This window comes from Schistocerca cancellata, chromosome 9 (genome assembly GCF_023864275.1).
Source record: "Schistocerca cancellata isolate TAMUIC-IGC-003103 chromosome 9, iqSchCanc2.1, whole genome shotgun sequence".
Lineage (NCBI taxonomy): Eukaryota > Metazoa > Arthropoda > Insecta > Orthoptera > Acrididae > Schistocerca > Schistocerca cancellata.
This window is the reverse complement of record NC_064634.1, coordinates 216832487-216904575: the sequence shown is the minus strand read 5'-3', so window position 1 is coordinate 216904575 and position 72089 is coordinate 216832487. Positions and strand designations below refer to the sequence as shown.

Sequence of the window (72089 nt, the reverse complement as noted above, 5' to 3'; positions counted from 1 at the left end):
TTGTCTACACCTGCAGTCACTTTCAGAACTCAAATTAACAATCAAATTAATTAATTTAATAAGAATGAAACTTAAATTGCTGGTGTGCCCACGTACCACCACCAGAAAATAAAAACAGTGAATAGTTGAGAGAGTATAAATGAGAAGAGTGGCGTATTTAATTTTTCAAAATAATGACAAGTTTTATTAATCCTTTTGTGACTACAAGCAGCTGATAAATCTTACATAAAAATGATAAACACAAATCGGGAAAGGAATGGTGTTTGATTGGCAAAGCATTCCTTGAGGTGGAAGCTAAACAAATTCTCCCCTGAAGTAATCCCTTTTACAACACAATCTGACTTTGTTTACATGAATCCATTGTGAAGACCAACTCTGTTAAATGGAATCATTTACACTGATGTAAAGAAGAACACTGCTCACAGCTGGTAGAATTGTTGTTTAGTAAAACACGACCGGTTTCGCGGCTCTAAGCTGGTTCAAATGGTTCAAATGGCTCTGAGCACTATGGGACTTAACTTCTGAGGTCATCAGTCCCCTATAAATTAGAACTACTTAAATGTAACCAACCTAAGGACATCACACGGATCCATGCCCGAGGCAGGATTCTAATCTGCGAACGTAGCGGTCGCGCGGTTCCAGACTGTAGCGCCTAGAACCGCTCGACCACCCCAGCCGGCTCATCAGGTGAACTACGTCAAAAGGTCATAGGCATACCCAACGGTCCTAGTCAAAAGTTATTATTTAGAGACATTGTTCACCTGATGATGTGGACCAAAGCCGCGAAATCAGTCTGGTTTAAAAAAAAAACTGTTATGGCTACGAAGTCTTTCGTGACGTATTTCTTGAATAAAAATCTCTCGGTGTACATACCGCATCAATTCAGGATAAAATTCCAAGCTTTCGACCACTACCTCCATGGTCGTCGTCAGGGCTAAAATTGACTGTCAGTTTTAGCCCTGACGACGACCATGGAGGTAGTGGTCGAAAGCTTGGAATTTTATCCTGAATTGACGCGGCATGTACACCAAGAGATTTTTATTCAACAATTTTACCGGTTGTGAACGAAATTCTTCCTTACATCGTACCCTTCTACAGGTGCGGTTGTCCGGAATATCATTCAACAATTCTGCGTCGGTGCAGCAGCATTTTACCCTTTCACCTTGATTCAACCGGCGGCAGAAAACGGGACGCTGTGAGCGAGAAGCGTCGTGCTGCGGCAGCTGTCCAAGAAAATTTGCAAACTATGCGGTCTGGCGTTCTGGTTATCAGAACGCGGGGAACTTTCCTATCAGAGCCCTAAAATACCTGCAGATTTCAGTGTGAGGTCCATCTGTTCGCTGGTCTGGTCAAACCAATTTGACTTACAGGCACAAAGGTGCACGCTGAAATTGTCAAACGTCAGATGGCCGACTCAGGGCGAATAAGTTCACCCTCATGACACACGATATGTCCGAAATGATACGCAGTTCCACTGTCGGCACAGTTGGAAACTTGCCACTGGCTTTAGTCCACCACAAGATACAGGCCACAAGTCTCCATCAGGGGAAGACCAGAATACAAAGAAAGCGAAGAATCACCACCACGTTCCAGCATGTCTCGTTATGGCAGCCGAATTGGCGAAAACGAAAGCGCCCCCACATTGTACAAATTAATCGAATCCCCCCACGACTGTTCTGTTGGCCTACTAACCAATTCAGACACTGCACCAAGGGCCCACACTAGGGGAGCAAATTTCTACTTCGCATATCCTGAGAAGAGCCAATCAGCAACTCAAAGTATTTCTGGTCTGAAAAAATGAGGTTTTCGACTAGGGATGCATCGTTTTCACGTTAAGCATGGCCATTTTTGGGCAAAAAAAGAAAAAAATCCACCTAGATGGGACCACAGTCTCTCATTCACAGAGAGATCTAATCTTTCCAGGCCAACCATCTCCAATTTTTGAAAGACTGTTAAGCTTCCCAGGCAGTTTTGCCCGTGAAATATATGTTTCTTGCCGCTCACTAAAAGAACCTGGCGACTACCTCGCATCAGAATGGACTACAGTGTTGTCTCCACTAAACAGGGGCGCCTGCTGCTCTGCCGTTATCGCCCCAGATTCTAACGTGAGAATGTTATGGTTTTATGATCTTCCCATCACTTGCACAAAGCAGTCTCTCTTAAATTCCTTCATCTACCCATTTTCCGCCAACTGACCGCCTTCGCGATGGACTGCTGCCTGGTAGAGAAAAAAATGTTTTGTAAATCGGGGCCCTCCTGCGCAACTCTAAGTGGAAGAAGGAGAGTGCTTCGCCAGAAGTCCCCCTGCAGGTACAATCCACTGAGTCTTCCTTAAGAGAATCACTCACAAAACCTGGTCGCTAAACTGGGGAGCACCGAGATCATAACCTAAAATACGAATAGTAATCTGACTGACAATGTTGTCAAAGTAAGAGGCGTGCCACCTCTCAAGCTCTCTACCCATGACATTCTGTCCCTTAAAAAATGCCTTGAAGGTTGGGCGATTCCTTTAGGACAAGATGTGTTGTGGGCAATTATGTACTTCCTCATGCAGCAAGACATGGTGTTTTACCAGACGGGCATCTTCAACCTGGCGTGTCGGAGTGATGACTGCCTCAACGCTCAAGGTGATTTTGCCTTATGACCATTCTGTTTCTGGACTGTACAGCCTTTCGAACGTGAAGTTTTTGTCCATGCACGAGACTGTTCAACCTTTTGTTCGGGTTAGATCCTTGCTACAGTCCCAGCCCAATTTTTATACAGCTCTCTTGTTTCGCTTTAGGAAATCAAACGAAGTACAAATTTGGCGACAGAGTCCCTTGAGGGCCCCTTCAATTTGCTTGTGCAATGGCCTGATTGGCTAACTTCAAAGCTAATTAACTTGGAGATGGTCTATGACCACCCTCTACTGTGAGCTGGTCCCTATCAGACGCCTGGCGTTCATAGCTTACTTAGATATCCGTTTCCCATCTTCTAGATGGTCAACTTCCTTCTGTAATTCATCTCCATACCTCCTTTGGCTACATTTTACCATAAATTCGTTCTAACGTACCTACTGCTGAAACATTTACGAAACGTCGCGGTCATGTTCTGCACTTGCAATGAAACTCTCGTCTTATTAACAAAATATTTGTTTCATTTGTTCCTTGCTGTGCCGCACATGGCCAATGTTCCTGCTATCATGTATTTTACACCCTGTTTGTATCGTACTTCCACCTCACTAAGTTAATTTAAACTACTACTGTCACTGAGTTGCTGCTTTGCCTGACCGTGAGTGGGTATCATTCAGGTCTTCATGCAAGTGTTTGTCAGGTTCTGTGTGTAGTAGGCGCTATGTCCACTCACGAATATTTTGGATGTTGTCTGCATTCTGAGAGGAGTCGGTCGGTCGGTGCCGATCAGGAAGGATATCTGCGCGCGGTGCAGTCGGATGTGTCCGCTTGCGGTCCCTGCACAGTGTCGGAGTGTGTGTGGAGCTGTCCGATCGCTACGAGCTTCGTGGTTCACCGACCCAGGACGTCAAAGTCGAGTGGTGTTTTAAGTACCCAAGCCACATCGATTCATGTTGTGTGGTTCGTTTCGGTGGTTCGCCGTTGGGGAGGTTTTCGTGTCAGCAACACCGAGTGTTTGTATTGCTGAAATTTAGCCGCCATGCGGTGGACTTAATTATATAGGTTGACTAAAATTCAAGTGCACCAGAGGAATTTTCTGCCTTGTGGCCGTTAGTGTTCCGGTTACCTGCCCTGGCCACTAACGTAACTTCAGGCAGTGTCCTTTCCTCATCTGTTGTCCCTGTCCAACACGGTGTGTAGTTTTGACAGCTTAATACGTATACATATTTGATTGTGAATAATTTCGCTCGTAACATTTTGTGCTTGAGTTCTCATGTACCGATTGGCGGCAATCAAGTCGTTTGTCGGTCGGTCCGTGGCTGTCCCTTGGTTAGGTTCCGACGGATCAAGTGTAGTTGGACTCACCTACAGGGCAGACCGACCACCTGGAGGCTTCTGAGTGCCGCTTGTCGTTACCGTCTTTCTCGCGGGTGTTTAACTGTCTGTATAATCTATTATAGCCAATGATTTGAAGACAATTCTTACCAAAAAATCGATTTGGCACCACGGTACCCACCGCCACACTTTCACCTGCCCATGTTAGGCAATAAATTCTGCCTGACTCATGTAGTACTATCACCGTCAGAGGGTGGTACGGGACTACAAGTCCCACCGCCACACCTCCAAAGTGAATTGCAGTGACGCAGTCACTGCACAGTGGAAATTACTGGCTCACCAACACAGTTAGACCGCAATAGACTGGTGATGCTGTATTGTAACATATCACCCCGGACTACAAGTCCATTTAAAAAAAAAAAAAAAAAAAAAAAGACAATTCTTACATGCGTTATCTTTGGAACTGATGAGCGAAAACCTAAAAGAAAGAGCTAAATTGAAGCATTTACCAAAAGATTTGCAGTTTTTGTGGAAAAGTACTGAGAGAGTGGCGTAGTTTATCCAGCTGTATCAACCTCTGCAAGGAGAGGAATATGTTATTTGTGTGGCTCAAAAAAGAATATAAAAACAAAGCGAGAATGCGGTGAATGAGGAAGAAACGTCTGTCAACGACATTCAACCACGACAGTTACGCGCAATAATTGTTGTCAGTCTCATAACGGAAATGAAATGCATACAGACTGATCAGCATTTTTCATCTGACAGAAATGTTTGTGACGTTTCCAATCAAAAATTCTTTTTTCAAAGCAAAATTAGCTTTTCTTGTGACGAGTTAAGACAGTGAATAATTCTAGTCTTAAGATTACATTATATACTCCCAAAACATTACAATTAAAAAAAAATGTTCTTATATTTCATTTGGGTATTTGGTTTCCTTTTTGTATTCCATTGTATATTTGATTGTTAAATAATAATTTTTTTGGTTACAAATGTGTTTGCAATATTGTGTGAGATATCCTATGTCGATATGTTATGGAAATATGACCTTTAAAAACGGAAAATCTCAAGAGACTGATGAAAACTCTCGGGCGGTCGGCCGACCGCCCGCGCGAGCGCATTAAGATTAAGAAATTTTTGGTTTTACTGTGTTTTACGTAAATCAAAATTAATTGTGGGCCTTCAGCCTCTTGGAAACTTATTCTTGAAATTAGCCTTTAAGCAAAAACATTGCGGCCTTCTGCCTTTGAAAGGTTATCGCAATTAGTTTTAAAATCTTGAAAATTTTATTGTGCTCCTTCAGCCGTTTGTATTGCATCTTGTTTTTATGTTTGTGTATCCACTTTTCCCTTGAGGATTTCACCCTAGCTGTGATATATATAAATTATTTTATTTGTAATTTTAACTGCGTGTCTTCAGCCATTTGAAAATTACCTTGTCGATTTTTAAGATTTCTTGTACTAAGGCCTTCAGCCGTGAAAGAATTGGAGTTAGAAAGTGGTAGTTGTAAAAGTTCGGCTATGTGCCCGTTTTGGTTTAAAGGTGCTATTAAATTACACTAAATTACAATTTTCAAGTAAACTGACCGACATCTGATATGGCCCTTTCCACAATCCTAATCACCAGTATTGCCCAGCGGCTTTAGCGGGCGCCTCACTTGCGCTTTTTGGCATTATGCAACTGCCAGAGGAAATGAGCATAAAACGAGAAGCACACAGTGAGAAAGGTATCTACATCATAAACACATCTACAGACAGCAGAATTTGATCCTACCAGAACACTGTTCATAGGGAGTAAGAGTTGGATTGATACTCTTTAGCAAAAGTTTTCTGGTGGTGCAGCGTCTGTTGTCTGTACTATCGTATTCCGTTCCCTGTGTGGATGCGTTTCTTATTGTGTGCTTCTCCTTTTACATTCACTTCCTTTGACAATGGCTTACCGCCTATACGCTCAAGAAAGAAATACTATAAACATTGTGTGTGTGGATGGATATCGCCGGCCGCTGTGGCCGAGCTGTTCTAGGTGCTTCAGTCCGGAACCGCGCTGCCGCCACGGTCGCAGGTTCGAATCCTGCCACGGGCATGGATGTGTGTGATGTCCTTATGTTACTTAGGTTTAAGTAGTTCTAAGTCTAGGGGACTGATGACCACAGATGTTAAGTCCCATAGTGCTCAGAGCCATCTGAACCATTTGTATGTCCATGTTTTCAGACGGTTGCAGGACTTCAGCTGTTCAGTAAAAAATGTGAAATCAAACACCTTTCAGCCTACTAAATTTCCAGATTGTTATTTAATTGGGCTACCAGTTTCGGCGATACATTACTCCGACTTCAGGCCCCCTGAGCGACGTGTAGGAAAATTCCAACCTCGGTTCTGGTCAAAATAGGGGCCAGGATTTAAAGACTGGTACCTGTAGATTTATGAGACAGCGATCACTTGAGACGTAACAGTGGTCCACACGAGAGTTTTATTATACGCAAAGGCTGATTAAAAAAACATTTACATACAAAAAAAAATGAAATGATCGTATGGCGTTGTTGGCCGGGAGGCCCCATGAGGGAAGTTCGGCCGCCGTATCGCAAGTCCTTTTTAGTTGACGCCACTTCGGCGACTTGCGAGTCAATGATGATTTTGAACACACGACACCCAGTCATCACGAGGCAGAGAAAATCCCTGACACCGCCGGGAATCGAGCCCGGAACCCCGTGCGCGGGAAGCTAGAACGCTACCGCAAGACCACGAGCTGCGGACGTTTACATACAGACATAGCTAGTCGGTCATACAACACGGATCAGTAATTACATAGGAACCGGGGGTCGCAAACTCCAGGAGAGGACGCTAAGGTTAGGAAAGGGGCGGTGCCCGACTAACATCGGTGAGTCACACGGAAAAACCGTCGCCATTCACGCCCTGGAAGCGTTGGGACCAACATGGCTAACTACATGCACCACGAAATGGCTGCGATGAATTTGATTTATGGTGCGGCCAACAGCAATGGACGAGTAGCTGTGCGAGTTGGTTGGTTGTTTCGGGGAAGGAGACCAGACAGCGAGGTCATCGGTCTCATCGGATTAGGGAATGACGGGGAAGGAAGTCGGCCGTGCTCTTTGAAAGGAACTATCCTGGCATTTGCCTGGAGCGATTTAGGGAAACCACGGAAAACCTAAATCAGGATGGCCGGACGCGGGATTGAACCGTCGTCCTCCCGAATGCGAGTCCAGTGCCTAACCACTGCGCCACCTCGCTCGGTGGCTGTGCGAGTGTATAGTGCGAAATATCCCGATAAAAGATGGCGTACCATACAATATTCATGGATCGCCGATTGTGCCAAGTCGTCTCGTTCCATGCGCACAAGCCAGTTCTGGTCGCCAGCGAACAACACGAGCAGTTCAGAAGGAAGGATGTTTTCTCGAAAGGACACAGCGTGCGCCATCAACTAATTCACGAGATGTATCCCGCGCCATTGATATCTCCCAACCCTGCATCTGGCGCATTCTGCTCTACGATGGACGGCATTCGTTTTCTTTCCAACACGTCCAGGCATTACAACCGGGGAACTACAACGAGCCCTTGCGATTCGGGCGGTGGTTTCTGCAGGAATCCACTGCAGACAGAAGCTTCAGAGCGAGTGTCCCCTCCACTGTTGAGGCTATTGCTATACGTACACATGCCTCGGAATGCAAATTTATCCATAACGTGTGGGATGGCATCGTTCGAGACTGTTTAATTGGGTTGCACATTCTCGCGGACCGACTTGGCGGTCGCACATGTCGTATTCCTACGAGACGTGAGGCAAGACGTTATGAATGATGTTCAGTGCCCATTCGTTGCCGCATTCGGTTTCAGTACGACGGTGCCCCTCGCATTTCAGCAGACATCTACAGGCAACCTTCCCTGACTGCTGGAATGGTTGCGGTGGGCCAGTCACATGGTCACCACGATCACGCGACCTGCCCCAGTGGATTTTTTCCTGTGGGTGTACTGAAGAGCTTTGTGTATGAAACACCTGGTACATCGCTGAAGTACGCAGTGGGCGGGATTGTTGCAGCAGGTATCTTTGAGAGGGTGCGCTGTTAAATGCAGTGTCGATGACAGCCGTGTATCGATGCATGTGGAGAAATCTTTGAGCATTTCCTCTAGTGGGCGCCCATTTGTAGCATGTTACTTAACAACGGCAACGCCATTTAGTATCACTGTATGGGCTTTGCGACCACGGTTCCTACTCAATAACTGATCCTTGTTCTATGCCCAATGTGCCATGTCAGTGTGTAAATTTGTTTCTTTTTAATCACCTTGTCTGTTCCTTCTAAACCGACCTATTCTTCTACTTTCATAATTTTTCTGATTTCTTCATTTCTGATGATGTCTAGTCTCGAGACTCTATCACATCGCTACCAGTAATCAGTTCCATGACAAATAGTTTATCTTTTTCTCTACACTTATTTCCCAATCAATGCATATGCTTACTGATACCGTTTTGTATATTATGCATTGTTCGTGATCTTATTACACTAAGTGATTGAGTTCAGTTGTCGAATAACACATTCCTGTCGTACAGTCTCACTTTCAACATTACAGAAGATCAACGTTTAATAAAGGGTTCCCACAACCTAATTTCTGTTGTTAATCACTAACTATTGTTCTAGACAGAGTATTCTTAATGTTTGTTTTTAAACTCCACACTTATCACAATCTTAAAACAGGTTCGTTAGCCTAGAGCGAAAGTCGTAACTGTATTCAGTCGTCTGTGAACAGGAGAACGTATGGTTTATCACATTACGCCGACGTTCTCATTGGTATAACCGTAATTTGTTCGGTGGCTAGGCCCAATGGACGAGAGTTAGAAGCCGGCCGTTGTGGCCGAGCGGTTCTGGGCGCTTCAGTCTGGAACCGTGGTGCTGCTACGGTCGCAGGTTCGAGTCCTGCCTTGGGCATGGATATGTGTGATGTCCTTAGGTTAGCTGGGTTTACGTAGTTCTAAGTTTAGGGGACTGATGACCTCAGATGTTTAAGTCCCATAAGTGCTTAGAGCCATTTTTTAGACGTAGAAAACAAAACTGAGAAACTTTTAAAGCATCGAAAATCCAAACTGGATTCAAGGCCGGTAGGTCATACGAAGATGATATTGCCATTACTAAAGAAATAACAGAAAACAGTATTTGAAAGCGGAGGAACAATTTAATATTTTTGGATCCAGAGAGGGCGTCTTACACAGAACCGTTAAACACATTTTGACTGAGTACGAGAACTAACAGCGTTTTAATAATCTACGTTACTCTGCCAGAGCCTTATATTGTAGACGTACCAGATTATTGAAAGTGGGTCATGAATTTTCAGACGAATTTCAGATTACCTAAGAGCTTCGACAGTGCTGTTCACTGGTTTTATTCGTAGTTTTGTAGCTAAAATTGAGTCAAAAGTTCTTAAAATCTACGCATCCGAGAGAATGTCCTAATCAATTTTCTTTTCTCCTCTCACTATATTACTTGATTTCAAAATAGTGCACTTTTAAAGCGTGGTTGTCATACTGCGCGACAAATTCCTATGTGTTTTTAGAATTAGTTGATAATATTTCCGGTTTAGTGACAGGGTACTTGGTTTATAGTTATTATTGTGTTTTGTATCTCTCCTTTATTAAGACCAATTACAGCAAGTTGCCAGTCTGGCGGCGCAGTCATCTTACAAATAGATTCTGTAAACAATTTACCAAGTAACTATTTTATTACTTTTATTCCATCTTTTAACAAAACTATTGGAAAACCAAGGACTTCAGGTGCCTTTGCTAGAACCTCGTACTCACCTCATTAAAGATTACTTTCTTTTAGCAGCTGTTGTGGTTCATCTCTCGATTTACGCAAAAATTTATAGAAATATACTGTTTCTTGCAGTTTTTCTCATTGTTAATTAGTGAGCCATCATCATTTTTGACATCTTGGGTTGTCGGGTGTTCTCCGGATATCAGCGTCGTACTTGCACGATATTTCAGTCACGTACCTCGTGACCTTCATCAGGTGCGACCTGAGACTGCTTCTCGAGTGGACCTGGTCCAGTAATTATTGCTATGGCCTTCCCCCTCCACCAAAGGCTGCAGGCGCTTCCTCTGTGGTCCGCGCCCATTCCCTGCGACCTGCTGGAGCGTTGCTGCTCCGTTTTCCGTCCGCTGCGGTTCTAGGTGTTCCCTCTGCGGTCCACGCCCACCAAACCCGCTCCTGCAAGTGCAAGTACGACGCTGATATCCGGCAGAACACCCGACAACCCAAGATGTCATTAGATCGCCGGGAAAGCCTGAAGAGTACCATCATTTTTAACTGATCACTGTCCAATTTCTATCAAATACCGCACTGTTTTGTTTCATTCTTTTTCTTGAAGTTTCCAGCTAATTGTATTATCAGATTTTTCATAGCTCATCATGTTCTGTCACATTTGTGTCATCGTTTGAAATTAACTCTTACCTTCTCTGTAGTAGAAGCTTGTTAGCGTTTCTTTTCTTTTACATTTTTCATACCCACAACACAGTTTGCTTTCTGGTTTAGTGAAGGTAAATCAGTGTTGAAAACTGAAAGATTCTACTACGTGTGTAATGGTTCGATTCCGGGGCCAAAGGCTGCCACTTTGAATTCCCGCCGAGTGGCGCACCTGGCGCGAGCAGAACCGTCCGGAAGTGGACGACGTAAACTCTCTGCGACAGAGACAGCTGGTGAAGAGTTGTTGCAAACTTCGCCCTGGTGATCCGTTGGACTGGTTGGGATACATGGTCAGTCAACCGGATGTTGCAAGCCGTTGTTGGATCCAGTGGGTATGAAGAGTTTTACGAAGGGTCCCGCAGGCAAACTGCTGCATATCGCCGTTTGCCGAATTGTGGACTCTGGGAGACGTTAAGCAGCCACATAAAAGTTGATGTTCGTCGATACGGCCGTTTGCAATTGATTAGACTATGTGGATTTGAGTGGCCGTTACAGCTTGTAAATGCGTATTCAGTGACGAGACGCTAGAGTATCTTAGTTGGCTGCAGCGAAGTACGTTAATGGTGCGCAGGGTGGTTGTTGTACTGATTCCACGTGGTTTTGGGTGGGCGTGCTTCTCTTCACAAGAGTCACGTTTATTACATTATGTGCTAGTCATTTGAGTACTGTGTGTCCTGTTATTCATTTGATCTTTTTGAAAAAGGTTTTCGGGAGGAGGGCTGCATATAGATATTGAAAACCTGTGAGTTATCAATTGAATGTAGCACTGGACTTGTCTGTTGTGTCAAATACGGGATGGTGAACTTGTTCATAGCTACTGAGATCTGTGGGACTTCTGTCTACCATGTTAGTTGATGTAATTTGTTCTTTATCTAAAGATTCTGGGGGCGCTTTGAAATTGTTTATTCTAAATTTAGGAAGGTGAAGCCAGCACATAACCTGAAAGTTTTTTTATTGATTCCAAGTACGCTTATGTGAAGCTGGTTCATTGGCTGCTGTTTTAATATTAATTGTTTCTTAAAGATAAAGAAGGAATCAAAGTTTAAATTGGAATCTTCTATGCTCATTGATCTTAAAAGTTTTATTTAAAAAAAGACTCTTTTTTTTGTTCAGCGTTCAGAACACTGTGTTATAAAAATTGTTTTACGGATTCTCTTGTAAATCGAACTGGGGTTTCACCTCTTACATTAATTTCCTGTTGAAAATTTTGCGTCTACGAAGAAGATGGAACATTTTTCATTGGAATGTTATTACGTATGCCTGGAAACCCCAGTATTACCACTCCATTGCTACGTTACAACATATGGTTCTGTTCTTTCGACTGAACTTCCTTATCCATCCGTTTATGGGAGATTTAACGTTTAATGTGGACTTGGAACCGTCGTGCACCTTGCATTTGCTTTGCATATGTCAATAATTGCCAGGGTTCGCAGAACTTACAAATGAGATAACAAATCCTAGTACAAGCGGATCACTAAACATCGAACATTTGAATTTGTAGTATGACTACGTACATGTGCCAAAAAATTAATTTCATCATGGTAGCGACAACAGCAACCGTTACGAAATTGTTTCGAATGAAAAACAGCCCACAGCTGCACTAAATTATGTTTATTTTGAATCTTGACCATGGTTTCAGCTATAATAACATAACCTTCTTCATAGCCAGCGCCGCTGGGCTAAGATATTTTTCATTTATTAGTGTGTATGACTTCTGAGGAAGGCTATATTATTATAGCTGAAACCATGGTAAAGGTTTAAAATAAACATAATTAAGTGCAACTGAGGGCTGTTATTCATTCGAGACAATGCTAAAAACAGTCGCTTTCTTCTGTGAAGATATAATCTTGGTTTTCTTAGCTTCTGTGCTGGTTGCTTAATCTTACTACCGTACGTTCGCTTTCCCATAAAAGTTGTCACATGGTACGTATCTGTTCCTTTCCTAGATGATTTGATTTATTAGAGCCTTATGTGAAACTTTACTGTGGTTATTATTCCCGTATTTCAGCAAAAAAAAAAAAAATAACGATGTCTAAGACAGTCACAGAGCTCGCAGGACATTTTGGCACTGCTAGAATTCTGAAAGAACATGGAGTATCATGCTTTTATATTCAAGTTCTTGTGATCCATTGCAAAATGTAGTCGACAGATCTACGAGGAAGAACAGACTTACATATTAGTATCATTACTGTTAGGACGTTATTTGAGAAAGGAACATACGAGTCTTACTGCTAATCGACCTGCCTTAATGATAATTCACAGGCAAAGTATTGTCCTTTTTGAGTGATATTATCATCACAAACCACTACATAAAAAGGAAAAGATGGGGCACAAGCCTGCGACTGCGCTATTGGTCTGCCTTTCTCCAGCGCGTCACTAGGAGGCGTAGCGTAGCAAGCCCAGCGCCCAAGTCACTTTCCTGCGAGAGAGACCCCAGTACTCATTTGATAGCAGGCTGATTTGAATCAGGGCCGACGTGGAGAGACTAGAACGAGGAAAAATTAACACACTGGGATCTTCGGGGCCAAATACCATTGCTCTAGTTCATAGACCATCACAGCCACGTAAACATATACGGCCACCAATATTTTGTTTATGAAAACCTGCAAATGTTCAAGGATAAATTTGTTTTATTTCAGAATGGTCTGACTGTCTGTAGAGGACTTATTTCAAAGCACATCTAGGAGAGGGTCAATAAATTATTGAAGAATCGATAAGTATTTTGCGAAAATTGTCATTCAAAATCTTTAGCAGTAAGTCATGGTGCTCAGAAGAAATCCGTGTATTGTCTTCGTTACAAAAGACACGCATATGTGTCGTACTGTGACAGTAATATAGCGATCGTGCCATTGTAAATAAGACAGGGTTTATGAACAATAATAGGAGGGGTATTCGTTTATTAAGGTCAGATCGCTCATGAAATGAAACTTTTCACACATGTGATGGGCAGTGTCTCTAGTATGTCCGTCTATAGCGTCACGTCTGTCTTTTCAGTTCTCAGCGCACCGCGAGGACATAAAGATGCATAGTAAATAGTCTCCCATGCCAAGCAATAGTGCCTGCCGTGACATTTCTCCTGATTTTATACAGCCCACATAACTGTCACGCATTTCCCTCTTCATAACAGTTCTCGGCCGCGCACTGCAGGGACAATGAAGACGCCCCAATAGCATTTCCGATGGGAAGTGTTTGATCACCCATCATACAGGCCGGATTTGTTTCTCCTCTGAGTTTCATCTCCGCTCACATGAACAGTTGGCTATAAAGACGAGGTTTTGGCACAGACAAGGAGCTGCACACCAGCGCAGAAAATTATCGGAAATTTCTACCCTATGGCGAGGATACTGGAACGTTGGTACTGCGCTACGACAAATGTCTAAGTCGGAATGGCCAGTGCGTGGAGAAGTAGCTGGGAGCTAAGTCAACTATCGCGAATAAAACAGATCGGACCTTAATAAACGAATGACCCTCGTAAATAGAGGCACATCATTGTAGTAAGAATGCCGGCCGGTGTGGCCGTGCGGTTCTACGCGCTTCAGTCTGGAATCGCGTGACCGCTACGGTCGCAGGTTCGAATCCTGCCTCGGGCATGGATGTGTGTGATGTCCTTAGGTTATTTAGGTTTAAGTAGTTCTAAGTTCTAGGGGACTGATGACCACAGATGTTAAGTCCCATAGTGCTCAGAGCCATTTGAACCAATTTTTTTTTTTTTTTTTTTTTTTTTTTTTTGTAGTAAGAATGTAAACATAATTCATTCACTTCTACGTACGATAACTTCAATAAGTTATATTGATGAAGAGTATACCGTTGGTTCAAATTCCCATTTAATCTGTGAGACCGTGACATATGCGGATCTTAGCTGCCAGGAATTAATAGCAACATTGCAGCTACAAGTGGTAGGTGTTCAGCACTTGCTTGACGATTTTAAGCTGTTAGTTCAGAAACTTGTGTCGAGATATTATACATTTGAATGATCGTGAGGCAAGCAGTGACAGTCCACTTAGCCGACAAGTGTAAGTGCAGCGTTGCTTCCGAGATACGCGAAGGATCGTTGCGGCTGCTGCGGTGTGGGGCGCGCCGTGACGGGTCCAGTGCCGAAAGAGACTCTGGGCCGGTAGCCGTTCTCGTCGGCCTCGTAGGTGACGCTGTAGGTGGCGCCGCCCGCGTCCGGCGGCTGCCACGAGAAGCTGCCCCGTAGGCGCGCGCCGTCGCCCTCCGCGCCGAACTGCTCCTGCCGGATGCCGTTACTCGTCTCGTACCTGCACAACCATTACATCCACCAATCATTACTGCAGAGGGCGGAGTGCGAAGCTATCCCCATAGCAAGAAGATTGTGAGTATGTGTGGGTCTGTGGCTCCAAAACGCCAGGAGCAATTTAGACCACAGCTGGTAAATGTATGAATTAGTACTATCAAACGCTTGCTGTTGGGTTAAGACCAAGAACTGGTATTAAAATTCAGTGATCAAAAATACATATCCAGGGCTTCCCCAACCAACCTTACTATTGTTCACATATTCAGCCACTAGCTACGTTCGCGATTTAGACTGATATTAATCGCTACGTGAATTTCAATAGTTTTCAAGTGCAAAAACAAAAACCACTTGAAATCTATTTACTTGTACGTTTCTCTAGAGTATTGTAAAGAAATAAATAAAAGAAAGGCTTCGGTTTATGAAAAATCTATCTTTATAGAAAACATAACTTTCCCAACAGTTAACGCTCATACATTAACATTGTCCTCTTAAATAGAGTTTTTGGAATTTACTTAAAACATAAAGAAATATACTTCACCAAAGGTCACAAATATGTTTTGAGATCAAATAATGATGAACTAAGGTAACTATAAAGAAAAATAATGATTTCCAATTAAAAATAGCAGTAGATGCATGGACGACTCATCTAAAACAACTAAAAGTTGTAAGTAGGCTGTTTATATTTTCTTATTGGCAACGTTACGTAGCGCTCTGTATGAAAATCACTGACTGTGCTGTGTGTAGTCTGTGGCTAGTTTGCATTGTTGTCTGCCATTGTAGTGTTGGGCAGCGGCAGCTGGATGTGAACAGCGCGTAGCGTTGCGCAGTTGGAGGTGAGCCGCCAGCAGTGGTGGATGTGGGGAGAGAAATGGCGGAGGTTTGATATTTGTAAAAATGGATGTCATGAACTGCTGTATACATTATGACAAGGTAAATACATTGTTTGTTCTCTATTAAAATCTTTCATTTGCTAGCTATTCCTATCAGAAGTTAATATCTTCCGTAGTTTGAATCTTTTATTTAGCTGGCAGTAGTGGCGCTCGCTGTATTGCAGTAGTTCGAGTAATGAGGATTTTTGTGAGGTAAGTGATTTGTGAAAGGTATAGTTTAATGTTAGTCAGGGCCATTCTTTTGTAGGGATTTTTGAAAGTCAGATTGCGTTGCGCTAAAAATATTGTGTGTCAGTTTAAGCACAGTCATGTATAAATTGTTCTAAGGGGACGTTTCAGAGTATCCTAGTCTAAATCATGGAATTTATTTTCAGTCATCACAGTCAAGCCCTACACGTTTTATACATAAAAATAGCCAGATTGTCTTACTATTTTTTGTTTTTGTTTACAAAAGTTCCCTAGTTGTCAACGGCGCCACCGCATGCCCATCTACAAACACATTATTAGCCTCGAAAATAAACTTGGAGGAAATGGAACTGCACAAGCTATTATATTGAGTGGACCTATATTCTTTCGTGGTTGCAGGGTTAATTTTACCCTGGACGTCGCTACCGGAAATTCTGGTAGTGGTTGCTTTACGCTAGCCATCGTTGTGAAAACGCTTCCCCTCCTGGACTTGAATCTTTCGCCGACAGAGATGTCATCGCCTACAAGACTTGGCATTGTGGAATTGACCCCAAGACTCAAAGTAGACCTAGTTATGTTTATAGTAATATGCCATTTACATTGTATACGCGCTCTTGTGGAAAAGTTAGTAATGATGAAAAAATAAATGTATGGATGAAAGGACTTTGTGGACTTGCAGAAAATGTAACTGTAATTGGAGACATTACTTTGTATTATAATTATTAATAAAGTGTACATGCACGCAATGTGGCCTGTCTAAGCTTAGGAGGTTATCTAACAGTATTTCAGTGGTCAGCACACACATAGATATAAACAATGTAATCATCCTTCTCCGGGTAATATAATACCAGGATGCGATACGCCGTCAGCGTGAAAAGGAATACGCACCTTCCAGCGACCTTCTGAGTGCCCCGGGCTTATTCGTCAGATATAGATGGCCGTCCAGAACTTTCCTTATCAAGCATACTACCTATTTGCCGGAATTTGTTGACATGAGGCCAAATTTTTTTTTCTTCTTTCTTTCTCGCTTTTCTCTATCTTCGAGTGCACAGCCCACTCACCTCTTAGAATGTTTCATTACCAAGTTCCTACAATCAATGGCTCTCCTTTCCTCTACAGAGAGATGTATGGATGCATTGATTACATTAATTTTCTCATGAAAATGAATCGTTAGTTTTGGGGCACCTTCTAAAGGGTGCTCTATTTATATTGGCCACTGGGAATAACGTCCGCAGCTCGTGGTCGTGCGGTAGCGTTCTTGCTTCCCACGCCCGGGTTCCCGGGTTCGATTCCCGGCGGGGTCAGAGATTTTCTCTGCCTCGTGATGACTGGGTGTTGTGTGATGTCCTTAGGTTAGTTAGGTTTAAGTAGTTCTAAGTTCTAGGGGACTGATGACCATAGATGTTAAGTCCCATAGTGCTCAGAGCCATTTGAACCATTTTTGAACTGGGAATAACTCTTTGTCCAGATGCAAAATAAAAAAAAGTCTTTAGCAAATGTTGTTTAACTAACAGCGGGACATGGGTTCAAATGGCTCTAAGCACTATGGGACTTAACATCTGAGGTCATCAGTCTCCTAGACTTACAACTACTTAAAAATAACTAACCTTAGGGCAACACACACATCCATGCCCGAGGCAGGATTCGATTCTGCGATCGTAGCAGCAGCACGGTACCGGACTGAAGCGCCTAGAACCGCTCGGCCACAGCGGCTGGCAGCTGGACATTAGGCAGCATGATTGTTTTACTTGCAGCATCATTCATTACGAGGATGTGAACAGCAGTTCGTCTGTTTTAAATGACGCCAGATATTTTTATTCAGCAATCCGCTTTCTCTCCTCAAGATCTGTTGAAAAGTATGTTGTAATGTACTATCCCCATACAAAAGACGTTATTAAAACGTGACACATAACTGATTCTGAGTGTCCCGCACTAGCACAGTACAGGTACCCGCCGTACCGTAACTCATCCACCTGCTGCAGATAACAGTAAATGAATGGAAACACAAGGAAGGGCACACTAGTCATTCAGTGGACTATCTTCTGTTGAAGGTATGTGTGAGTACAATACACAACAGTGTTCAGACTCAAGACTCATTATCAAGTGCTCATAATATCTACCATAACAATTGAAGGGCGCCAGAAAATACGGTAATGGTAAAAAATTACATTGAGACGTGACCTGTTTTCTAAACGTGGTGTAAGAAAACGACATGGCCAAACTTTCAGAAAATACACTACTGGTCATTAAAATTGCCACACCAAGAAAAAATGCAGATGATAAACGAGTATTCATTGGACAAATATATTATACTAGAACTGACATGTGATTACATTTTCACGCAACTTGGGTGCATAGATCCGGAGAAATCAGTACCCAGAACAACCACCTCCGGCTGTAATAACGGCCTTGATACGCCTGGGCATTGAGTCAAACAGAGCTTGGATGGCGAGTACAGGTACAGCTGCCCATGCAGCTTCAACAGGATATCACAGTTCATCAAGAGTAGTAACTGACGTATTGTGACGAGCCAGTTTGCTCGGTCACCATTGACCAGACGTTTTCAGTTGATGAGAGATCTGGAGAATGTGCTGGCCAGGGCGGCAGTCGAACATTATTTGTATCCAGAAAGGCCCGTACACGGCCTGCAACATGCGGTCGTGCATTATCCTCCTGAAACGTAGGGTTTCGCAGGTATCGAATGGAGGGTAGAGCCACGGCTCGTAACACATCTGATATGTAACGTCCACTATTCAAAGTGCCGTCAATGCGAACAAGAGGTGACCGAGACGTGTAACCAATGGCACCCCATACCATCATGCCGGGTGATACGCCAGTATGGCGATGACGAATACACGATTCCAGTGTCCGTTCACCGCGATGTCGCCAAACACGGATGCGACCATCATGATGCTGTAAACAGAACCTGGATTCATCCGAAAAAATGACGTTTTGCCATTCGTGCACCAAGGTTCGTCGTTGAGTACACCATCGCAAGCGCTAGTGTCAGTGATGCAGCGTCAAGGGTAGCCGCAGCCATGGTCTCTGAGCTGATAGTCCATGCTGCTGCAAATGTCGTCGAACTGTTCTTGCAGATCGTTGTTGTTTTGCAAACGTCCCCATCTGTTGACTCAGGGATCGAGACGTGGCTGCATCATCTGTTACAGCCATGCGGATAAGATGCCTGTCATCTCGACTGCTAGTGATACGAGGCCGTTGGGATCCAGCACGGCGTTCCGTATTTCCCCCTCCTGAACCCATCGGTTCCATATTCTGCCAACAGTCATTGGATCTCAACCAACGCGCGCAGCAATATCTCGATACGATAAACCGCAATCGCGATAGGCTAAAATCCGACCTTTATAAAAGTCGGAAACGTGATGGTACTCATTTATGCTCCTTACACGAGGCATCACAACAAAGTTTCACCAGGTAACGCCGGTCAACTGCTGTTTGTGTATGAGAAAACGGTTGGAAACTTTCCTCATGTCAGCACGTTGTAGGTGTCGCCACCTGCGCCAACCTTGTGTGAATGATCTGAAAACTTAATCATTTGCATATCACAGCATCTCTTTCTGTCTGTTAAATTTCACGTCTGTAGCACGTCATCTTCGTGGTGTAGCAATTTGAATGTCTTGTAGTATGTTCTGATATGTCGCGAAGTTACGCCTGGCAGGTCGACAACTCATCATACTTCCCAGGGTCAGAGGATGCCCACTAGCCAGGTGACAAATTTTCGGCGAAAAGTGCGAGGATTGGAACTTTAATAGTGGCAATTATTTATTTACTGCTTGTACAAAATAAATACGTGTTTCAAAGTCTTACTGACCTTCAAAGTAGTCACCAGAATTGTGTATAACCCGTTACCAGCGATGTGTAATTCGTAGGATACTCTTAGCAGTGCCAGTTGTGTTGACAGTTCGAGCGGCGCGGTCTAATTGCGAAATCGTAGCAGTTCGGAAGCGAATGCCGTGAAGTGTTTCCTTTAGTTTAGCAATCGAGTTTCACTCACGGGGGCTTAAGTCAAGGGAGTGCAGTAGGTGTATAGCACTTAGCAGCCCCATCAGTCAAACAAATCAATAACAGCTTGCACTGTACGTGTTTCAGCATTGTCCTGGAGAATGATGGTCAGGTCCTGCAGAAAGTGTCATCACTTCTGTCTCTATCCTGTTCATGTTTGGAACACAACCTACGACCAGTTTAGAGACAGAAATGATGACATTTTCTGCAGGACCTGACCACCATTTTGCAGGAAAATGCTCAAACACATACAGTGCAAGCTGTTACTGATTTCACTAATGGGGCTGCTAAGTGTTATACACCTACTGCACTCCCTTGACTTAAGTCCTCGTGAGTGAAACTCGATTGCTAAACTGAAGAAAACACTTCACGGCATTCGCTTCTGAACTGCTACAAATTCGTCGGGCAACAGACCACGCTGCTCGAACTGTCAACACAACTGGGACTGTTAAGACTATCCTACGCCTTCCACATCGCTGGCAGCAGGTTATACACGTTGCTGGTGACTACTTTGAAGGTCAGTAACACTTTGAAACAAGTATCCATTTAGTACGAGCTGTAAATAAATAGTTTTCACTATTAAAGTTCCATCCTTCGTAGATTAGCTGTTTTTCCAGAGGGCGGTCGTAGCAACGCCACCAGAGCCTGCTTGCTTCCTCAATATACGTGACCGAAAATAGATCCCAAGAGATTCTGCTGCGGGACAGTATGTAGGCTGGCACACTGCCGTCCATCGGCAATTCACTGCCAGCTAGGACTCCAAGTCAGACGTCCAGCCACATCTCCGCTCCAACTAATCCCCACCGGCAGGGCTAACACCCTGATTCGCCACGACGCAGCCGACAGATCTGTCTTCGTGGTTGTGAAAGTCGTAAAACTTTGCTTAAATTATTCTTGTAGTACATACGCTGTAAACTGTTCCAAGGGTACTTGAACTCTCTGGATAGACAGATGAACTTAACTCTTTCGTGGAATTCCGTGCATAACAGAAGAACTGAACGTTTAATAGGTTTGTTTATAAATAAATAAATCTTCTGCTACCAGTCACGATTTTTCTTTATTTTACTATTCGCACGACGCGTTTCGAGAAATAATTCCCATTTTCAAGTGCGTTTTTTATGTGTGTTAATCCATTTCTTTTGATGTTGTCAGTGTGTGTGAGTCTGCTTCATTTTGTTGACTTTTAAGTTTTCTAATAGTCCATTTGTGTAGATTAACACACATAATAAACGCACTTGAAAATGGGAATTATTTCTCGAAACGCGTCGTGCGAATAGTAAAATAAAGAAAAATCGTGACTGGTAGCAGAAGATTTATTTATTTATAAACAAACCTATTATATCTACAGTCGCAGGCTTTCAAAAGCCATTTATAATGGATCAAATCAGATGAACGTTTAATTCAACTGTGCTTCAAGACAGTCTCAATGAGGCCTGCCATTTTCATACTGTGAGGCCAGTTCGTTTTTTTCTAAAATACGGCCTTCAGCTAGTGACTTTCACATGTCTAGACGGACAGTGTTTCTTAGTTTTGTTAACAAAGTTTTCGAATAATCTATGGCATTGTGTCACCTACGGCAGATTATTCACGTCCCCCACGCGTAGAAAAAGAGAATATGCCATATGCACATGAATCCGGAAATACTCTGTCTCCAAGTTAACGCCAGTTTCTGCAACTCAACATATTAATTATCTGCTTTGGAACGAAATCTCATCGTGAACAGCGCATTTGCTGTAAGGTGAGGATTGACACATTGACGAATGAACTATTCGCGATGGCTACCTTAGCATAACGTTATAGAAAAAAAATCTCTCACTAAACACAAAGGAATTCTATAAACATGTAAAGGCTGTTATGGTACCAAAGTTAATGTTCGGGCAGTCATGGGTGAAATAGGAATTAAAATTGAAGGTAACAAAGCAAAAGCGGAACAGTTCCCTTTACAAAGCCAAATATATCAGTATCGCCTCAAATTAATGGTCACACTACTCAAATGTGAGTGGTATGGATATCAGGGTCAGTGACACTCAAAAACAGTTGATAGCTTCAAAACTGAACAAAGCTCTAGTGCCTGACAGACTCACTGTCAGACTCCAAACCGATTACGCGGCTCACTTATCTCCTTCTTTAGCCATTGTATACCGAACATCCGTAGAACCAAAAACAGGGCCAGATTGTTGGAAGAGAGCACCAGTGACACCTGTCTGCAAGTGTGGTACGGAAGTGACCCACAAAAACCGTCCAGTATCCATGACAACTATTTGTCTTAAAATATTAGAAAATATTTTGAGCTCAAATGTAATGAAGTATATCAGACGGAATAAGCTCCTTCATGCTAACCACCAAGGGTCCCGAAAACAATGATCATCCGAAGATCATCTTGCACTTTTCCCACATGACATCGTGAAAGCCATGAATCAAGGCTGTCTCGGAGATGTACGTTTTCTCTTTTTTTTTTCTTTCACAAAATTTTGGCTCACTAGTACATCTATATTCATTTTTGATAGTACGAATGTTTGGGGTAAAAAGAAAATGTTCAAATGTGTGTGACATCTTATGGGACTTAACGGCTAAGGGCATCAGTCGCTAAGCTTACTCACTACTTAACCTAAAGTATACTAAGGACGAACACACACAACCATGCCCGAGGGAGGACTCGAACCTCCGTCGGGACCAGCCGCTCAGTCCATGACTGCAGCACCCTAGACCGCTCGGCTAATCCCACGCGGCTGTTTGGGGTATCAAATGGAATTTATGACTGGATTCAGTATTTCTTGGTAGGCAGAATGGAACATATTATATTCTATGGAGAGCCATTGATAGATGTAGAGCTTGTTTCAAGTGGATTGGAACACTTACAGTTCGTGTTGCATGAATTTAAATACATCGTCAGACTATTCGCAGATAATGCGGATATCTATAATGAAGTACTTTTTGAGAAATACTGAACAAATATTGAGTCGGATCTTGAAAATATTCAAAACTGGTGCGAAGATTGGCAGCTCGTTTTAAATGTTCTTAAAACGAAGCAACATTGTATCCTATGACTCGCGAGACACAACTAGAATCGGTCAAATCTTCCAATTAATGGTAGGTAAATGATTTGGTTCGCTGGTCGAACGCGAGGGCGTTCAATAAATAATAACTTTTTTTCTGATTTTATTCAGGATTCCAATACGTCATACACTACTGGCCATTAAAATTACTACACCACAAAGATGACGTGCTACAGACGCGAAATTTAACCAACACGAAGAACATGCTGTGATATGCAAATGATTAGCTTTTCAGAGCATTCACAAACGGTTGGCGCCGGTGACGACAGCTAAAACGTGCTGACGTAAACGGACCGGAGTGGTCGTGCGATTCTAGGCGCTACAGTCTGGAACCGAGCGACTGATGATCTAAGAAGTTAAGTCGCATAGTGCTCAGAGCCATTTGAACCATATTTTGCTAATATGAGGTAAGTTTCCAATCGATTTCTCATACATAAACAGCAGTTGACCGGCGTTGCCTGGTGAAACGTTGTTGTGTTGCCCCGTGTTAGGAGGAGAAATGCGTACCATCACGTTTCCGACTTTGATAAAGGTCGGATTGTAGCCTATCGCGATTGCGGTTTATCGTATCGCGACATTGCTGCTCGCCTTGATCGAGATCCTACGACTGTTAGCAGAATATGGAACCGATGGGTTCAGGAGGGTAATACGGAACGCCGTGCTGGATCCCAACGGCCTCGTATCACTAGCAGTCGAGATGATAGGCATCTTATCCGCATGGCTGTAAAGGATCGTGCAGCCACGTCTCGATCCCTGAGTCAACAGATGGGGACGTTTGCAAGACAACAACCATCTGCACAAACTGTTCGATAACGTTTGCAGCAGCATGGAGTATCAGCTCGGTGACGAGCTGCGGTTACCCTTAACGCTGCATCACAGACACTAGCGCCTGCGATGGTGTACTCAACGACGAACCTTGGTGCACGAATGGCAAAACGTCACTTTTTCGGAAGAATCCAGGTTCTGTTTACAGCATCATGATGGTCGCATCCGTGTTTGGCGACATCGCGGTGAATGGACATTGGAATCATGTATTCGTCATCGCTATACTGGCGTATCACCAGGCGTGATGGTATGGGGTGCCATTGGTTACACGTCTCGGTCACCTCTTGTTCGCATTGACGGCACTTTGTACAGTGGACGTTACGTTTCAGATGTGCTACGACCCGAGGCTCTACCCTTCATTCGATCCCTGGGAAACCCTACATTCCAGCAGAATAATGCACGACCCCATGTTGCAGGTCCTATACGTGCCTTTCTGGATAGAGAAAATGTTCGACTGCTGCCCTGGCCAGCACATTCTCCAGATATCTCACCAATTGAAAACGTCTGGTCAATGGTGGCCGAGCAACTGGCTCGTCACAATACGCCAGTCACTACTCTTGATGAACTGTGGTATCGAGTTGAAGCTGCATGTGCAGCTGTACCTGTACACGCCATCCAAGCTCTGTTTGACTCAATGCCCAGGCGTATCACGGCCGTTATTACGGCCAGAGGTGGTCGTTCTGGGTACTGATTTCTCAGGATGTATGCACCCAAATTGCGTGAAAATGTAATCACGTGTCAGTTCTAGTATAATATATTTGTCCAATGAATACCCGTTTATCATCTGCATTTCTTCATGGTGAAGCAATTTTAATGGCCAGTAGTGTATTATTCCCCATTACTTAGTACTTCCTGTGGGGTGCGTCCTTCATTGCACAGCTGGTCCGAGCACACACCTTTGAGCATCCCAGATGGTCAACGAGTGTGACTACACTGGCAACAGAGGCGTCCAATTGTGCAGCGAGGTATTTGATTGTGATCCGTCCACCACTTCCACTGAGAGTGTCCGCACGATCCAACACTGCAGAAGTCACAGCTATGTGCGTCCGACGGGCACGCGGGAGATGGGACAGGTTTGAACGACCTTGTTGCGTTGCTGGCGACTCATGGTGCTTTAGTTCACTGTCATGTCTGCGTAGAGATTCTGCAAGCGCCTATGAATATCTGCAATGCTCTAATTTTCCGCCAAATGAAATTCAGTGACGGCTCTCTGCTTCGAACGCACCTGCCTTACACACGCCATTTTGAAGACTATGTACAGCGCCGCCACCTTTCGGTATTTCATGGAACTATAGGCGCTGAAGCGGGAATACTTCATTATGTCCCACAACAATTTCCGCATTTTTTTCAATTGGAATGGGCAGAGAAAGAAATGTGTTGTATTTCTTTCTGAAAGCCCCTCGCACTACGGAATGCAATGGGTCTACAAAGGAGATTGATTGCAAAACATTTCTGCGACCCGTCATCGAAAATGGGTGGGACCCATAACAATTAGAATTAACGATAGACACTGAACGTATGCGAAGGGCGCATGTTTCTTGATCCATGAGAGAGTGACACGAAGATGCTGAAAATACTTGTGAGAGTCTTCAACTTAGACGTAAAGTGTCCCTAGAAACCATACTTACAAAATACCATAGACCAGCCTCAAGGAAAAAATCTAGCAATATGTTGTACTACAACCCTCTACGTATCGCTAGCATGTGGATTTCGAGGACAGGATAAAGTACAGTGCGCACAGAGGATTTTAAGGAATCTTTCTTGCAGTGTTCCATATGTTTAAGCAACGGAAATGGAAGAGCCGTAATAACTGGTAAAATGCAAAGTACCCTTCTAGCATGCACTGGACAGTGGCTTGTAGAGTATCGACTGCATATGTGGATGTATACAGATGTCTCGGAAACGCTGTGTGGCACAATCAACAATAGTGTTCCTGTACTATGACTCTGTATTCTTTGCCTCAGAAGTACACTTTGCTCAAAACGAAAACTAACTTTGATATGTTATGCAAGGGGATACCTTGTGTTGCACATAGTTTAACTTACATCCAAATCAACGCTGCTTGATCAGCAACAGAGATATAATGTTTAGCAACGCATAAATATTTTTCCTTATAATGTAAAGCAAAAAAGATAAAAAAAAGAATCAGAGCCAAGAAGCTAGCCGAAGAACGCAAAATCAAAAAAGAGAAGCGAATGGACGGACTGTGTGACGAGAAGCCCGATTTGAAAAAAAAAAAAAAAAAAGGGTGAGGGACCTGGCGTTATAGTCAGATAGTGGACACTGGAGTAGTTCTTTGAGATCAGCTGTTCATATCTCCGTGTGGCCACCCACACTACGGTTTACGTACTACTTCCCTAAGTTGATTAAGGAAGATGTCCGGATGGTTCGTTTGAAAGAACACGACCGATTTCTTTCCCTATACTTCACTAACCAGAGTTTCTTCTCCGTCTCTAATTACCTTGTCGTCCAATGGGCGTTAACCCCTAATTTTTCTTTTTGAAAACGAGAACACATTTGAGCGAGTGTTCATTTTAATTATTCTCAAATGGCTTTCAAAATTGATGTAGGGTTATTTTAAGGTATAGCGTAAGTCTGATTTTTGAAAGAGGCCTAAAGATTATTCGTAACGAGCACTCACTTTTTTATCGTCAGCCTAGCATTTCTTTCTCTTTGCACAATTATGTTTCATTATGTTTCACCCTGCAGACAAGGCGTAATTGGATGTGAGTTAATGACGAATCCAATAGCGTGTTGCTATCTTTGCGGCTAGTGTTTACTCAACAGCAGTACGAATGTGGGTCGCGGTGCGAAGGTCGCACTGCTGCAGCCGACCACCTGGTCGTGCCAGTCCTCCAGCGACTGCGAAGTAACACACGAGTCACTAAAAACGGAACTCACGTGCGAGTAATGGTAATCACGTAAATGTTTAATGAAAGTCTGAAAGTATTCTTGACACGCAGTTATGTCGAAAATTGACATTCTGAGGTCGTGGTTGCGTAAAATCCAGTTTAAATCATAACCCGTCACTATTAACACCGGCAAGAGCAATGCCTTCCCAGTATCGCGGTATACTAGAGGATGCGGGTGGGGGGAGAGAGCTACCTTAAGCCCACACTAAAAAATTAAAATTTCATTAATTATTGTTGACTTAAGAAATATTGATGTGTAACCTGAAAATACTGAATACGTCATTCACTGGCAAGAGTGGTGTCTAAACCAACACTTAAATTTTTGGTTTAAGTTTAACTGGAAAATTTAAAATATTTCTGGAATGTGGGAGAATGATTCATTAAGTACAAGATTTTTCAAAATTTTAAAATATAAAAAACTGACTAGATTACCATATTTCCAAATGGTGTTCATAAAGTGCCCCATCTGTCCCGTTGGTATTACGAAGGTTAATGATGTTTAAACCACATACCATGTTGGCTGACTTTCGTTGCGGTGGAAGTTGCTTGTGCTGGTGGTGATAAATAGCAAGAAACGATTTAAAGAATAGAACTTCCATCTTCAGTCAGCAGTCTGACTGATTTGGTGCGGCCCGCTACGAATCCTTTCCCTACAGCAACCTCTTCATCTCAGAACATTACTTGCACCAATAGTTTTCACCCTCTACATTTCCCTCTAGCACCATGGTGGTTATTCCCTGCCGTCTTATGACCTATAACCCTATCCCTTCTACTTGTCAGTGTTTTCTATATTTTCCTCGCTTCGCCGATCCGACGGAGAACCTCATCACCCCTTATATTACATCCACCTGACTTTCATCATTCTTCTGTAGGACCACATCTCAAACGTTCACGTTATCCTCTTTTCAGGTCTTCCATTATCCATGATCAGGCTTACTTTTGATTTCAGTGAACTTCTCTTGGCCTGTGCTGGTTCGCTTTTTATATCCTTCTTGATTCGTCCGTCATGTGTTATTTTCCTTCAAGGTAGCAGAATTTCCTAAGTTTTTCGCTACGTGACTATCAATTTTGATGTTAACTTCCTCATTGCTCTCATTTTTGCTGCTTCTCATTACTTACGTCCTTCTCGGTGTACACTAAATCCGTATTCCGTACTCATTAGACTGTTTGTTCTACTGAACAGATCCTGTAATTCTTCTTCGATTTCTTCTCCACTTTCACTGAGAATAGATATGTCACCCGGAAATCTTATCATAAATTTTTTTTCTGCCTAGATTTGAATCCCACTCTTGAACCTTCCTTTCATTTCCATCCTTGCTTCTTCGATGTATAGATTCAACAGTAGAGGCATCCCTGCCTTACATCTGTTTTAAACCGAGAACTTCATTCTTCGTCCAGTCTTATTATTCCCTCAAGTTTCTTGCACATATTGTACACTGCCTAATATCGTCTAGGGTCACCGCGAGCACTCAGAAGTGCCGCAACACGACGTGGCATGGGCTCGACTGACGTCTGAAGTACTGCTGGAGGAAATTGACACAATGAATCTTGCAGGACGGTCTATAAATCTGTAAGAGTACGAGGGGGCAGAGATCTTTTCTGAAAAGCACGTTGCAAGGCATCCCAGATCTGTTCAGTGATGTTCAAGTCTGGGGAGTATGGAGGCCAGCGCAAGTGTTAAAAAATGTGGGATGTCGCATTGTCCTGCTGGAATTTCCCAAGTCCGTCGGAATGCACAATGGACATGAATGAATGAAGGTGATCAGACACCATGCTTACGTACATGTCACCTGTCAGAGTAGTATCTAGACGTATCAGGGGTCCCACATCACTCTAACTGCACACGCCCCAGGTCGCTACAGAGCCTCCACCAGCTTGAACAGTCTCCTACTGACATGCAGGCTCCATGAATTCATGAGGCTGTTTCCATACCCATACAAGTCCATCCACTCGATAAAACTTGAAACGAGACTCTTCCGACCAGGCAACATCTTTCCAGTCACCTACAGTCCAATGCCGGTGTTGACGGGTCGCGGCGAAGCGTAAACCTTTGTGTGGTGCAGTCCGAAAGGGCACACGAGTGGACCTTCGGCTCCAAAAGCCCATATCGACGATGTTTGTTGAATGGTTCCCACGCTGACACTTGTTGATGGCCCAACGTTGAAATGTGCAGCAATCTGCGGAATGGTTGCACTTCTGCCACGCTGAACGATTCTCTTTAGTCGTCATTGTTCCCATTCTTGCAGGATCTTTTTCTGGCCTCAGCGATGTCGAAGATTTGATGTTTTACCGGATTCCTGATGTCCACGGTACACTCGTGAAATTTTTGTACGGGAAAATCCCCAATTCATCGCTACCTATCCAGTATCTAAATTCGGATTCTCTGTCTGCCAATTATGTAATCTAGCTGAAATCTTCCAGCGTCTCCAGCTATTTTCCAAGCATACCTCCCCCTGTTATGTTTCTTGAACAAAGTATTCGCTATTACCATCTGAAATTTTTTGCAGAATTTGATTAGTCTTTCTCTTCTCTGATTCGTACTGCCAAGCACATATTAACCCGTAACTCTGTTCCTTCCCATGCAATTGCGGTCCAGTCGCTATTATCATTAGGTTTTCATCTGCCTCTATATACGATGTGACCCGTTCAGTATCCTTATATACTTCTCCCATCTCTTCATCTTCTGCTTGCGACCTTAGCAGGTATAACTAAGCTATCGCAGTCCGCGTTGATTTGCTGTCGAATATGATGAGAGTAACCTTCCACTGAACCGTTCGCAGTAACTCACTTTCTGTTCTACTTTCTTAATCGTAAAGAATCCATCTCATGTTATACCACTTTCTGCTGGTGAAAACTGCTAGGTTACTGTAATTTGAGCCAACAATGCACTAAAACTACGTAGATAATTTTCTAAGAAAAGAGCTGAATTAGTTTTGTTTTACTTGCATTGAAAATCATATCTTATTTTATGAAATTGTAGACTTCCCTTCAAATATCCATGTTACCACAGAAAATTGATCTAGATTTAACATTTTTTTGTAAACACATACTCACACGGAACTTTACGTACAATGACAGTAACTTACAAAAGCAAGCGAGCGCTAAAGTATTTGTCTGTCAGGGAGGTTACATTATTTACGTGAATGTTAAAAGAGATAATTGGGAGTGCATAATTGTCTCAGGAAAACGGGAGTAGGATTCGTTACGAATAGGAAACTCATGGTAGTGACTGAGGTGTTGTGAACAATTCACTGACAAATATATTCTCATCAGAATCGGCAGGAAACCAACGCCAAGAACATTAATTTGTACTTTAACAACAGTTAGGGCATACATTTCAGCGTCAAAAAGAGACGATGAAGAATGAGAGTATGTGAAGGCATTGAATAGCTAACTCAGTTAGGAAAAGGAGATAAAATGTAATGGAAATTTAATAATCGTAGGGGTAGGAACGCTGTAGGAGCGGGGGGGGGGGGGGGGATGGGTGGAGAATAAAAGATGGCGTTAAGGGACTATATGGACAATATGGGCTCGGTAGTAGAAATGAGAGAGGAGAAACACTAGAGTAATTCTGCAGTACTAGGGTGAAGACAAAGGCGAAAGAAAAGAAATATAGAGTATATTTTATAGTTATTCGGAATAAAAGAGACGACACCTCCCTGAGTTCTGTGATAAATTGGAACTAGTAATAACAAATATACTGCTCAAAACACAAGAAAATGAGATTTACTTAGGAAAGACAAAGAGATACGGGAGGATACAGACTGAAGTACAACAAGGCGAGACATAGGTTCAAAAATCAGAAAGGAGGAAAAAATTAAGGTTGCCAATTCCATGGAACAATGGTAAATTTTATAATTTTTAAGGCGTTGGGTTCGCATTCTGTAGGTGCGACAATCACATCTCTAACCGACCATTTAGATTTTGATTTTCCATGGGTTACCTCCAACAGAACAGAACCGGTATATCTGTCAAGCTGGCCGCTAAGGCCGAGCGGTTCTAGGTGCTTCAGTCTGGAACCGCGCGACCGCTACGGTCGCAGGTTAGAATCCTGCCTCGGGCGTGGATGTGTGTGATGTCTTTAGGTTTGTTAGGTTTAAGTAGTTCTAAGTTCTAGGGGACTTATGCCCTCAGATGCTAAGTCCCGTAGTGCTCAGAGCCATTTGAACCATATCTGTCAAACATGAGTCTATACTCCGTCCCAAATGATAAAGTAATCTTGTCTTCGACGGGGAGTTAAACCACACTTGATTTTCTCGACCTCTGCAACTCTGAAAAAATGTTTCCTCACAACAGAGCCATTGGGAACGGGGGGACGGACACTGGCGCAGGGACTACACCAGTGTCTCGTATTTTATTTTAAGATAGTGTGATTAGTTGAGAGACTGTCATTATTTCTCTACTTTTACTATACTGAGCAAAGTCTCCATGTTTAATGGGAAATCTTAGTAAACGTTTTATTTAAATGTATTAGCATTAATTGTGATAGCGTGTGTTTTAGTCGTAATACATTAGTGACATACTTCCAGTGCCACGGTTCAATTCCATTGAAGTCATTCTCCAGTATGCGAATCGTAGCGTCTCCCGGGTTGAACTGCGTTGCTGCTAGAACAGCGTTTAGAAACGCAGCAACCAGGAAAATCTGAAAAATGTGTACAACATAAAAGATAACTGCACATGAAACACTAGACCTCTTTCTAACAGAAACACTAAGAACGTACATACAAAAAATACAAACACAATCACAGTCACAGTTACTCGAGGGTGTACATTCACATTAATATCTAGTTTTTCGTGACAACGACACAACTGTGATAAATGAGTGACAGGGTGACACAGTGCTACTGTTTTCTTTTCTTGTTCACCTTTAGTGTTTTAACAAGTTACTAAAACACATTGTCATCATTTGTAATTACTTTAATATGGTTACTTTTGTGATTTATCTCGATAAGAAATGGAATTCTACAATCGAATGTCCATCTGCAAGTTTCAAAGGAACGCCTTACTTTTTTCAGAACGTTTTTTATGGGTGTATATGTCAATGAGCTATAACAAATCGAAAACTAACACAAAGCAAATCAGCACTTTGTGTGCAACATTAACCGATTATATCGTTCTTAAATGTGAAGTTTTTGACTGGAAATAATGTTTTTGTTCGTTGCAACAACAACAAATAATTCATAATGGCCTGCAAGACTTTCGAACAGCAATTCTTATCATATGAAACTGTTCCTCAGAACGCAGGAACGCGACTAGATTTCCTTTATCAGTCTCTCTAGGTTCTTAGTTTTAGCGACAGCGGAGGAAGAACTCGTCGGTGGGGGCAACCAGTCAATCATACCGGAAAAGGACTACATAATTTGGCTTTATGTACAAATTTATTTATTTCTTAACTGGGCGAAAAGTTAATCTTCATAGCAAATATCATCGCAATAAGACCTCTATATCTTACTGAATCGTTTGGTGCACAATCAACTGACAAATTTATACGCTTGGTTCAAAACTCATCTGCATGACTCATAACTACCTATTACCGAAATACGCCTTCTTGGATGTTATCAAGGGGTACCAAACTGAAAATTATGTTCAGGTTATGGCATTTCATGATCCATGGAGGAATATGGAAAGGAAAACGGATGAAGCTTAATCAGTAAGAATTCAGCGGTATCATAGTTGACACGGGCAGAACTAACGCAGACGTGAAGTTTAATGTGTAGAAAGGGAGAAGCATATTTTATCACCGTACCAGCGTCTCTAGTACGTTAAATTAGGTGCACATATGTCTTGTACCGAAAAGAACGCTGCATTTTTTTCGGTATTCACAGGATATTTCACAATTGTTATATTTGTAGAGAGGACTTAGTAGGTAAAGTGTTGATGGAGACGCATATCTGGGACGCATCTATATGAAATGAGTTTGAAAATGGGATCTCCTGTTTCACGCTAGGCACGCAGACAACAGGATACCATCGTCAGTCTTCGCCGTAACTATAAAATCGTATGCCATTTTGTTCGAATACCACAATGGCTTAAAAACTGGTATGTTTGCCACTAGAGAGAGAAAGGGGGGGGGGGGGGGTTATTGACAGTGGTGCTCCACGCAGGCACCGTAGTGTTGACTTTGAACAGGACGTCCTTCGTCACGCAGAAGAGAACCCGACGAAGAGTATTCGAAACATCGCCCAGGACTCGGGCACCTGTAGAACACATAGGGCAGAGCACATTGTCTCCGCTGTGTGCGTACGCTAAAGCGGGAGATACTAAAATGGCCCAATCTTCGAACTTATTTACATCCGAACGAAACATTTTCGGAAATGATTTCCCTATCAAATCTTTACCTGGAAAATCCCGTCTACAAACTCCAGAAGCCTTTAAAAGGGAATGTGAATCACCGTATATATGAAACTTCATACATATGTTGGTAGTGCATTGCAACTAAATGGATTACGAAGTTACGAAGTGGTGTAAGGTTTTGATTTTATATGATCCTGAATGGCTGTTAAACTCGCATTCTCCCTCCCCCCCCCCCCGTCCCCGTCCCATATTCGCTCTTCCTGAGTGGGTTGGTGGATGAAGCACTAAATTCGTCCTGACAAGTAAGGCCAAATTACCCTGCCGTCTTGAGTATGTAGTTACGCCGAGGTTGCCCTGTAGGGGTATGAAGCTCGTCGGCTCTCGTGGTGAGAAAACAATTTACCAAAAAGGGAAACCATATGCTGGGCTATCCCATACGACAGAAGAAAACAAACGGGCACCTTCTTGCACATGCTTTAAGACATTTAATAAAATTCACGATACCGCTGTATGAAGCATGCGCGAAGTGATGGAGAGATCTCTCCAAGAAAGCCACTATCAGGGGTTGCCTCTCCTCCATTATGTTGTCATAGAGATACCCTTCCAACAATCATTAGTAGGTTCCATTACCCTCACAACTGCAGCTGTTCATGCTAATAGGGACAATATGTGTGTGTGTGTGTGTGTGTCGCCAAATGACTGGGCTTAAATTCATCTAACACCATTTACCCTTTTTCACACTATTCCAAATGATAGCACACAGGGAGCATATGAAGAGAATTACATGTTAGTGTTACGAAAGTTCACTAGCAAAAAGTTGTGCACGAAAGAGATGCCTCTCCAAACTGCTATCCAGTGGCACTTGAAGCACACAGCGAGACCAAAATCGATCGACAGGTAGAAGCAGTGTGGGACGATAAATTCACAGTATTTAGTAGCGTAGATGAAACTATTTAAATGACTCAAGAATTTGTCTAAACATAAAAAACCTCTACCACAACCGATGACACTAGTAAAAGTAGAGAAATGGTGTACAGCAATGTAGTGTAGGTTAGTATGTGTTCCTTGCGTCAATTGTACGATATATGACGTAACTTGTTATTCTGATAGAAAGTCGAAATACAGTTTGATGATGACCATTTTCAGGTTGGTTTATATAACAGAAAACAAAATTTAATTAAAGACAATATGGATTTAAAATATTAGAAGAAATGGGAATTCTGTGACACTTGATATAGGCCTTAAAATTCATAGAATGAAACTAAATTTGTAAGAAAAAGAGGGAACAAACGAAATACGACATTATAACTAACCCAGCAGTTGAGCAAGCTTGAGTCTTTCACAAGCCAATTCAATTTATTATACAGGGTGATTCAGCTGCCCCTACCACTGCCTTTCTTGTAGCCCGCAACGCCTTCAATATTCAACGTGTAACGTCTTCAGCTACCCACGTGCCAGATTTTTATATTATCTTTTTTCGCTAAGCGTAAGGCCCTGCCGAATAAAATTGAACAGGCCCTTTTTGTTGGCAACATACGTAATTAAATTTTGTACTGGAATACGTTTTCGCTGGAGACCAAGGTTTTACAGTAAATAAAAAAAACGCGTTTGAAGCTTACTTTTGTACGTTTTTCTTGAATAATTGGAAAACTACGGCCTCTAGCGAAAAGGCATCCCAGTATGCTACAAAAACGTCTCTTTCATTTTCTTCTGTATGAGTAACAGTTTACACGTAGCAAACGATGAATATGAAAATCTTGCACATGGGTATTTGGCGCATTACAGGTTGATCTCAATATATCTGTGTATTTGTGGGAGACGATGTTGTGTCTCTCGTCTTATTGCCTCTGCACGTTACATAATGACGACAGAAGAGCCCTTGATGCGACCAAGCAGTTCATGTCGCTTATTGACCTCTCGTTTGTACTCCTCATCCTACATCCAACGCCATAAACAAAAATCTAATGGCGTAAAGTATGGCGGTCTTGGTGACCAGTTAATTGTATTAAAAAAAAGCATTCTGTCCAGTTATTCTTTTCTCTTCTAAAATGACTGGGTCTGTTAACATGTTACCGTTGATCAAGCTGCGCCAAACCTGATTGAAAATCGAACTTGGAAACTGGTTTCCACTATAGCCCGTGGATTTTCCTGCGACCGTCAACGATTATTATGCGTGTTGTTGATTGCATACAGTGTAAACGTGGCTTCAGATGCAAACGGCATTAATGGAAGCAAATGACGATTTTCATTTAACCAGTCACAAAAGTCAAGTCTTGTGACACTGTCGTCAGTGTGAAGACTGCGGAGACGGTGTGTGTGAAATGGTTACTAGTTTTCTGCAACTAATGTTCGGCATACACGTGTTTGTTGGACACTGGTAATTGCGGAAAGTCGCCGTGTGCTGGTAGTAGGTCTTCGCTGCACCGTTTCAACAATGTGTTGCAGTTGTTGAACAGGTTTTTGAACTACACGTTCAAAAGAAAACTGGATATTGGAAGAATACCTGTTTCACATATTTTGTTGAAAACTGTGGCAGGAATTCGACGAGTCGGAAGCCACCGATGGCATTCTTCGATAGCAGGAGGAGAATTACTTTCGCAGAAGCCTTAAACATACACCATACCTGCATATTCTTCATTAGAATAAATCCCGGGGACTGGGTGTTTGTGTTGTCCTCATCATTTCATCGTTATCATTCGTGACAGTGACTAGATTGGACTGTGTAAAAATTGTAGGGGGTAAAAATTAGGACTTTGTATGGGCGCTGATGACTGTGCAGTAGGACGCCCCACAAATTAAATATCATCATCATCATCATCATTAGTGTAAATTTGTCGCATTTTAGCCAGCGCGTGTACAAACACGGCTAATAGGTGGTTCTGTGTCATACACTCTCAGTCCTTCGCACTAATTCACTAGCAACACAGTAAGCAACGATAAGCGGATATCCATGTTCGAGTCCCGGTGCTGCACAAATTTCCATTGCCTTTCCATTTTACAGTTTCGATCAAACTGAACAAAGACGTTATATCTTACTGCCAAGTGCGTTGTCTAAGTCAAGCGGCATGCCTGGAATGATTTTTCAACTTAAAACTCGCTATTGTTCAATTTTTAAAGGAAAACTGAGTGGAGGAACGAAAATTAGAACACCCAGAATGGATTTCTGACCTCGCATTTCAAGTGTGCTAGGCTACACACTGCCGACAGCTGGACATTGCAAGCAAACAAACAACTTACTTCAGATTTTGTTGCGAATGCATTTAAAGAGAAAATCGCGTTGTAGCAGGGACAGATTCAGACAGAGGCTAACGCCCTAAGCTCACTGGCGTTAAAGACAACGCGAGGTATGAAGAATTCATTGAGGTCTTGAAAAAAATTATAAGTTTAGCTTCGTACATGTTTTGAGGGCACTGCCAATCTCACAGCTGTTTTAGAGACCGTTTGCCATTTCAGTTGAAATGTAACAGACTGATTAGGACGTGTACATTTCTTTCCTAACGAACGCAGAGTTTCCATGTCTCCATAATGAGGTTGCAAAAGTGCTACATTATTTCGATCAACATGTGTGTGAGAACGGCTTTCTTTTTATAATAAATTATATGTCTTCAGCGCGCCAATAGTAATTGTATAATATTGAAACTTTGTTTTGTTATTTGTCTATGTTGTTGAGGAATGTGAAATATAAAACCAAATCCTCCACAGTACGAGTGCATTGCTCAGACAGCGTGGCATGATGGTGCAGAAAAATGTGCCAGATAGGTTGACTTGTATGGCACTCGTGTCAATGCCTGAACCATGGGACAAATTCTTGGCCGCACCTGAGTTAAAGAGCGGTAGATTAAGAAACGAAGCCATTAGCAATGACCTTAAAATATTTATAATAAGAGAAAAAATCAACACATATAAGCATAAATGGAAGAAACATGCAAACATGAGCAGTATGGCAGATACACTAAAAATTTCTGTAATATGTACCCTATAGTCGTGAGGGACATAGGTGGGCGCAGGAAGCAATGGAGCTAAGAAGCTGAAACCAGAACAGCTTCCTCGAACCTAGACCCTGAAAGCAGATGTAGATTTAATGTGTAAGAAAATTTTACACTGCGCTGACATTGCATTGAAACGACGGTTGTTTGCAAGAGGCTTGTGTTAAAAGGGCAGACGCCTATAAACTTGTACCGGAAATCGCTAGTGGTATCAGTACTGCTTAACGAGATTGCAGTTTATCGTTTGGCGATACTGGTGCTCACGTTAATCAGCATCCCACAGCTGTAATGCGAATATGGACAGCCGATTAGTTCAAGTCGTTCCAACAGGAAGGGGGTACACGGCTCGTGTTTTCTGTAGTTCTACTATGCCTAGACGGTCGGTACCGCGGTTTCATCGTGTTCGCATTGTTACTTTGTGCCCGGAAGCGCTCTCAACAAGGGAAATGTCCAGGAGTCTCGGAGTGAACCAAAGCGATGTTGTTCGGAGGTAGAGGAGATACAGAGGGCCGGGAACTGACGATGCCATGCCTCGCTCAGGCCGCGCAAGGGCTGCAGAGGATGACCGCTACGTAAGGATTAAGGCTCGGAGGAATCCTTACAGCAACGCCACCATGTTGAATAATGCTTTTGGTGCAGCCACCGGCTGTCGTGTAATGACTCAAATTGTGCGCAATAGGCTGCATGATGCGCAACTTCACTCCCGACCTCCATGGCGAGGTCCATCTTTGCAACAACGACACCATGCAGAACGGTACACAAGGGCCCAACAACATGTCGAATGGACCTCTCAGATTTGCCATCACGTTCTCTTCTCCGATGAGTGTCGCATATGCCTTCAACCAGACAATCGTAGGAAACGTGTTTGGAGGCATCCCGGTCTTAGACACACCGTCCAGCGAGTGCAGCAAGGTTCCCTGCTATTTTGAGGTGGCATTAAGTGGGGCTGACGTACGCCGTTGGTGGTCATGGAAGGCGCCATAACGGCTGTACGATAGGTGAATGCCATCCTCCGATCGATAGTGCAACGATATCGGCAGCATATTGGCGAGGCATTCGTCTTCATGGATGACAATCGTTGCTGTGGCGGATGACAGAATTCCTGGTGCAGTGGTAGAGAGAGTGATGCAGGGATTTTCTTGGCCTCCCTCAGTAGAGCTTGTTTCCGCCTTAGGTGAGGGGGACGGATGTGACTCAGTACAGATAACCAGGGGCAGGGGGTTGATTTGATGGAACCAGTAATGCAGCGCATTGTGTCGTTAAGTTTTGTGTCTACCTTCTTCACATGTACACTGTCCAACCAGACGGGTCCACAGAACTCGGCAGAAGAGTACACAAGACTGATGCCAGTTAAACGCAGACATTCGATATGACATGAGTAACAAATCCATAAGGGACATCTAAAACCCTTGTACAGCTGCTAATATTTTATTTATTTTGTTTCACGCGTCTAGTTGCGTAGGACCAAACTGAAGAGCAAATATCCTTAGCCATAGAACGCGCCAGTACATTAAATTACAACAGAAAAGTATTAATAGATAAAATAAAATGTTTATGAATCCTAAAAGGACGACAGACTGTAAGTTTATAAAAACGCAATCAACAATTTAATGTAGGGATCACTTTATCTTTTCACGGGGATCTTCGACAGACTAGAAGGAGTGGCCCGGCGAGAAAACTCTTCAGATTAGATTTGAAAGCGCGTGGATTACTGTTACCTTTTTTGAATGTCGACTGCTGGTGGTGTGACTGTGAAGCGGAAACGCTAAGGAACAGCTGCAGCTAAACCAAGAACAGTGAGGCATTACGTACTGACGGGCAGGGACCGTCGAGCGTTGTGAAGAATTGTTGTAAAAAATAGTACGAAATCAGTGGAAAGAATGACCCATGAGTTCCAAAGTGCTGCCAGCTACCGTGTCAGCACGATGACTGCTCGATAGAAGTTAAAAAGACTGGGACACATAGTTCGAGCAGCTCCTCATAAGCCACGGATTTCTGTAATTGTTATGCGACACTTGAAGTGGTGGAAAGAGCGAAGCCATTGGACGGTGGATGACTGCAAACGAGTGATATGGAGTGATGAGTCACGCTATACCCTATGGCAATTAAATGGTAGTATTTGGGTTTAAGAATTTTTAGCATATTGCGGCCCCGTCAGCAACTGCGATAGACTAATATATTGAAGAGAGAGCCTCAGTTGCACAAATTTTCTGGTTCTTTCCAGGTTTCGGCTAAATTAATCTACCCTTCTTCAGAAGCATAAAATTACTATAACATACCAGAGTAAGGCACAGTCAACATTAAAATTAAAACCTATAGTACCGTGGTACCACGTCGAATTAAAACTACTTAACTGAAGTCCAGCCCCGGCATACTCGGTTGCAAGAGCAATTCCGCGTGCAACGGTCAGTGCCAGCGTATTTGCTGCTGTTAGCCGACCGCGTGGTGAAGAGATGCCGGGGTTGGACTTCAGTTAAGTAGTTTTAAATCGACATGGTACCACGGTACTATAGGTCTTAATTTTAATGTGACTGTGCCTTACTCTGGCATGTAATAGCAATTTTTTGCTTCTGAAGAAGGCTAGATTAATTTAGCGGAAACCTGGTAAAGACCAGAAAATTTGCGCAACTGAGGCTGACTATTCAATATATTAGTATTTGGATTTGGCGAATTTATTTTTGTTGTTCCTGTTAATGTTTTGGTAATTTCCTTGGTATGTGCTGTTCCGGATTAACTGTAAGAGAAGGTCTTAGGCCCTAATCAGTTCCGGCTGAGTAAGCAATACATGAATAAATACTACTCCAGTCGACGGGCATGAAAGGGAGTAGTGACAGTGCAAGGAGTGAGACAGGTTCTTAGCCTATCCCTGATGTTATCCAATCTGTGCGTTAAACAAGCAGTAAAGGAAACCGAAGAAAAATGTGGAGTAGGAATTAAAGTTCAGGGGAAAGAAATAAGAAAGGGGAAAGAAAGAAAAACTTTGAGGTTTGCAGATAACGTTGTAATTCTGCCAGAGACAGCAAAGGTGTTGGAAGAGCAGTTGAACGGAACGGACATTGAGAGGAGGATACAAGATGAAAATCAACAAAACCAAGACAAGGATAATGGAATGCAGTCGAATTAAAAGATGAGTTTTGCTATTCGGGCAGCAAAGTAACTGATGATGGCCAAAGTAGAGGGGATATAAAATGGAGACTGACAATGGCATGAATAGCTTTTCCGAAGAGGAGAAATTTGTTAACATCGAAAATAGATTTAAATGTTAGGAATTAATTTCTGAAAGTATTTGTATCGAGCGTAGCCGTCTATAGAAGTCAAACATGGATGACAAACAGCTCAGTCAAAAAGAGAATAGAAGCTTTCGAAATGTGCTGCCACAGAAGAATGCTGAAAGTTATGTCGGTATATGACGTAACTAATGAGGAGGTACTGAATATAACGGGGGAGACAAGAAATTTGTGCCACCACTTGACCAAAAGAAGCGATCGTTTGATAGGACACATTCTGAAACATAAAGACATCAACAACTTAGTACTGGAGGAAAGTGTAGGGGTTAGAAATCGTAGAGGGAGAGCAAGAGATGAATACAGTAAGCGGATTCAGAAGGATGTGGGTTGCAATAGCTATTCCGAGATGAAGAGGCGCGCAAAGGATAGAGTAGCATCAAATCAAAATAACCACAGGGCAGAGCGAAATGTTCAGTTTAGTGAGCTGTAAAATAAAGTTATCCTCTAGTGAGGAGCTCCACTAGAAATGCCCTTATTGGAGGTTGTATACCATAGCTTTCATCTGTTTATTGGAACGACCTACGTGGCCAATTACAAGGGACTCTTCAGTTTATACCAAACTCCCACAGTGGTTCTTGATGTTTGTCACAATAACAAAAAGATTTCCAGAAGTGAAAAAAGCTGCATCAATAAAAAGAAATTCCCTATTAGTAAGAAGTCACCATTGTTAACGAATGCCTAGGTTGAATTCAATTGTAATGAATTGTTTAAAGCGAGTTGCTGCTGAGAATACATGTACTATGATGAGATGCTCAAACTAGCATTGGTGTACAATATGCTCGTGATCCAACTTAAAACATTAGCCTTACTGCAAGTTTCTTGGAACGATAAGTAAGTTACACCAGAATACAATACTACAGAACAGTATTGATTGTAGGAATAGCAGGGTGTTGCTTTCCCCCTATCTCTTAATGATAAAAAGAAAATAAATGAGTAAATTGAGTACTTTCTCGTCACGAATTTAAAAAGCTCAAATGAAAGCGAATTCATAGTATCGTTTCAGGATGCTTTTTTATTTATTTTTTGTTTTGCAATGATGAATTCTCCTCACTGTCTAGGCACAAAATATTCTCACCTAGCTGTTAACTACTGTCCACGAAGTATTACTGGAGTTGTAATTTATAATGTGAGGTTGCTATTTTTGTGAGCAGGGACGGAATGTTCATACACATATTTCTTTACAGATATTTCTCTTGCTGTTCGTGTACTGATATTGGTTATAACAGTCACCTGCACCAAGTGCTAGGACGCCTTGATGTTAGTGAAATTGGTCTTTTTCTTATACGATGGACATTTGTAGACGTAAGACCGTATCTTGTCCTTATGCATTTATGAATCTCTCCTCTCATAACGTTGTCCACTGTCTACATTTATGAGTTACGTGGCACAACAACCTGTTTATTCCTTTCGTTAAGAAGAGCGTGAATTATTTGATAGATACATAATGAAACTGAGAAAGCGTTTCAAACAAAATTCTGCAATTTAGTTAGTAAAATGTCTTGGACAGGTCACAAAAATAAAATAAAAAGAAGTTAATATAAACCAACTTGCCGATTGTGACATATGTTACTTGTAAAAATGTGATAAGTGAATATGTAAATTCTGTTCGAAGTCCTCCAGTCTTTTAAAATGCAAAACGACAGTCCTGTGCTAATACCTGCGACAGTAACACTAGCAGATAGACTGCTTAACGAGGTTATCACAAAAGAACCAGCATATATATGGGTGACTCACCCTGCCGGTATCCATTTCTGCTGGAGGCTTCTAGGGGACTGGGGGACTAGTGACCTACGATGCGCGCGCTGCATTATATAAGGTCTTCGGAGGGAATCGACCAGTCCCCTCCCCTCCCCCCCCGCCCCCCCCCGCCTCCCCCGCACCCATTCACCGGCAGGGAGGCATGGGCAGCGGTAGTCGTCTTACAAGACGTTGTGCTCGAGACTTGTTTGAAATTGCTCAACATAATTATCCATTACTAGGCGACTCTTCAATTTCTTGTGGTCATACTGCTGTACCCAGCTAATCTTGCCACGAGCAGATAAAAGTTTTCTGCTTCCAAATGTTAAATCGAAGAGGTGAAGTGTCATGATAATGGAGCTCGAAAAAGCAATAGCGTGTATTTCTGTTTCAGCAACAGCAAACACAGTGATTCCCGAAAGTGAATGCGAGGGTACAATCTGTGTCACTGCTGGGTAGCGTCATCCTGTTTATAGCTCGAGAAATGAATGACTAGGTATCTGAATTTCGCACCAGAGCAATTATCGTATCCTACCGGTACTTGCAGAAAAATAAATAGATAAACAGTACCGAAGAACAGGCACTACTACATTTTTTGTGTTACAGAAAACCCTTCCACGTATTAACTGCTTATTTGAGAAACTTTTTTTCTTTTTTTACATCTCTGTGTTAATCAGATACAATCGCTTATTGTGACACTTTGACTTCAGCTGGTGACCTACTTACATCAGTAGACATGTACAACTTGAGAGAGTAAGCTGAAATGCAAGAGTAGGATCAACCGCTAAATTATAATTACAAAGTTAAAAAACATTCAACAGTTCCACAGAATTTTACCACGAAAAATGTAGGAAGATACTTCTTCAAATACAGCAGAAATTTTATTATTATTATTATACACTGCCCATATTGTCGTCTTCCAAGTACCAAGACGATAATCACAGCAGATCACCCCTCCAAAATCGAATATCGACAGTGACAGCAATGCATTCTACAATCGTTTCACACCTCAGAGGGCGATACAAGTTCTAATAAAACAAGTGATCGTTACGTAATTTCCCACCACATCATACTCTCCAAATCGGCCTTCCTCGTCACTCCAAGGCTAGAAACTGTTATTCGGTAGAAAACGGTACCCTCAAAATGTTCTGATGTCCAGGGAATGTTGATGTGGTATGACTTTTATAATAGATACCAGCCACTAACTTGATTATACATTCTTAAAATATCTCATTGCATCTTTCATTATAGTGGTTTCGAACATTTCATTCCTTAGTACATGGCTGAATTGCCCACACAGGAGAACTTAAGATCAGACATGATAGTATCCTAAGCGAAAAATGTTTGAACTGAAGTATACTCGTGATTACTGTAAAAATAGAGGATAAATTCTGCTTAAAATAATTGGCTAAATGTAATGTCCATGTACCTCGAATTAAAAATTCACAGTTACTTCCAAAAAATGCGTTTTCCATGTAGCATGAAGTGTCAAGACCTGAAATTAGCAGACTGATCACCTTGAGCGTGGCAATTCATGTGGGAGTGATGCTGTGACTCTCCACAGCTGAAGAAAGTGATGGCAGTCAATTGTATATATGAGCTCGGTAATACGAAATTGGTGTAGTGACAATGGCCGCCGTGGAGATGTGACAAAAGCGCGTAAAGGTTTGGAGACGCTCACGACCACGGCATAAATGAGGTTACCATATCAGTTGGTTCGTTAAGGTAGACTGTCGAGACGTGTCTATCAGAAATGATGTAGGACTCACAGCTACGTAACACTTCAGAAGAACAGTGAGTGTAAGAACTTCCTAACTGAAAGGTACTTTGACAATGATCCGACAGGAACTGGTGCTGTTATTAAGTGCAGGTCTGTCTCAAACAATATTTAAAAAAAAGTTGGGAATAGAACTGTGTAACCCGGAGACACACATGGAGAAGCCTCAACTGCTGTCCAGGCCATACACACCTAAGGAAAGAGAAATTAATTTAATTAAAATCATGTTTCCAATCATGGATTCGTATTGCTTTAGTAATCACTAGTGCATAGATTTTGCAACCTGACTGTTAACCAAAATAACAAAGAAAACTGACAAGTATTAGTGATAGACATTGTTGTCATTTTGAGTAACTGGAAGGACTAAACTCTTTCCATACAACTATCTGCATATTTGACCGCTCAACATGACCTAAATTCAACTCACCCCGGGTCTCACACGCTTCTTTCTCCTCCTGCCAATTAAGGAATTAAATGCTTTGCTACAATTACAAAATTTCCTTCTGTAAAGCCTGAATATTCTGCAAACGGTTAGGATCCACATTAATAATCGCGGGTGACATTCGCAGTGTGGTCCAAAATTACCTGAGGACGGAAAATTTGCTTTAGAAATGCAGAGGCGTCAGCTAACAACGCAACATCCTCTTGCGCATCGGAGGGCAGCCAGCTACAAGCGTGCAGGCGGCATGTACCTCCACAACCGTTCCCGGCATTACCTTAACGCGGCCTGCAGCCACTGGCACCATTTAGTGACACTGTCTTTCGTTACAGAGTCTTCATTCGTACTGCAGAGATTTTCATTCTCAAATAAGTCAGCTCCACCACGCCTCTTTCACGTATGGCCATACAATTTGAAAACATGCATAAAGATATAGTTACCACAGAACACAATGGTGGGGGAACTAACTTCGTGCTGGCACAGTCTGCATTGTTACCAACTTTTTTCAAGATTGCAGGTCTTCTTGAGTGTCCTTCCAACTACTGTCTCTCTAATATAGATGCGGCAACATCACAGTGAATTTACACTCCTGGAAATGGAAAAAAGAACACATTGACACCGGTGTGTCAGACCCACCATACTTGCTCCGGACACTGCGAGAGGGCTGTACAAGCAATGATCACACGCACGGCACAACGGACACACCAGGAACCGCGGTGTTGGCCGTCGAATGGCGCTAGCTGCGCAGCATTTGTGCACCGCCGCCGTCAGTGTCAGCCAGTTTGCCGTGGCATACGGAGCTCCATCGCAGTCTTTAACACTGGTAGCATGCCGCGACAGCGTGGACGTGAACCGTATGTGCAGTTGACGGACTTTGAGCGAGGGCGTATAGTGGGCATGCGGGAGGCCGGGTGGACGTACCGCCGATTTGCTCAACACGTGGGGCGTGAGGTCTCCACAGTACATCGATGTTGTCGCCAGTGGTCGGCGGAAGGTGCACGTGCCCGTCGACCTGGGACCGGACCGCAGCGACGCACGGATGCACGCCAAGACCGTAGGATCCTACGCAGTGCCGTAGGGGACCGCACCGCCACTTCCCAGCAAATTAGGGACACTGTTGCTCCTGGGGTATCGGCGAGGACCATTCGCAACCGTCTCCATGAAGCTGGGCTACGGTCCCGCACACCGTTAGGCCGTCTTCCGCTCACGCCCCAACATCGTGCAGCCCGCCTCCAGTGGTGTCGCGACAGGCGTGAATGGAGGGACGAATGGAGACGTGTCGTCTTCAGCGATGAGAGTCGCTTCTGCCTTGGTGCCAATGATGGTCGTATGCGTGTTTGGTGCCGTGCAGGTGAGCGCCACAATCAGGACTGCATACGTCCGAGGCACACAGGGCCAACACCCGGCATCATGGTGTGGGGAGCGATCTCCTACACTGGCCGTACACCACTGGTGATCGTCGAGGGGACACTGAATAGTGCACGGTACATCCAAACCGTCATCGAACCCATCGTTCTACCATTCCTAGACCGGCAAGGGAACTTGCTGTTCCAACAGGACAATGCACGTCCGCATGTATCCCGTGCCACCCAACGTGCTCTAGAAGGTGTAAGTCAACTACCCTGGCCAGCAAGATCTCCGGATCTGTCCCCCATTGAGCATGTTTGGGACTGGATGAAGCGTCGTCTCACGCGGTCTGCACGTCCAGCACGAACGCTGGTCCAACTGAGGCGCCAGGTGGAAATGGCATGGCAAGCCGTTCCACAGGACTACATCCAGCATCTCTACGATCGTCTCCATGGGAGAATAGCAGCCTGCATTGCTGCGAAAGGTGGATATACACTGTACTAGTGCCGACATTGTGCATGCTCTGTTGCCTGTGTCTATGTGCCTGTGGTTCTGTCAGTGTGATCATGTGATGTATCTGACCCCAGGAATGTGTCAATAAAGTTTCCCCTTCCTGGGACAATGAATCCACGGTGTTCTTATTTCAGTTTCCAGGAGTGTATATCCAAATTAATTACATTTAAATGCAAATTAATGAAATTAATTATGCACATTAGACTCCATATGGCAGGAAATACGAAAATCGTATGAATTTCAAAAATTGGCTGGAAATCAAAAAATGGTGGAAATTTCAAATTTTGGACCCCTAGTTTATAATAACACCACCAGAGGTCATTGTCAGATGCCCGCCTCCCCTCCCCCACTCTCCCACTTTTGAACTGGCGGGAAAAAGACTTAGTCTGTGCTGAGCTGCTGAAGAGGAAGGTACAGTCTTCAATTATTTATTTTGGTGCTAAATGTTTATGGTGTTGTTATCCTGCTGCTGGACTGTCCTCCAGCTGCCTCCACATTCCGTCGTCCCCTTCCCCCGCCTACACTTCCTGTGGTCCCCTCGTCACCACAGTCCGCTCCCCACCATCTCCGCTTCTTTCAGATCGCATGTTCACTTGAAATTCGAAGGCTGAGTGACCTAGTTCACAATAGAGCCACCAGAGTGAGTTCAAACCGTTTTACAACAAACCACACACTTCACACACCCCGACACCCACTTTCTATTGCCCCCACTCTCACTTTTGCCGAGCGCTTGTGCGTCTTACGCAGCAATACCACTAGAAACTATTCTACAGCAGCTCCACAGAGGAAAGAAGCTCAGCTATTGGTTCAATTATTGCTACATGCCCTAATTACGCAATTACAGTGGAAAACGTACTATGTGTGTTCGCCTGAGATTCATCTCCAAATTTTTCGCGCTGAATTCATTAATTTGTAGTACTGCATCGCATCCCTTGCACTCTACACATCGTTCAAGGCATTTAATATGAAAGTATACGACAGCAAACAATCACAGAAGTACAGAAATAGTTGCCTCCTGTCAGTCTACTTATGAATAGCTGCTGGGGGTAGAACATGTTCACAATTTCACACGTACCAACACACTTATACATCGCTCAGAGCACTTGGCATGAAAGGCACCTCTACAAATTGACTGAAAATCATCGCATGGAAGAAAGCTCAGACAGATAAAAGTGAGCAGTTACACTCCTGGACATGGAAAAAAGAACACATTGACACCGGTGTGTCAGACCCACCATACTTGCTCCGGACACTGCGAGAGGGCTGTACAAGCAATGATCACACGCACGGCACAGAAGACACACCAGGAACCGCGGTGTTGGCCGTCGAATGGCGCTAGCTGCGCAGCATTTGTGCACCGCCGCCGTCAGTGTCTGCCAGTTTGCCGTGGCATACGGAGCTCCATCGCAGTCTTTAACACTGGTAGCATGCCGCGACAGCGTGGACGTGAACCGTATGTGCAGTTGACGGACTTTGAGCGAGGGCGTATAGTGGGCATGCGGGAGGCCGGGTGGACGTACCGCCGAATTGCTCAACACGTGGGGCGTGAGGTCTCCACAGTACATCGATGTTGTCGCCAGTGGTCGGCGGAAGGTGCACGTGCCCGTCGATCTGCGACCGGACCGCAGCGACGCACGGATGCACGCCAAGACCGTAGGATCCTACGCAGTGCCGTAGGGGACCGCACCGCCACTTCCCAGCAAATTAGGGACACTGTTGCTCCTGCGGTATCGGCGAGGACCATTCGCAACCGTCTCCATGAAGCTGGGCTACGGTTCCGCACACCGTTAGGCCGTCTTCCGCTCACGCCCCAACATCGTGCAGCCCGCCTCCAGTGGTGTCGCGACAGGCGTGAATGGAGGGACGAATGGAGACGTGTCGTCTTGAGCGATGAGAGTCGCTTCTGCCTTGGTGCCAATGATGGTCGTATGCGTGTTTGGCGCCGTGCAGGTGAGCGCCACAATCAGGACTGCATACGACCGAGGCACACAGGGCCAACACCCGGCATCATGGTGTGGGGAGCGATCTCCTACACTGGCCGTACACCACTGGTGATCGTCGAGGGGACACTGAATAGTGCACGGTACATCCAAACCGTCATCGAACCCATCGTTCTACCATTCCTAGACCGGCAAGGGAACTTGCTGTTCCAACAGGACAATGCACGTCCGCATGTATCCCGTGCCACCCAACGTGCTCTAGAAGGTGTAAGTCAACTACCCTGGCCAGCAAGATCTTCGGATCTGTCCCCCATTGAGCATGTTTGGGACTGGATGAAGCGTCGTCTCACGCGGTCTGCACGTCCAGCACGAACGCTGGTCCAACTGAGGCGCCAGGTGGAAATGGCATGGCAAGCCGTTCCACAGGACTACATCCAGCATCTCTACGATCTTCTCCATGGGAGAATAGCAGCCTGCATTGCTGCGAAAAGTGGATATACACTGTACTAGTGCCGACATTGTGCATGCTCTGTTGCCTGTGTCTATGTGCCTGTGGTTCTGTCAGTGTGATCATGTGATGTATCTGACCCCAGGAATGTGTCAATAAAGTTTCCCCTTCCTGGGACAATGAATTCACGGTGTTCTTATTTCAATTTCCAGGAGTGTATATTTTCAGCAGCAGAAGCACCAGAGATTTGACCTGCATGTATACATGTCACTGAGAAAACAAACAATAGCAGACCCACTACTAGAAGAACAGTAATTGAAAGAATCATCAATTTAAGTCATATAGCCGGCCGGTGTGGCCGTGCGGTTCTAGGCGCTTCAGTCTGGAACCGCGTGAGCGCTACGGTCGCAGGTTCGAATCCTGCCTCGGGCATGGATGTGTGTGATGTCCTTCGGTTAGTTAGGTTTAAGTAGTTCTAAGTTCTAGGGGACTGATGACCAGATATGTTAAGTCCCATAGTGCTCAGAGCCATTTGAACGATTTAAGTCATATAATCCAACAACTAAACACCACTCGAAACCAAAGAGCCTTGATACGTCAATCTCTCTCTCACACACAGACGCACAGACACACAGACTCACAGGCACATACACAGATCATGGCAATTGCTTCACTGTTCTCGGAAAAAGAAGAAACATCGAAATTAAGCGGAAAACCACCACCCGCCCTCCCCCACTCATAAACAACGAACTATAATGCAACATACATCGTAAATTAACGAAAAAGCTCGGTAATAATGTCACACAGCTACCAAAAAGAAAAAAGAAAGATACCTCGCCACCACAACAATGTGTCCTCCCTGGTGTGTTAGCAGACTAAGCCTGTCAGTGGCATCTGATGCTGTTGTGAGGAGTATGGTGGAAAGTGGGTATGGAGAGGTGACAGCTTGCTTTCGTGTCCTAATGAAGCTCTATTATGTCAGTACTTTCCTCTGATGCTAAGCGAATACCGGAAACCATTATCACGTCGGTCTTCGGAACCGCCCCACCTCTCTGGTGGTGCTGGTTTCAAAGGCCCCTAGAGGGAATAAAGGAGAACATGTAAAAAACAACGATGTTTCTATTCTTCAAAGGCATCCTTGTAGCTGAAATTCTTCTTCATGACGACAGTGGCCATGTAAATATCAATTAATACATAGATCTGTATGCTCCTCATGACAGGACATACATATTTTTCCACATAAAAACTTTCATATCCCTCTGGCTGGACATGCGTTAATATCTCGTTTTTCAACGTAAAAATCGGGGTATCTTATACCTCCCTTACGACTAGAGATAGTCACCCACATCATTTTCGTCGCACATGTCGGAACACCGACCACAGTAACTTTACACTCCGACACATACGCATTCCCTACAAGTAGCGTCATTATCGCTTATCGGTGCACAACGTCCGAGAAATTATGGTATGTCCACACTCATACACACCAGCTGGGTGTCGTTTCGTACGGCCTACCATAGCTTACCATTAGGAAAACCCTTCCGCCACCTCGTCATTATCACCTATTTGTCGAGGAATAAAAGGCGTAATTACAATTAAGAAGCCCTCACGTTTTTTATTTATGTTATGTACATTCTTGCACGATAGTCGGCGTACGCCAGAGCAAGAACAACTGACACGTTTAATGAGGAAAGAGTAACTTAGAGCGGTCCAGCTAATTTATATGGAAACATTACCTCAGTTACCCAGACGTCTCATCCCCACGAGATATCTTGATTCCACCACATACACGAAATTTTTTGACATATAGGTTTTACAGCCAATCAGAATCGAGAACAGAGTGCAGGTATTCTGCTCTTGGGATGTCGTAAATAAATGAACCGGTCTCCAGATTTCACATAAGTACCGCGTCATACTACATTGACGTGATGGATATTGGTTATTGGTAAATTCCAATATACTCTGTCCTTGCGATATCGCAGAAATGATCCACGGTTCAGAGGATGGTGCATACGCTGGAGTCCAGCACCAACCTGCACCATGCTGTTTGAAACCATTGGTGTACTTCCATTATTGAGAGCTACCACAACAGAGAGAGGAGTGGAATGCAATTATTTTCATATACCAAAACGAACATGTAACTACTTCATCCACATTTTTATCGTATTGTCTCCATTTTTACGTACACTATGTGATCAAAAGTATCCGGACACCTGGCTGGAAATGACTTACAAGTTCGTGGGAACCTCCATCGGTAATACACGAATCCAATATGGTGTGCGCCCACCCTTAGCTTTGATGACAGCTTCCACACTCGCAGGCATGCGTTAAATCAGGTGCTGGAAGGATTCTTGGCGAATGGCAGCCCATTCTTCAGGGAATGCTGCACTGAGGAGAGGTATCGATGTCGGTCGGTGAGGCCTGACACGAAGTCGGCGTTCCAAAACATCCCAAAGGTGTCCTATAGGATACAGGTCAGGACTCTGTGCAGGCCAGTCCATTACAGGGATGTTATCGTCGTGTAACTACCCCGTCACAGGCCGTGCATTATGAACAGGTGCTCAACCGTGTTGAAAGATGCAGTCGCCATCCCCGAATTGCTCTTCAACAGTGGGAAGTAAGAAGGTGCTTAAAACATCAATGTAGGCCTGTGCAGTGAGAGTACCACGCAAACCAACAAGGGATGCAAGCCCCTCCATGAAAAACACGACAACACCATAACACCAACGCCTCCGAATTTTACTGTTGGCACTACACATGCTGGCAGATGAGTTCACCTGAGATTCGCCATACCCATACCCCGCCATTGGATCGCCACGTTATGTACCGTGATTCGTCGCTCCACAAAACTTTTTTCCTCTGTTCAATCGTCCAATGTTTACTCTCCTTATACGAAGCGAGAAGTCGTTTGGCTTTTACCGGCATGATGTGTGGCTTATGAGCAGCCGCTCGAGCATGAAATCCAAGTTTTCCCACGTCCCGCCTAACTGTCATAGTACTTGCAGTGGATCCTGATGCAGTTTGGAATACATGTGTGATGTTCTGGATAGATGTCTGCCTATGTCTCCTCAACTGTAGACGGTCTCTGTCAGTCAACAGAGGAAGTCGGCCTGTACGGTTTTCTACTGTACGTGTCCCTTCACGTGTCCATTTCACTATCACATAGAAAACAGTGGACCTAGGGACTTTTTGGGAGAGTGGAAGTCTCGCATACAGACGTATGACACAAGTTACACCCAATCACCTGAGCACGTTCGAAGACCGTGAGTTCCGTGGAGCAACCCTTTCTGCTCTCTCACGATGTCTAATGACTACTGACGTCGCTGATGTGGAGTACCTGGCAGTGGGTAACAGCCCAATGCACCTAATATGAGAAACTTTTGATCACATAGTGTATCTTTTGTAAGTTATACGTCAATGCCGTTCCCATTTATTTCAACAGTACTTGATTCCTCAAGGGATCTAGCGATTACTTAACAATTGAGGAGGGAGAAGGGTAAAGAGAGGTGGGAAGTGGCAACAGGCAACAGGAGGAACAGGCCTAGAACTTTGTCTGACAGCTTCGTGGTGAATGTGGAAAATAGAGTTGACCTGTTGTTGCTTCAGTTAGAAGCTGGTGAGCCTCAAGCAGTTGCAGGTTTAGGCAGGGCACAACAAACTTTCAGCAGCAAACTGAAAAGTAAAAATGTAGGGAAATCATTAAATAGAAAGAAAGTGTTGTAGTTAGGTACTTCCCATACAAGAGGTGTTGGCCAACTTTTGCAGGATGAACTAGGATCAGAATACCGGGTCACCAATTTATTTAAACCTAGTGATGCTCTGGAGCAGGTGACAGAGGATTTAGGATCACTTTGCAAAGATTTCACTAAGGAAGACACCGTGGTTATAGTGGGTGGGGCAGGTAATAGTATTGACAAGATCATGGGTAGAGTATAGAGTGTGACCTGCCAATGATTGCATCAGCATCTAAGCATACTAGTGTCGAGTTTGTGTCTATTCTTGTGCTCCATGACCGACCTCATTTGAACTCTTCTGTCAAGAGAGTTAATTTAGAGTTGGAACAGCTGCTTATCTCAGGTGCAGGGTCACACATTGGTGTGGTTCCTGTTCATTCTCTCAATGGGTGGGATTATACTAGGCATGGCCTTCACCTCAACAGGAAAGGTAAGGGTAAACTGGCTGGGAAAATAGCAGGAAATTTAAATGGAGGAGGCACTGTCATGAGTCATAAAATACCTGTGGTTATAGGGTTCGGAAAAGATTTTTTTAGGACAGAAAGAAACCAAATTTTAAGAGAGGTTATGACTGAGACAAACCTTTAGTTTGAGAAAGAAACAAAAAACATCATTCTAGCTTATTACATCAGCATAAACAGCTATTGGTTAAGAATTTTCAACAGTCAGCAGATGTTTCAACTCTACCCATTGTGAAATGTCAGCTATCTTTATTGCATCAAAATATTCGAGGACTGAGAAATAAAATGAATGAATGAGTTATCTGCATAAATGAATTAGTCTTCAAACCCAGCTGACATAATCGGTTTCTTTGAACATCATGTGACTACTGATATTGAACTTTAAAGTGTTACAGGATTTAGGTTAGCATCTCACTTTTGTAGAGCAGAAATGGAGACAGGAGGAGTTGCTACATTCATCAGGAACTGTCATAAATTTTAGAACATCGACATTTATAAATTTAGCCTAGAACAGCGCGTGCAACAGAAGGAGAATTTCACAAAAAGTCCTTCATAAAATTAAGTGTATATCAAGCACCTGCAGGTAACTTTCATCTGTTCACAAACCACATTGAAGCTGAACTGGCCCATTTAACAACCAAAAACAAAGAAATATTGGTTGCTGGTGATTTCAATGTAGATTTCCTTAAAGACTCTCCCAATAAGAACTTATTTGAGTTAGTAACACTATCATTCAACTTAATTCCCACTGTAAAGTTCCCGACTAGGGTAGCCAATTGCTCACAAACAGCCATTGATAATATCTTTATAGAAAAGTTTAATGAACAAAATTACATTACAAAACCAATAGTCAATGGCCTCTCAGATCATGATATGCAGTCCCTTCTGTTAAGTGTTAATACTGAACAGGATATAAAATCTGTTTAATCTCAGCTCAAGAGGGTAATCAATAAGCCAAAAATTGATTATTTCAGGACACTCCTCGGAGACATTCACTGGACTGATATTTACAGTGCTCATGACATGAAAGAAAAATATAAATATTTTGCTGATGAAGTGCTTACCTTATTTGAACACCGTTTTTTCCCAAAACTAACCAAGGTTAGAGCAAAGTCTACAAAGAAGCCATTGATTACTCAAGGAATAGGGGTATCTTGTAAAACAAAAAGAAAACTGTATCTGTCAATCCGAAACAGTTCTGATGTTGATGCTAGAGCACATTACAAGAAAGAAATACTGCAAAATATTAAAGACTAATAAGGACATCAAAGCAAATATATTACAAGGAAACGATAGTCATATCAGATAACAAAATAAAGACAATAGGGGATACAGTGAAGGAGGAGACCGGTAGAATCAGACATGAAGTGGGACAAATAGCATTAAGGGTAAATGATACATTGGTGAGAGATGTGTATAGTGTTGCAGAACTTTTTAACAAACATTTTATAACTGTTTCTGAAAAGATGACGTTGTCAGGTTCTGTAGATGTTGCTATGTAATACCTCAGACCAGACCAGACATTTCAAGTAACTTCCATAACATGAATTTGATCCTCACTACCTCAGCAGAAATAATGTCCATGACAAAATCTTTAAAATCAAAAACATCTAGTTCGTACGATGAAATATCGACAAAGTTAATTAAAGAATGTAATTCTGAATTAAGTAACATATTAAGATATCTGTATAACCAGTCGTTTATCAGTGGAATATTTCCTGAATAGTTGAAATATACTGGAGTTAAGCCACTGTTTAAGAAGGGAGATACAGAAATAGCATCATATTTTCGTCCAATTTCGCTTTTACCAGCATTCTGAAAAATTTTAGAAAAAGTACTGTACAATCGGCTTTATAACCATCTTATCCCAAATAAGATGCTGTCAGAGTCGCAGTTCCGAATTCTAAAGGGTTCTGATGTTGAGAAGGATATCTACACTTGCAGTGAAAATGTGCTTAATTCATTAGACAAAAAATTGCAGGCAACTGGTATATTTCATGATATGTCAAACGCATTTGACTGTAAATCACAATATCCTTTTAAGTAAATTTGTAATATTATGGTGTAACAGAAAATGCTGCAAAATGGTTAAAATCTTATATGTCTGGCAGGGAACAAAGGGCGTTATTAGTAAAGAAACATGTATTAAGCTATCAGGCATCATCCAACTGGGAAGTAATTACATGTGAGGTCCCACAAGATTCCATTTTAGGACCCTTACTTTTTCTTGTGTATATCAATGACCTTTCATCAGTAACATTACCAGATGCCAAATTCGTTTCGTTTGCCGATGATACAAACATTGCAATAAATAGCAAATCGAGTGTGGTTGTAGAAAGATCAGCTAATAAAATATTTATGGACATTAATCACTGGTTACTAGCCAATTCTTTGTCACTAAACTTTGAAAAAGCACACTACATGCAGTTCAGAACTTGTAAGGGATGTCCCACGAGTATATGCCTAACATACGATGACAAGCAGATAGAAGAAGTGGACTGTGTTAAATTCTTGGAATTAAAGCTTGATAATAAATTCAACTGGGAGGAGCACACCACAGAACTGCTGAAGCGTCTGAAAAAGTCTCTATTTGCAATGCGAATTGTGTCAGACATAGGGGATATAAATATGAAAAATCTGGCATAATAAGCTTACTCTCATTCCATAATGTCATATGGTATTACTTTTTGGGGCAATTCATAAAGCCAAGCTAAAGTTTTCCAAACACAAAAACGTGCAGTAAGAGTTACATGTGGTGTGAACTCAAGAACGTCCTGCACAGGAATGTTTAGGGAACTAGGGATATTAACTAGTCCTTCCCAATAGATTTAATCCTTAAAGAAATTTGACATTAAAAATATATCACCTTTTCAAACCAACAGCTCAACTCATGGAACCAATAATAGAAATAAGAATAATCTTCACAAGGATATAAATTCACTTACTCTTGAACAAAAAGTTGTGCTTTATGCAGCAACAAACATTTTCAATAACTTGACAGCAGCCATAAAAAGCTTCACAACCAATGAAATTCAGTTTAAGAGAAACTTAAAGGATTTATTGGTGGCCAACTCCTAATACTCCATCGATGAATTTCTCAGTAGAACCAACTATATATATATATATATATATATATATATATATATATATATATATATATTTCTTCTGCTACAGCCATGCGGATAAGATGCCTGTCATCTCGACTGCTAGTGATACGACGCCGTTGGGATCCAGCACGGGGTTCCGTATTACCCTCCTAAACCCACCGATTCCATATCCCGGCCATCACTGACCAAACGTTTTCAATTGGTGAGAGATGTGGAGAATGTGGTGGCCAGGCAGCAGTCGAACACTTCCTGTATCCAGAAAGGCTCGTACAGGACCTGCAACGTGCGGTTGTTCATTATCCTGCTGAAATGTAGAGTTTCGCAAGGATCGAAGGGAGGGTAGAGCCACGAGTCGTTACACGTCTGAAATGTAACGTCCACTGTTCAAAGTGCCGTCAGTGCGAACAAGAGGTGACCGAGACGTGTAACCAATGCCACCCCATACCATCACACCGGGTGATACGACAGTATGGCGATGACGAATACACACTTCCAATGTGCATTCACTGCGATGTCACCAAACACGGATGCGACCATCATGATGCTGTAAAAAGAACCTGGATTCATTCGAAAAATGACGTTTTGCCATTCGTGCACCCTGGTTCGTCGCTGAGTACACCATCGCAGGCGCTCCTGTCTGTGATGCAGCGTCAACGGTAACCGTACCCATGATCTCCGAGCTGATAGTCCACGCTGCTGCAAACGTCGCCGAACTGTTCGTGCAGATGGTTGTTGTCTTACAAACGTCACCATCTGTTGACTCAGGGATCAAGACGTGGCTGCACAATCTGCTACAGCCATGCGGATAAGATGCCTGTCATCTCGACTGCTAGTGATACGACGCCGTTGGGATCCAGCACGGGGTTCCGTATTACACTCCTAAACCCACCGATTCCATATTCTGCTAACAGTCATTGTGTGAATACTCTGAAAAGCTTATCTTTTGCATATCACAGCATCTTCTTCCTGTTGGTTAAGTTTCGCGTCTGTAGGACGTCATATATATATATATATATATATATATATATATATATATATATATATACACCAAGAAGAAATGGAGACTGCAGATCCTGAGAAATCAGTATCCAGAACAACCACCTCTGGCCGTAATAAGGGCCTTGCTACGCCAGGGCATTGAGTCAAACAGAGCTTGGATGGCGAGTACAGGTACAGCTTCCCATGCAGCTTCAACGCGATACCACAGTTCATCAAGAGTAGTGACCGGCGTATTCTGATCCCGGCCATCACTGACCAAACGTTTTCAATTCGTGAGAGATGTGGAGAATGTGGTGGCCAGGCAGCAGTCGAACACTTCCTGTATCCAGAAAGGCTCGTACAGGACCTGCAACATGCGGTTGTTCATTATCCTGCTGAAATGTAGAGTTTCGCAAGGATCGAAGGGAGGGTAGAGCCACGAGTCGTTACACGTCTGAAATGTAACGTCCACTGTTCAAAGTGCCGTCAGTGCGAACAAGAGGTGACCGAGACGTGTAACCAATGCCACCCCATACCATCACACCGGGTGATACGACAGTATGGCGATGACGAATACACACTTCCAATGTGCATTCACTGCGATGTCACCAAACACGGATGCGACCATCATGATGCTGTAAACAGAACCTGGATTCATTCGAAAAATGACGTTTTGCCATTCGTGCACCCTGGTTCGTCGCTGAGTACACCATCGCAGGCGCTCCTGTCTGTGATGCAGCGTCAAGGGTAACCGCACCCATGATCTCCGAGCTGATAGTCCACGCTGCTGCAAACGTCGCCGAACTGTTCGTGCAGATGGTTGTTGTCTTACAAACGTCACCATCTGTTGACTCTGAAAAGCTTATCTTTTGCATATCACAGCATCTTCTTCCTGTCGGTTAAGTTTCGCGTCTGTATGACGTCATCTTCGTGGTGTAGCAATTTAAAAGTATTTTAATATATAAGTACAATCAATAAGTGTTTGTGTGTGTGTGTAAGTACAAACTAACTTCTGCACCATTTCAGTGGAGTAATGTGTTCATTGTAAATAAGTATTATAGTAGTTCTATCACATGTTTATTACCTTATAAATAAATAATTTTTTTATTTTAAATTCAGTGCATTAGTGTTTGTAAAATGATTCTTTCTTGTAGTGTTCATTAAAAAATGAGGATCATTCCACTTGTGACCGGTGGAAGGTACATTAGCTTATGTGTTTAAATTGTAAATATTTGTCAAATATTATTGTTTTCCTGACATGTTCTACATCCAGGAGGACCTCCTCACTACGGATCAATTGGAATGAAAGTAAATCTAACCTAATCTAATATCCAAGTTACTTTCATATACCTTGAACATTCGTTGCCCTGTATCATGTTCCTTGCCTAGTACTGTAGCTAATGCCTTTCACACATATATAAATTTCTCTGCTCGTTAACAACTGTGCTGTCTTTTACTCAAGCGATATCTCGTTGATTCTGTGTACCCCCCTTTTTTATACATGTACATTAAGTATTGGTTAGTGTTCTTTCCAGTTAGGAGAACCGATCATTGCACGTGAAATTTGTGATAAATGTGAAACTGTCTGACTCGTTATGGACAGATATGTGTGGCGGAGCTTACTAATAATAAGAGCATACCTGATTTTTTGAGTGTATGGTGTGTGTGGATGTGTGTGTGTGTGTACGTGTGTGTGTGTGTGTGTGTGTGTGTGTGTGTGTGTGTGTGTGTGTGAATGAGTGTGTGGTGTGTGGAGGGTGTGGGGGTTTCCATGTAATATGCACTGATACAAAATGACTTTTATCTTCTTATAAACGTCCAACTACTTATCCCGACGATAATAAATGAAGCAGTCACGGTTCCAACCGACTTTCAGTTTGAGAGCATTCAAAGTTAGTGTCAGTCAATAAATTCTCGTGCACGTAGCTCTTCCATGTACTTGAAACGCATGAAATATCAATGGGGAACAGCGTCTTTCATATGTAGACAAAAACACACAGCAGTTCTTACGTTCGACGGTAAGCTGCCACTGAATATGGACGTATTGTTACATGGAAGCAAGTAGTTTAAATAAAACTGTAGAGGAAGGGTTGGGTTGTTTTGGGGAAGGAGACCAGACAGCGAGGTCATCGGTCTCATCGGATTAGGGAATGACGGGGAAGGAAGTCGGCCGTGCCCTTTGAAAGGAACCATCCTGGCATTTGCCTGGAGCGATTTAGGGAAATCACGGAAAATCTAAATCAGGATGGCCGGACGCGGGATTGAACCGTCGTCCTCCCGAATGCGAGTCCAGTATCTAACCACTGCGCCACCTCGCTCGGTAAACTTTAGAGGAAGAAGACCAATAGAGAAATCTTGTGTGCTATATTTCCGTTATCGTTTTGGGGCCCTGTTTTATACCACCGTACATTCTCTGTTTCGACAGTGATGTATAAACCGACATTGACACAGAAAGCTACATGTCACATCACATCACGAGACAGAGGCGGTGTTTCTTACTGACAAAATGTGGTAAATGGAAACCGGATGAGTTTGGATGTTTTCTGAATGAGATGAGCTCCACATTTAATCACACATTTTGTTTTCGAGAAGACATCATTTGACTACTTACAATAGTTTGGTGCATCTGTGCAACTTCTGCTGTCATAGAATAGATGTCTCCAAAAAGAGTGATGATGTCCACGCCACAAGAGAATTCTGGTACAGACTGGTCGCTAGTCTCCCACCAGAATCATTTCACTGTGACTGAATCATACATGAGCCAGGCAGCGATGTTCCGCGTTTCGCTGAGATGAGTAATTCGGGACCAGTATCAATTAGCGTTGAGAGAGAAGGGAACACGCCTTAGAATCTTCGTTGCGTTATGCACAATTAGCGCTGCATATCTTTGCTCGGTGAGATTCTTCTGGATGATGTCGTGTGCTTAGGTGGTGGCATTCGGTTTATAGATCGCTGAGGTGTCGCTCACACACTCGGTTATTTTAACGCCAAGGAACGGTCTGCGCGTTCACAGGATACCTTTTACCCCACTGGATGTTACAAAAGATCATGTTCTCCAACCACGTTTTCGTTTACTTTAGTGCACTGTTATGAGCAAAGGAGGGACGTGTCATTATGTTCGGAAAAGAGCGTATTTTCCCCATGTGTTGATACTTGCGTTAAATACCGAGGAACATTTCAGAGCGCTAGGACGGATGTCACCTGACACTTGTTAACTAACTTTCAGTAATGTTACATGTTTGCTGCCATGAAGACGTGGTTGTCTCATTGCGCTCTTTATGTGACACAGGTACCAGTCGCAGCAACGCCGGAAATAGTACGTCCTCGACATGTGGTGTTAGTGGATTCAGTAACAACATGTCAAGATCTTATAAACTGTACATAGTAGTGTGATTCCTCTATAGTTTCTACATCTCATTGGGTGTCCTTTCTTTACTATAGGGCAGATGACAGACTCCTTCCATTGTTCTAGGATCCTTTCTTTCTTCAAAATGAAGAAGATTAAATAGTATATTCTCCTTTGTAGAGTAGCTAATGTGCTAATTAATTTCCTTTGTTCCCTTCAGTATAATTTTTAAGGACTTCCAAGTAGTCCATTATGATACAAGCACTTTTAAAGCCTATTTGTCGTACTACCTGAAAAAATCCTATTCTTCTAGAATTGGCCGATAATCTTTGCTGTTTAGTGAGAGGCTACTTTAATTTCTTATGAACATAGCATATTATCAGTTTGTGGCGGTCCTGTTTTATTTACAGAGAGATTATATTGATAATTGATCAAGTTCCTATTTTTAGTCCACCTCTGAACAAAATTATTTAATCACCAACGTATTCAGACACTTTCCATTATACCTCGATCAAATTTACTTACCATATCGGCCATTGCTTTTGGAAAGTCATTATTTGCTTTAGAAACTAGTGTTGTTCATTGCTTCAAGTACGTAAATATCCATCCAATATTCATTAAAGATCTCGATATTCATTTCCTTATTTTTCTTGTACTTTCATCTTTTCGTATTATCAAATTTTCGGAGCTTGCCATACTTTGTCTCCAGTTCGTTTCATAATTTCCAAGAAACTCTCACATTTTCTGTTGTAGAAGATATTTTGCATTTGTGAATTATTTTGTTTTACATTTTTCAAACCCGCAACATATTTTCGTTTCTGGCTAAGTGAAGGTATAGCTTTATTGAAAGTGAAAGGGTACAGTACCGCCCGAAATTGAAAATAGGTACAACATGCTTCATTATTTTTGTCAGAACGACACATTTTTTTGTAAAATACTCAATTTCAATTAATACAGCGAAGCCAGATACCAGTGTGGGAAAGAATGACAATTTATTTATTTAATTAATCACATGTGCACTCCCACAAAATAAATCCCTACGTCCAGTTTGGTGAGATCTGTGAAATGAATGAATGTATGGTCGTCTAACCACAGATAGTGAATGTGAATATATGATCATCTTTGAGACGATCCTTTGGTGGGACCAAAGAGATGAAACTTACCTGAGCTTTGAGCGCCTGAAATGTGGCTGACCAATACGGTAGCAAGGTGCTCCCCCACTTCAGCAGAGGTGCGAGAGGACCTCGAGAACGGCCATGTTTCAGCACTCTGCGGCTGGATCTTGTGCTGATAAGACCTGTTTTAGTTGTGCTCCATAATGACGAAAGAGTGGAGACATGGTATGCATGTGGAATATTTAAGAGTAGTTTGAAATAATAATTTCTCTATTTCAGGAACTTTTGTGGGGAGAATTAAATGTCAGGCAGGTAATATTAATGGGATTGTAGTAATCTTCGGAAGTGACCAACGGTCACAATGAAACCACATGTAGCAATAAGTTGAAATACTTCCGTGTGCTTAAGTTAAGCTGAATTACTAGCGTATGTACAATAAGTTGAAATATTTAAGAAATAGCGTGTGTACCATAAGTTGAAATATTTAAGAAATGGCGTGTGCAGGACTTGAAATTAGAGACGAGTACTTCCACGTGGTGAGTACTGTGTGAGTCTCAAACTGTGTATGAGACAAAGGATAAAGAGAAGTACTCGTCCATGGTATCAGTTGAGGACTCGCGTGTGTGATGAATACATTCTTAATATTACTTTGCGTGATATGATTCCGTGTGACGCTAGATTCAAACTCTGAGAGAGAAACAAGGTGAGTCGGCCGTCTATCCAGCAACGCCGCTTGGCTTGCATTGCACAGGAAGACGTGCATATATCTCCAGAGTTCATAGTAGGAAAGTAGAATTAAGAAGTGGGGCAGTGTCGTGTGAAACTGGGATAAATATTAATTGAAGTGGGAAAGCTGAAAGTGATAATGTTGTGACTATTACCTGTGTAGTATTTCATATTGTAGTGTGGTGTATGTCATGTAATTTGGGTATGTGTGGTTTGCATGGGAGAGTAGCGAGGTAGTTTCAAAAGATTAGTGTGTTATGCTTGTTCCTTCTGTACCGCTCGGCCTGGAGGAAAGTTTCGTGATAATGATTGTGAGAGTCGAAGTGTGAGAAATAATAAAAGATCCATCATCCTATCCAGAAAGTGCACTGTAGCGTTAAATAAGTACGAGACCATAATATAGAGATTCACCAATGTAAAGCCATGCCCACTGGGCGGAATTTCTCATGTGTTATTGTTGTAGGTTATAGAATTTGTGTGTTTAGGTTATAGAATTTATCGGAATAAATAAGATAGTGAAAAGAAAAAGATTGGTGGACTTTCCCTTCGAATTGTATGTTGTCATGATGTCCCGAATTTATAATGTGTGCGCCATTCATATTCAGTGCGGTGGCCACGTGTTGATAAAAGCCGTTAAATAAAAGACATAAAGAAACTGTGGTATTGCCAGTGCGTAGCGAACAGTCTGAGTTCTGTAAATCACTGATAGTCAGATGTGCGTTTCCGTTGCGTATTATTCATACAGGAGGATAATTTGTAACTTAATTGTGAGTACGAGAGTTCATGTTACTCGATAAATAAGAATGAATCCACTCGCTTGGCAGACCAGTCATCTTGCAGGCCTGACTGCTTAATGCCACAGTATGAGCAAGGCATGTGGGTGCCTCTCAAAAGAACGCAAACTACAAGTCTCTATTACACGTGGTTATGCTCCTTCGATTTGCTCTGAACTGTCTTAACCACCCATTTATATAGGACTTAATGGTAAATGAGGGCTGTCAACCACCGTGCACTTTGCTTCATTCTACATTCTTAAATAATTACGAAATGTAAAAGAAGTAATACAGGAGAGATTAAATCCTAGGGCTGAGCTTTGAACATTTAGGTTTGTATTTTGCCACATTTTGGTTAAGAGCTTTGGTTTACTGTCTTTCTCTTTTATGAAGATATAACCTTGATTTTGTGAGATTCTATACACATTGCTTCATTTGATCTGCCATATGCCCAATTTATCATATGACTTCTCACAGTTTACATATAGGTTTTTCTCCCAGATGAGCTAGTTTCTTCCTAATTTTGTGTGAATCTTTACTCTGGATATTGCTAATGTGTTTCAGCTCAAAGTTATATTAAAAAGCGCTTTAAGGCAGTTACTTCTTACACGAATTCCTTATAATTGTAAGATACCTTTAATTTCAAGTTTAATTATATATAATCCTATTGTTGAGATTATTACGGTTATAGGAAGAATAATTCTTGATTTTTGAGACTTTATCTTTATAGATCGTGAATTTTCGGTATATGATATAATTAGAGCCGAGAATCTAATACGTATGTAATAATAAAGACTTTTTACTTGCGATATTCTGTAAGAATATGGAATATCTTGCTCAGTTATTGTAGCAGAGACTCATGAGAGTTGCATGTCAAAGAATAGGCTTGGATAGTAGTGTCATTATTTTTAGGACACTGTTTGAGGAAAATAGAACAGGTGAAACCAGTATTGTTATTAATCATCATGTCATACTGATAACTCAGAGCCAAAACTATTTCTTTTCTCAGAGACATCATATTCATGAACAAAATACTGCTACCTCGGTATCTTATTTACGAGAACCTGTAAATTTATAACGGTAAAGTTGTTTCTTTGAGACAGGTGTGATTCTCGACAGAGGATTTATCATGTCTGGGTGTCGATAAATAGATTTAATTATTAGCGATGCCATATGACGTTGGGAAAATTTTGTCATTTTTATCTGGAAGGCACGTCGCTCAAAACAGGTTTGAATAATTGCTTTCATTACAGAATACTTGAGGATGAGTTGTACTGTGGCAAGAATATAGCGGTTTTGCGACTTAAAATATAACAGGATATGTAAACAGGGAAAATTAAAGAACACGTCACTACACAAATTTAATTAATGTCAGCTCTGTTATAAATTTAAGAAACTATCTTGTTGTTGGGTAAAGCATTTGCACAAATTACAAATAAATCTGACCGTGACATTTCCTGAAAACTAGAGCTGTTAGCTGCCGAAAGTTAACAGCAATGTACCAAGTGACAGGGGTAGGCGTTGCACACTTTCTCGACTGATTTGAAGGTTCGGTTCAAAAACTGGTTTTGATATTCAGGCACGTGAATAATTCGGTGACGTCAAGTGACTGGCCGCTCAGCCGACCAGTGTAAGTGCCGCATTGCTTCCAATGATCGGCACAGCTTGCTGGAGTATCGGTTTCGTCGGACGTGGCAGCGGTGTGGGGCGCACCGCTACGGGTCCGCTGCCGAAGGCGACCACGGGCCGGTAGCCGTTCTCGTCGGCCTCGTAGGTGACGCTGTAGGTGGCGCCGCCAGCGTCTGGCGGCTGCCACGAGAAGCTGCCCCGCAGGCGCACGCCGTCGCCCTCGGTGCCGAACTGCTCCTGCCGGATGCCGTTGCCCGTCTCGAACCTGCGCAAGCATTGCACCCACCATTTATCACTGCGGAGGGAAGTGTGTCACACACACACACACACACACATACACACACACACACACACAGAAAGGTTGTCAGTGTATGTGGGTGCGTGGCTCCGAAACGACAGGAGCAACTTCAACCAGCCACATTCGTAAATGTATGAGTTAGGACGACAATTACCGTAGGGGTAAGGCCACGAATTGACCCTAAAATTCAGTCTGTGATAACACATATACTGGGTGTTCATGAAACACCTTTTTAACACAAACACACACACACACACACACACACACACACACACACACACACATATGGCACATATGAAGCACAAGAAATCATGAATATTCAACATGGCCAACGAAAAAGACATCACCTTTTTATGCCCGCCGGCCGCGGTGGCCGTGCGGTTCTACGCGCTTCAGTCCGGAACCGCGTGACAGCTACCGTCGCAGGTTCGAATCCTGCCTCGGGCATGTATGTGTCTTATGTCCTTAGGTTAGTTAGGTTTAAATAGTTCTAAGTTCTAGGGGACTGATGACCTCAGATGTTGAGTCCCATAGTGCTCAGAGCCATTTGAACCATTTTTTTCACGCCCACCACAATACGTTCCGTAGCTGATCACGTCAGGTGTGATACTCTTACCTGCCTCCTCAATCAGGCCGTGCAGCTATGGCAGGGTACTGACTTGAATCTTGTACACATGGAATGTGTGGAAAGTCAAGCAACCTAGAAGCCCATCTACGAGATTAACTTCTACCGTTCCACCATCCAGGCTACATGCAGTTGAGGTACCCATCTACGCGATCAACTTCCACCGTTCCTACATCCAGGCTACATGCAGTTGAGGTAATGTCGAACAATGAGAGCAAAATGGTGGCCCATCTTGCTGGTACACAACAGAATTCAGAAATCTGTAAAACTGTTACAGGAAAAGCTCAAGCACGTCAACGTAACATGTCTCTGTTATCGTCTGCTTTGCAGAAACTAATGATCCGTAAATATTAGTCTTGGCCACACCTAGCCATACGTTCAGTTTCAGGGCGTTTCTCTGCTATTCTTGCACCTCAGGGGTATTGTTGCCGGCCCATATCTGGCGGCTGAGACTGGCAACAAAATCACATTTGTGAAATTTGGCTTTGTCTAAAGAAAGGATGTCATCTAATAGGTTTTCGTTTTCCATGGCCTGCAAAATGTCATAACACTTTTCCTTATGGGTGAATTAATTTCGTCCTCCAGGTGGTGCATATCCTGGATACGATATGCCGCCTTTGCCAGCCTAACCAAAGAGTACGTCAGACATAGGTTGTGCAATTTCAAGACTCGGCTTAGCCAACGAACAGAAGCGCATGGGCTTCTTTCAGTAGTCTCAGCAATGCTCCGGACTGTGGCGCCAGATGCTGACGGTCGTCCAGGACGCTCCTGATTATGTATACCTCATCACCGTCTGAATTTGTCGATAAGAGGCCTGATGTTATTTCTCGTCGATGGCTCTATTCCATCTCTTCGATGCTACAGCCCACCCACCTCTTCGTATGTCTTACGATCAGTTTTCTAGGAATGAATGTTTATTCCTTCTTACACAGTCTTCAAGAACTATGAAAGAATAATTTAATACATTGTTTTCATGAAAATAAATCATTATTTTAATAATTTTCGTCCCGAAGGAAAATAATCAATGTTTCAAGCAAATATTGTGTACTTTCTAGGGGACATTAACCAGCATTTTTGTCTTTCTTGTAACTTTCTTAGTTACAAAGACATGAACAGCGGTGCGTCTCTTTTTAAGTAGCAACCTCTCTTTTCTTATGCGGCAGTCCACTTCCCCTCATCAAGACTATTTCAGAAACGTGTCTATCACATTGTACCACTCACGTAAACATGACATTATTAAAAACATACACAAAACTAACTTCCACTCTACTGTAATAGTACATAGTGACGTAACTGTTTGTTTGAGTGTGAAATCTTATGGGACTTAACTGCTAAGGTCATCAGTCCCTAAGCTTACACACTACTTAACTTAAATTATTCTAAGGACAAACACACACACACACACACACACACACACACACACACACACACACACACATGCCCGAGGGAGGACTCGAACTTCCGCCGGGACCAGCCGCACTGTCCATGACTGCAGCGCCTGAGACCGCTCGGCTAATCCCGCGCGGCGTGACGTAACTCACCAGCTTTCTGGAGATGACAGTAAACAAATGAAAACACAAGGCAAATGCACACTGACCATTCAGTTCAATGTATGTGTGAGTACAACGTACACCAATGTTCATACTAAAGACTAATTATCAAATGCTAGTCGTTATTTTACCCAGTTTAACAATTTAAGGGAGCTACAAAATATAGAAATGAAGGCCAAAATTACTTTTGCCCCAATTTTTTTTTCTGCGAACATATTTGTTGTTAAGAGTCAGATTTTGGTGATAATATACATCAACATGTCTTTTCCATGTCCTATTTTTCTACGTAGCTTCCATCAATTTCTATGGCCTTACGCCAACGATGTGGCAGACCATGTACTCCCTGCTGGTAAAAGCTGTTGACCTGTAGGAATAGACATGTTTTCACTGCATGACAGACACTCTGGTCATCTTCAAAGTGTGTTCCCCGTAGAGAACCTTTAAGCTCCAACAATTTAGATGAAATGCCCTTTCTTTTAATCTTGTGGTCCGCTTTGAGTATTCGTGGAACCCATCGTGAGTATGACTTAGCCCGTGTTTTAACGATAATGTACCGTAGAATTCTAGAGCAAAAACTATGACAGTTGTCGGTGTGTTATAATTAAATTGACAGTGTTCCTAGTGCTACAGCAGTATACGTTGCAGGAAAGTGAAATGTCGCAGGTGTGTTCATTAATCGGTGAGCGCGCAGACACTGCTGAAGAAAAGAAAACACATTTCCCCTAGCTAGCACCAGGTGGAAGTACGGCGCTGTAAGTAGCCAGAATGTGGAATTTGCCGGCTTTGGCGTCAGTATGCTGTTTGTCGGTTGTCGACACGTAGTAATCGGTATAGTGAAGTTACTGTTGGTGTAGAGGGTTAAAATGGTTACAGCTTTCCGTACGAAACGCAACTGCATTGAGAAGAAAGACCGTGCGCTACTGGTAAAGTTGTTTTGTCAGCATGGCACCTATAGTAGCGCCGAACAGCGGAAATGTCGCTTTCAGAAATAGCTGAGAAGAGGCCCCATGTCAATAAATCGACTAAAGAATATGATCAAGAAATTTGGAGGAACAGGTAAATTAGGTAATGCAATAGGGAAAGGTAGGCGGCCCGTTTCCGTGTCAGTTGTTGAGGCATTTGCTATAGCTATAGTTGACTGTTCAGTATATGCCTCAGATTCTGCAACCAGTGATTGTGCTGTGTCACGGGAATTGTCTCTCCCCTGTCAAACAGCTCAAAGATTGATACTTCCTGGCAGATTAAAACTGTGTGCCGGACCGAGAATCGAGCTCGGGACCTTTGCCTTTCGCGGGCAAGTTCAAAGATTTTTCGGCGCATTTTATATTGATATCCATTCAAGGTTCAGAAAATGAACGAACGAAATGAAGCATCAACATAGGCTAGATGAGGCTCGTTTTACTCTGCACAGAGCAGTCGCATATGAGGTTCTATGCCGCCACATGCCTTGGAGGAACATCCACTGCACTCAGCTTTGTATGGTTTCACAAATCATTCATTTTCGATCTGTTCCTCTTCTAGGAAATGACCCCTCGCGCTCCTGTTAGACGTACAGTGAAATCTGCACGTCGTAAGGACGTCCCTGTGCAACATGTAATTCCAAATTTTCAGGAACGTAACTGCGTCCAAACACTATTTTCATGCAAAATTGGGCGACACCACACGTAGCTTCCCACATGAAAAATTTTCTTTGAGCAACCTTCGGTAACGACTGCATCATCTCTAAGCAATTTCAAGACGCGTGGCCTTAGATCCCCCGACTTAAACCCCAGAGACTTGTGGTTGTGGGGATATTTGTCCATCAAGAATGTACTTGGACATTTCCTGATACGGTGACCTGTCACTCTAATGACAGTGGGTGTGCTGCGAGCAGCTGTCGACTATGCCGTGTTATGGACGCAACACGTTGCTGAGTCGGGAAACCATACAGAACACATGTTGTAACTTTTAACCGTATAATACTAAACGTGCCTGAACCACGTTATCATGTGTTTGGTCGTTCCTCCCCTTTTGTTGCACCCACATCACATTCTGACTGCTTACAGCGACAAATTTGCACCTGGTGGTAGAAAGTAGAACTATTATTTCTTCAGCATTCTCCGCGAACTTACTGGTTAATGAACGTACGCAAGATGCTTCAGCGTTCTGTGGAGTGTACAGCCCACACTGCAGCACTCGGAACACCGTCAGTTTGATTGTATTCCGTAGTTGGAAGAGAGCGCAGATCATATCCGTCTACAAGAAGGGCAGCAGAAGTGATCCACAAAAATACTGTCCAGTATCCATGACATCAGTTTGTTGTAGAATATTAGAACATATTCTGACCTCAAACATAAAGAGTTAATACCAACAGACTAGGGTTCTCCATGCCAATCGGCATGGATTCTAAAAATATAGGTCATCTGAAAACTCCCACATTTCTCGTATGGCATCCTGAAAGTCAGAAAAATGTAGTACGTTTTGACTTTCAAAAAGCATCTCACTTAATAGCACGCATATACTTATTGACAATACGTTCTTATGGAGTATTAAGAGAAATTTTTCATTGGATTGACAACGTATTGGTATGGAGATTGCAGTAAGTTACCTTGGCTGAAGAGCTGTTGACTCGTGTTGACGTACTTTCCGGCGTGCTGAGAGCGTTATGATACATGCTACATTTTAATTATTTAATACAAACCTCAGCGTGTTTTTATAATGACTTATTGTCTGAGAAAACTGAACAAATATTCAGTGGATGTTGACAAAATTGCCGAGTTTTTTTAAAATTCGGCAACTTGTTTTAAATGATCAGAAATGGAAAAATTGTGTACTTTACAAGGCGAGGCAACGTATCCTATGACTGTAATAACAGTGAGTCACCGTTGGAGTCGGTCAGCTCATACAAATACATAGGACTAATAATTTTTTTAGGGATGTGAACTGGAAGGTTTAACCGTAGAAAATGCAGGTAGCTAACTTCTGTTCATTGGTAGAATGCAATGTCTACAAAGGAGACTGCTTACAAAACAATTGTAAACCTAGTCTAGAAATTGTGTAGGAACCATATCAAGTATGTCTAACAGGGGGTATTGAACATATACAAAGGACAACATGAATGGCCACAGTTTGTTTGATGGATGGGAGAGTGGCAGTCTTGAAGATAGAAATAAACTATCTCTAGGATAGCTGCCTACAAAACATCAAGGACTAGCTTTAATTGAAGAACCTGGGGATATGCTACAGCTCGCATAAGGATTCCGATTACAAGACTGGACTAATTACAGCACGCACGGGGTTTTTTAATGAATCATTCTCCCTGTCCTCCATATGTTTACGCAATGGAACTGTAAGAGCCGTAATAATTGGTACAATTGGAAGCACCGTCTGCTATGTTGACAGATGAACTTACGTGTCTCAGAACAGGTACGACAGTGAACAATGGTGTTCCTGTAATATGACTTCGTAAAAACTTCATCAAAACGCTATAGTTTGCCGACAACGAAAACTACCGAGAGATGTTACGGAAGAGGATGATTTCAGTTGCAAGCAGTTTAACTGACATTCAAATCAACGCTGTTTGATCAACAGCAGGGGTGTAATTTTAAGAAACACAGTTAATGTTTTTTATAAAATAAAGCAAAAAAATACATAAAGAATTATCGTCGGGAAGGTAGCCAAAGAAGCAAGGAAGGAGAACGAATGGATGGACTGTGAGAGGAGATGGAAATTCTCCTCTCCCACCCCCTCCCAGCTCTCTCTCTCTCTCTCTCTCTCTCTCTCTCTCTCTCTCTCACACACACACACACACACACACACACAAACACACACAAGCAGATGTGATGCAGGGGTGAGAGACTCGCATTTGTGAGCTAGCGGTTCAAATCCACGTATGGCCATGCAGATTTAGGTTTATGCATCATTTCCCTAAATCACTTCAGGCAGATGACGGGATGGTTCTTTTGAAAGGACCCGGGCGATTTCCTTCCCTATACTTCGCCAACCGTAGCTTCTGCTCCGTCTCTAATTACGTCATCTTCGACGGCACGTTAAGTCCTAATCTTCGTTTATCACAACGAGAACATGACAGAACAAAGCTTTTATCCTCAAATGACATCCTAGATATAGCGGGTGATCAAAAAGTCAGTATAAATTTGAAAACCGAATAAATCACGGAATAACGTAGTTAGAGAGGTACAAATTGACACACATGCTTGGAATGACATGGTGTTTTATTAGAACCAAAAAATACAAAAGGTCAAAAAATATCCGAAAGATGGCGCTTCATCTGATCAGAATAGCAATAATTAGCATGACAAAGTAAGACAAAGCAAAGATGATGGTTCTTTACAGGAAATGCTCAATATGTCCACCATCATTCCAGAACAATAGCTGTAGTCGAGGAATAATGTTGTGAACAGCACTGTAAAGCATGTCTGGAGTTATGGTGAGGCATTGGCGTCGGATGTTGTCTTTCAGCATCCCTAGAGATGTCGGTCGATCACGATACACTTGCGACTTCAGGTAACCCCAAAGCCAATAATCGCACGGACTGAGGTCTGCGGACGTGTCGTCTTCAGCGATGAGAGTCGCTTCTGCCTTGGTGCCAATGATGGTCGTATGCGTGTTTGGCGCCGTGCAGGTGAGCGCCACAATCAGGACTGCATACGACCGAGGCACACAGGGCCAACACCCGGCATCATGGTGTGGGGAGCGATCTCCTACACTGGCCGTACACCACTGGTGATCGTCGAGGGGACACTGAATAGTGCACGGTACATCCAAACCGTCATCGAACCCATTGTTCTACCATTCCTAGACCGGCAAGGGAACTTGCTGTTCCAACAGGACAATGCACGTCCGCATGTATCCCGTGCCACCCAACGTGCTCTAGAAGGTGTAAGTCAACTACCCTGGCCAGCAAGATCTCCGGATCTGTCCCCCATTGAGCATGTTTGGGACTGGATGAAGCGTCGTCTCACGCGGTCTGCACGTCCAGCACGAACGCTGGTCCAACTGAGGCGCCAGGTGGAAATGGCATGGCAAGCCGTTCCACAGGACTACATCCAGCATCTCTACGATCGTCTCCATGGGAGAATAGCAGCCTGCATTGCTGCGAAAGGTGGATATACACTGTACTAGTGCCGACATTGTGCATGCTCTGTTGCCTGTGTCTATGTGCCTGTGGTTCTGTCAGTGTGATCATGTGATGTATCTGACCCCAGGAATGTGTCAATAAAGTTTCCCCTTCCTGGGACAATGAATTCACGGTGTTCTTATTTCAATTTCCAGGAGTGTACAAATGTGCAATTATAATATATATATAAATGTCCCTGGCAAATTTCCTAATCCGAAATACATCATAACTGCCAAATCGAGATCGGCTGAAAACATAGAAAGCCGTTTATTGACATCAGATAAAGCCACACTGGCGAATTTTGTATGTTAC

At 42.9% G+C, this 72089-nt stretch overlaps 2 protein-coding genes across 2 annotated transcripts in view; both read right to left on the bottom strand.

Annotated features, from left to right (window-relative positions):
• Positions 1-14214: 14214 nt before the first annotated feature.
• LOC126101025 (flexible cuticle protein 12-like) lies at positions 14215-41894 on the bottom strand. The gene is made up of 3 exons (XM_049911690.1): positions 41853-41894; positions 31075-31193; positions 14215-14666 (listed from the first exon to the last, which is right to left on the bottom strand). The coding sequence occupies exons 1-3, from the start codon at positions 41865-41867 to the stop codon at positions 14408-14410; spliced, it is 393 nt and encodes a 130-aa protein (XP_049767647.1). The 5' UTR covers positions 41868-41894; the 3' UTR covers positions 14215-14407.
• Positions 41895-63938: 22044 nt separating this feature from the next.
• LOC126100303 (flexible cuticle protein 12-like) overlaps positions 63939-72089 on the bottom strand; it is a 14471-nt gene continuing 6320 nt past the window's right edge. Inside the window, exon 2 of the mRNA XM_049910911.1 lies at positions 63939-64453. Within this exon, the coding sequence (XP_049766868.1) occupies positions 64177-64453 (277 nt within the window). The 3' untranslated portion in view covers positions 63939-64176. The remainder of the gene's footprint in view (positions 64454-72089) is intronic.

What these genes read in the sequence shown, in the direction of transcription:
- LOC126101025 (XM_049911690.1), bottom strand. An exon ending in ATTGAACCGTGGCACTGGAA is followed by an intron (nt 14,667 to 31,074) that starts GTATGTCACTAA and finishes ATGGTTGTGCAG; the next exon opens with GTACGAGACGAGTAACGGCA.